Source organism: Malaclemys terrapin, chromosome 4 (genome assembly GCF_027887155.1).
Source record: "Malaclemys terrapin pileata isolate rMalTer1 chromosome 4, rMalTer1.hap1, whole genome shotgun sequence".
In the NCBI taxonomy this organism is placed as follows: Eukaryota; Metazoa; Chordata; order Testudines; family Emydidae; genus Malaclemys; species Malaclemys terrapin.
In genome coordinates this window covers 126,233,375-126,305,463 of record NC_071508.1, presented here as the reverse complement: position 1 = coordinate 126,305,463, position 72,089 = coordinate 126,233,375, and the positions used below count along the sequence as shown (strand labels likewise).

General features: G+C 42.8%; 1 protein-coding gene across 8 annotated transcripts; it reads right to left on the bottom strand.

Annotated features, from left to right (window-relative positions):
- Positions 1-27,328: 27,328 nt before the first annotated feature.
- LOC128836629 (protein TUNAR) lies at positions 27,329-68,890 on the bottom strand. 8 transcript variants are annotated; one of them, XM_054027079.1, is made up of 5 exons: positions 68,322-68,367; positions 67,625-67,668; positions 60,604-60,739; positions 59,517-59,808; positions 27,329-28,132 (listed from the first exon to the last, which is right to left on the bottom strand). In XM_054027079.1, the coding sequence occupies exons 4-5, from the start codon at positions 59,553-59,555 to the stop codon at positions 27,947-27,949; spliced, it is 225 nt and encodes a 74-aa protein (XP_053883054.1). In that variant the 5' UTR covers positions 59,556-59,808; positions 60,604-60,739; positions 67,625-67,668; positions 68,322-68,367; the 3' UTR covers positions 27,329-27,946. The 8 variants fall into 8 exon arrangements, 5 of the variants coding, with proteins under 5 accessions (XP_053883054.1, XP_053883055.1, XP_053883053.1 ...); XR_008444814.1 differs by lacking the exon at positions 27,329-28,132 and adding an exon at positions 48,920-49,418; XM_054027080.1 differs by lacking the exon at positions 59,517-59,808.
- Positions 68,891-72,089: the final 3,199 nt, after the last annotated feature.

Here is a 72,089-nt window from a genome sequence, read left to right as displayed (position 1 = left end):
AGACAGCTGTAAAGAACGTGGAGGGGGTTATTTGGTTTTGGTTATTCATTGCATAATTTTTAACTCTTGATCCGTTTCTTGTAGGCAACACCAAAGAAGTGAGAGTCTGTAGGAAGGATGTAAATAGTAGGGCCTGCTGAACAGAGATGCAGGGGAGCAGGGAATTTCACACATAGGGGGGCAAAATGGAAGATGACAGACAGGAGTGGGAGAAAGATGACAGGGCCACTTGCTGACCAAAGGCATCAGTGGAGGAAATGTAGGAGGATGGGACCTAGATCAGGGTAGTTGGATTGGACTTTAGTCTAGAATATCAGGGTTGGAAGGGACCTCAGGAGATCTAGTCCAACCCCCTGCTCAAAGCAGGACAAATCCTCAACTAAATGACTTTGAAGGCAAATCCAAGACATTTAACTGCAACTGTCAAAGTGGATCCAATGGCGTAGTGCCAATGGTGAGGAAGATTATTTTAGCAGCCATGTTTTAGATGAACTCGACAGGGGTGATGGGAGGATCAGGGAAACCGAAGGGGAGGAGGTTGCAGTAATGACAAGAGGTGACTGGGACATGGATGAATGTTTTAGGTCATCTGTTCCCTTTCTCTGTATGAGAAAAGCACTCATCAAAAAGGTACCAAAGTGCTTGGAAAGCACAGTAAGATGTATCAAGTGCATTAGTGAAAATGCAGGACCACCAGCCCTGATCAAGCAGAGCAATTAAGCATTGGCTTAATGAAATCAGTGGGACCATTCACATGCTTCATGTTACGTTTAAATATTAATGCCTTCCTGGATCAGGTCCTATACTGTAAATTCTACCTTCAGTTACCACCATAGAACCTTGTTGACTTCAGGGGAGCTGAGGGATTTGACCCTGTATCTATCCCATCACTGTAATTAAATTTTTTTCCCCCCCAAAGGAAAGTTGTCATAACTATAAAGGGAAGGGTAACAACCCTCCTGTGTACAATACTATAAAACCCCTCCTGGCCAGAGACACCAAAAATCCTTTCACCTGTAAAGGGTTAAGAAGCTCAGGTAACCTGGCTGACACCTGACCCACAGGACCAATAAGGGGACAAGATACTTTCAAATCTTGGTGGGAGGGGGGGGGGGAGAAGGCTTTTGTTTGTGTTTGCTCTTGGGACTAAGAGGGACCGGACCTCAATCCATGCTCTCCAACTCTTTCTGCACCAGTCTCTCATATTTCAAACTTTTAAGTAACAGGCAGGCAAGGCATGTTAGTTTTAATCTTTGTTTTCTCAACTTGTAAATGTTCCTTTTGTTAGAGGGAGGTTTAGCCCAGTTTTGCTGTAACTTTGAAACTAAGGCTCCTCTGGGATCTTTGAATCTGATTACCCTATAAAGTTATTTTCCATCCTGATTTTACAGAGATGATTTTTACCTTTTCTTTAATTAAAATTCTTCTTTTAAGAACCTGATTGATTTTTCATTGTTTTAAGATCCAAGGGTTTTGGATCTGTGTTCACCAGGACTAATTGGTGAGGGTATCAGAGTAGCAGCTGTGTTAGTCTGTATCCGCAAAAAGAAGAACAGGAGTACTTGTGGCACCTTAGAGACTAACAAATTTATTAGAGCATAAGCTTTCGTGGACTACAGCCCACTTCTTCGGCTGCATATAGAGTGAAATAAATATTGCGCGCGTGCACACACACACACACACCCCAAGTCTGAGAGGCCAATTAAGGAAGAGGAAAAAAAAAAAAACTTTTGAAGTGATAGCCCAGTACAATGTTGATTGTACTGGGCTATCACTTCAAAAGTTTTTTTTTTTCCCCCTCTTACTTAATTGGCCTCTCACAGTTGGTAAGACAACTCCCACCTGTTTATGCTCTCTCTCTGTGTGTGTGTATATATACATACACACACATATATATACACACACAATATTTATTCCACTCTATATGCATCCGAAGAAGTGGGCTGTAGTCCACGAAAGCTTATGCTCTAATAAATTTGTTAGTCTCTAAGGTGCCACAAGTACTCCTGTTCTTTTTGGTGAGGGTATACTCTCAAGCCTTTCCTTTCACCCAGGAAAAGGGGTGTAAGGAGTTGGGGGGGGGGAAAAAAAAAAAAAAAAAAAGAGGAATTAGTCTCAAATCTGCCCAGGAAAGCAGGGGTTAGAGACTTGGGAAATATTTGGGGAAGGCAGAGTTCCAAGTGGCTCTTCCCTAAGATTTGGATCACGCTTGGTGGTGGCAGTTTATTGTTAACCTAAGCTGGTAAATAAGCTTAGGGGGCTTTCATGTGGGTCCCCACTTCTGTACCCTAGAGTTCAGAGTAGGGAGGGAACCTTGAGGGCTGGTCCACACTAACCCCCCCACTTTGAACTAAAATACCCAACTTCAGCTAAGTTATTCACGTAGTTCGACTTCAGCCATCTTAGTTTGAACTTACCGTGGGTCCACACGCGGCAGGCAGGCTCCTCCGTCGACTCCGCGTACTCCTCTCGCCGAGCAGGAGTACCGGCGTCGATGGTGAGCACTTCCGGGATTGATCCCAGAACATCAATTGCTTACCGCCGGACCCGGAGGTAAGTATAGACATACCCTTGACAAAAGTAATTTCAATGAATGAACAACATTTATCTTTTGCACAATGTATATACATTCTCCAAAGAAGCTTTTAAACAGCCTTTGGACATATGCTCTGTATTCTTCTGTTTCTGCCACTCCTTGGGACATAATGGGTTCTAAAAAGCTTGTGTTGTTGACAGGAGTCTATACAGTTTGTTCTATGCAGCTTGAGTTGATTGACATGGACTGTCACATATTGTAGTTTTACATCTGGACTATTTCATTTCTTTGTGAAACATTTCTTGTTTGCAGTGACACATTGACAATAATATTATTATGCTGGACTTGATGGGCAAAGAGAAGCACAGAAGGAAGAAACCATCTGGTCGGAAAAAAATTGCATCTTCTGTCCAGGGGACAAGGACTATAAATAAACACTTACTGATCTGAAAGGCTATTTGAAAGTGCTGGTTGGACTCTGTCTTGCTGTTAGTCACACTTCAGTAAATCTTGCACTAATCCCAGCACAGACTGATGGAGGAACAGTCCACATGTTTATGGATTTTTATTTTCTTTATTTAATTTCCCAGGCAGTGGACTCCCAGTACCGTGAGTCATTGTTTTCAAGTGCCTTGTAATATTCTGGGAAGGAAGCTAAACCCATGTGAGATTCTGTATGGGCTTTTAAAATTCTTTGGTTTTGCAGAGATGGTCAAAGCTAGCGCCACATAGCTGAATCCCATCCCTATTAAAAATGAGAATTAAAGTCCGTGTTCAGGTAACCTGCATCTAAACCCCCATGATGCTGGTTTTGCAAATCCAAACCACCCCCAGTTGTGTTCACCCTGGACACTAAGGCTTTAAAACTAATAAGAACGGCCGTACTGGGTCAGACCAAAGGTCCATCCAGCCCAATATCCTGTCTACCGACAGTGGCCAATGCCAGATGCCCCAGAGGGAATGAACCTAACAGGTAATGATCAAGTGCTCTCTCCCCTGCCGTCCATCACCACCCTCTGACAAACAGAGGCTAGGGACACCATTCCTTACCCATCCTGGCTAATAGCTGTTAATGGACTTATCCTCCATGAATTTATCCAGTTCTCTTTTAAACCCGGTTATAGTCCTAGCCTTCACAACCTCCTCAGGCAAGGAGTTCCACATGGGCACAAGAGTTCAAATAAATAGTCATTCTTATTTTATCTCCATCCTTTGTTACAGGCATCGGAGGATATGAACATTTCAGGCTGTATATCATGCATACAGGACATAATTCACCCCTGAGCAGAGGGCCAGCACTATGCCTATTTACCATTGAAGGGGTACTGAAGACCTATTACACCCACAGAAAGCCATATTTTATAGATACTTGGAGAACATAAGAACAGCCATACTGGATCAGACCAAAGGTCCATCAAACCCAATATCCTGTCCTCTGACAGTGGCCAATGGCAGGTGCCCCAAAGGGAATGAACAAGCAGGTTATCATCAAGTGATCCATGCCCTGTCACCCAATCCCAGCTTCTGGCAAACAGAAGCTAGGGACACCATTCCTGCCCATCCTGGCTAATAGCCATTGATGGACCGATCCTCCACGAATCTAGCTCCCCTTTGAACCCTGTTATAGTCTTGGCCTTCACTATATCCTCTGGCAAGGAGTTCCAGAGGTTGACAGTGCGTTGTGTGAAAAAACTACTGTGTGTTTGTTTTAAACCTGCTACCTATTTTCATTTGGTGGCCCCTGGTTCTTGTATTATAAGAAGGAGTAAATAACACTTCCTTATTTACTTTCTCTATACCACTCATGATTTTATAAACCTCTATCATATCCCCACTTATTCGCCTCTTTTCCAAGCTGAAAAGTCCCAGTCTTATTAATCTCTCCTCATATGGAAGCCATTCTATACCCCTAATCATTTTTGTTGTCCTTTTCCGAACCTTTTCCAATATATCTTTTTTGAGATAGGGCGACCACATCTGCACGCAGTATTCAAGGTGTGGGTGTACCATGGATTTATATAGAGGCAATATGATATTTTCTGTCTTCTTATCTATCTCTTTCTCGATGATTCCCAACATCCTGTTCACTTTGACTGCCACTGCACATTGAATGGAGATTTCAAAGAACTATCCACAACGACTCCAAGATCTCTTTGACTGGTAACAGCTACTTTAGACCCTATCACTGGAAAACATAATCCTAGCTATACATATACAATGTGAACTACTTTGCATTTATCAACCTTAAATTTCATCTGCCATTTTGTTGCCCAGTCACCCAGTTTTGAGAGATCCTTTTGTAGCTCTTCGCAGTCTGCCTGGGACTTAACTATCTTGAGTAGTTTTGTATCATCTGCAAATTTTGCCACCTCACTATTTACCCCTTTTTCCAGATTGTTTATGAATATGTTAAATAGGACTGGGCCCAGTACAGATCCCTGGGGGACACCACTATTTACCTCTCCCACTGTCCAGAGAAATCAGGACAGTGAGATCCATTGGCCATTGCCCTCTGTGGAATGGAGATGCTAGAGCCCAGAGGCTGGGGCAGCAGCTGCAGAGTAGTCCTAAAGCTTTGGTATCACAGGGTGCTTTACTCACCGCAGATGGCACCACTTCCTGGTGGTTCAGAGGATTAGCTCTCTTCCAAGCCCAATACCTCTTGTAGTCTCTCCCCTGTTATCCTGTCTCACTCTGCAGCAGCTCCTGGAGTGAGAGAGGGGCAATTTACTCTTTGTGACTCAGCCCTCCGGCCAGGTCACACTGGGGTTTCCCCTTCTGGATATAGAGTCTCACTGGACCTGCTGTCCAGACATTACCACTGTCAGTGACTGGTAAGAAAACCCAGGCGCACCCACTACTCTGGATTCCAGACCAGGGGCCCTACAACATGCAGCCAAGGTCTGCTCAGTCCCCAGTCTTGCTGACTTTTTCTCTGGGCTGCCTCCTACTGGCTTTCTTTCCCCTTCTCTCTTCAGGGTACACACTTCTGCCAGGGTCCTAATCTGTCCCTGGGTTCCTTCCTTCCCTCTCTAATGCTGAGGGTGGCAACAGACGCTCACTGCAGCCATTTCTTCTGGCAGCTTCCTAGCCCAGGCACCACCTATTCAGCTGAGCTCCATCTTCCAATCAGGGGTTGCTTCTCCAACCTAAACCCCTCATGTGTGGCCTATTATTAACTGGCCCCTTTTCAGCTTCTTTCACCCCTTCCAGGCTGGTGTAGGGAGAATACACCATCACACTTGGGTAAGTCATTAATCTCTCTGGGCCTGAGTTTCCTCATCTGGAAAATTAGGCTAATAAAAGTTACCCACCTCACAGGGGCACTGTGGGGCTTAATTCACTAGTGTTTATAAATCCCTGGATGCTGTGGATGAATGGAGCTAAAGAAATTCAGAGCAGCATTATTACTGTACTACGTGTCATTAACAGTCACTCAAACTGAAATAGATTTTTACTTTCTCCCTAATCTCTGAGAACTCAACACCAGTCAGAATTGGATTTTACATAGATCTTGTAATGTACTTTCCCTTTGTTCACAGACACAGAGAATAACTCCTGAGTGGCAGAGACAGAGTCTTTAACCGATCCATTTGAGGGAAGTCCCATTGTAAACCTTACATATTTTATTGTAACTTTTAACACAAACCTCACACATTCAGCAGCTTTCAGTCAATTGCTTAGTGGCATACTGGTTTGTTTAAGATTTTAAAATTCTTTATAAATAATGGATAGTATTTTGTTTATAGCGAGAGAGTTCCAAATGGCTTTGTGATTAGAATATCTCAAATCAGAGATAGAAGGGCTCTAGGCCAAAGTTTTCCAACATGGGTGACACCTAAATAATAGTAGCCTGTTTTTCAGAAGTACTGAGCAACCACAGGCCCCATTGAAGTTTATGGGCAATACAAGAGTTGAGCACCTACGAAAAGTCAGACTAAACTTTTATTTCAGTTCCTAGCTATGGATTTAGGAGCCAACCTTTGGGCACCCACATTTGAAAACTTTGGCCCTAATGTAGATCACTTAGTGCATCATCCTGCCGTTTCAGGAGCATTCCCTGCAATACATGTGCCAGTGCTGTGTGCAGTGCTCGGAGTTGTTACACGGAAGGTTTTGATTTGATTTCCAGTTTTTGCTTGATCCTGCATTTTTTACACTCCCAAAATTCCAAATGAAGGTGATGAGACTTTTGGATACACAAGAAATGCAGGAACTTGACTCTTCCTCCCCCCCTTGAGCTCAAGAAAGGTAGGGAGGCAGCATGCTCAGGTGCTGGAGAATTTGGAGGTGGAGGACTGCAACATATCACTCACCTATGTCCCTACTGGAGAGACAAGTAGCATGGTCATAAAATCATAGAAATGTAGGGCTGAAAGGGACAAGAGATCATCTAATCCACCCTTCTAGACCCCATGTTGATGCAGGGTTAAATATACATGGTCCATCCCTGACAGGTGTTTGTCTAACCGGTTCTCAAAAATCTCCAAGGGCAGGGATTCCACAACCTTCCTAGGCAACCTGTTCCAGTACTTAGAAAATTTCCCCTAACTATAAGGATGGCTAATATCCAACCAAAATCTCCCTTGCCATAAACTAAATTAATTACTTCTTGTTCTGTCCTATCCTCGGTGGACATGGAGAACAATTGCTCACCATCTTCTTTATAATCACCTTTTACACATTTGAAGATTTATATCCCCCCCCATCACCATTTTATTCTCTTGACTAAATACACCCGAATTTTTCCTCATAGGTCATGTTTTCTATACCTCATCAATTTGTTGCTCTCCTTTGGCATCTGTTATTTGTTTACATCTTTCTTAAAGTGTGGTGCCCAAAACTGGACACAGTACTCCAGCTGAGGCCTCACCAGTGCTGAGTAGAGCAGAACAATTACCTCCATCTCTTACATACGTCACTTCTATTAATGCAACCCATTGGCATTTGCCTTTTTTCACAACAGCATCACTCATATTCAATGTGTGATCTACAATAACCCTTCAATCTTTTTCTGCAGTACTGCTGCCTAGCCAGTTATACCCCATTTTGTAGTTGTCTATTTGATTTTTCCTTTCTAAGTGCAGAACTTTGATAATTTCTTTCTTGAATTTCATCTTGTAGATTTCAGATCAATTCTCCAATTTATCAAGATAATTTTGAATTTTAATCCAGTCATCCAAAGTGTTTACAACCTCTCCCAAGTTGGTGTCATCTGCAAATTTTAAAAGCATACTCTCCGCTCTGCCAGCACACCACTGATAACCGTTTGAAAGATCATTTTCAAAGAATAGTTATGTTCCCACCTTAAAGGAATTTTAGAATTCCCTAGTTTGTGAGAATGTCAGGGGACTGTGTCAAAAGCCCATACAACACTTGTACTGATTCCCTCCCCCCCCCCCCCACCTCCATCCACCAGGCCAGCTACCCTATCAAAGAAGGATATTAGATGGATTTGTCAAGAACAAATCATGCCAAACCAATGTTGGTTATTAGTAACCACCTTATTATCCTCTAAGTTTGAACAAATCAATTATTTAATAATTTGTTCCTGGATCTTTCCAGGTATCAAAGTTAGGCTGCATGATCTTTAATTCCCCTGGACCTCCTTTTCCAAGATAGGCATTATGTTTGCCTTTCTCCAGTCCTCAGGGACTTCACCCATCCTCTATGAGTTCTCAAAGATACTTACTAATGGTTCTGAGATTACTTCAAGTAGTTGCTTAAGTACCCTAGAATTAATTTCATCCGGACCTGCTACCATTTTGTGTAGAAAAGTTTACTAGTTTGCAGAAAGCTGGGATGTCACTCTACCCCACAGTACCTTGCCGCAGATGAATTGTCCATGTGGACCCTGTTGATGCACATTAACCATTCTGAAGGAACTCAAATATGAAATTGCAGGACTACTAACCTTGGTATGTGATCTTTCACTTAAAATCAGCCTCTGTACCAGATGACTGGAGGATAAGTAATGTAATGCCAATTTTTAAAAAAGGCTCCAGAGGCAATCCTGGCAGTTACGGGCCGTTAAGCTTAACTTTAGTACCAGACAATTTGATTGAAACTATAGTAAAGAACAGAATTATCAGACACAGATTAACACAATATGTTGGGGGAAGAGTCAACATGGCTTTTGTAAAAGGAAATCATACCTCCTCACCAATCAATTAGAATTCTTTGAAGATGTCAACAGAGTGATTCAGTGAGTATAGTGTACTTGGACTTTCAGAAATATTTTGACAAGGTCCCTCACCAAAGGCTCTTAAGCAAACTAAACAGTCATGGAATAAGAGTGGAGGCAATGCGTGGGGGGGGGGGGGGGGAGAGAGGTGTCATGTGCCTTCCCCTCTCCCCCCAGATTTCTGCCAGGGTTTGTTTATTAATTGCAGTGGGTTCAAAATATGTGGCCTTCCAATATCAACAGTTACATGTCACCTTTGCATAAGAGGGAAGGTCCTCTCATGGATAAGTAACTGGTTAAAAGATAGGAAACAAAAGCTAACAGAATGTTAGGAACCATTATGAAGGGGACAGATAATAAGACAGAAAATACCATAATACCACTACATAAATCCATAGTGCATCCACATCTTGAATACTGTGCACAGTTCTGGTTGCTCCATCTCAAAAGATATTAGAATTGGAAAAAGTACAGAGAAGGGCTACAAAAATGATTAGGGGTATGAAACAGCTTCCATATGAGGAGAGATTAAAAAGAATGGGACTGTTCAGTTTAGAAAAGAGAGGAGTGAGGGGGGTCTGATAGAGGTCTGTAAAATGAAGAAAGTGTGGAGAAAATGAATAAGGAAGTGTTATTTACCCCTTCACATAACACAAGAACCATGGGTCCCCCAATGAAATTAATAGGCAGCAGATTTAAAACATACATAAGGATGTACTTCTCCACACAGCACACAGTCAACCTGTGGAACTCATTGGCAGGGAATGCTGTGAAGGCCAAGATTAGAACATGGTTCAAAACAGAATTAGGAGTAGAGCCATCAATGGCTATTGGCCAAGATGGTCAGGGATGCAACAGCATACTCTGGGTGTCCCTACACCTCTGACGGCCAGAATCTGGGACTGGATGACAGTGGATGGATCACTTGATAACTATCCTGTTCTGTTCACTCCCTCTGAAGCATCTGACACTGGTCCCTGATAGAAGACAGGATACCGGACTAGATGGATCACTGGTCTGACCCAGTATGGCCGTTCTTATGGTCTAACAGTTCATCAATGTGCTTTGATATAGTTCTTTTTGAAATGGGACTAATCAAAGTGTATTAAACTACTAAATGCACATCAGAAGGATGCACAGGGATAGTTAGTCCATGGCAGGTTAGTGTGGGGTAGATTCATCCCCAGTTTGCCATGAACTAAATATTCATGTAGACAAGCTCTTAAATATATCTAACTTATCTAAATAGTCTTTAACTTGTTCTTTCCCCATTTTGTTAATATTAATTGTGTTAAGTGTTTGGTCACAGATAATCTTTTTAGCAAAGACTGAAGCAAAAAAAGGCATTAAATATTTCAGTCTTATCCTCTGGACCAGATGACATGGAGATTTTTTCTGAACTGAAGGAATGATAGTTGTCATGCCTCATCAGATCAACAATTTAAAATTTATATATTATATTTATTTGAGGGAACTTGAATTTGTATTGGCTGCATTTTAACAGATCTCAGTGTTGAATAAGGCTATTTTAAATAAATTACAAACACAATGTTTTTAGATTCCTTTATATAGTATTTTAAATCCTGACAATCAAAGACGCGATAAGCTCTGTCTTTGAAATGGCATATCCCAGACAGCCTTGAAAACAGAGTTCTGCTACAAATGGATGATAGATAAGCTCCATGGAAACCTATGATAGTCACGGACAGATGCCTTTCCTCAAAGGATCACAATGCTGATATCAAGCCTTTTAAAACAGTGGATATAATGGCCTTGATCCTCCTAGGACTGGACCCTTCTCCTGGTCATTTACAGTAGAGCAAAGCAAGTATAGAATGCAACTCAGTCAGTGTGGTACAACTGTACACTGTTTAACTATAGATGGCACAAAGTGCTATGCAGTGGAAAATCAGGGCCAGGGAATGGCTCCTGGTTTGGTGATGGCTGCTCGTACATGGATCAAATTAAAATGTACCTCTGTCGATTGGTTAAGTACTGCTCTCAGTAACTGTGAGAGTCAAATAGTCATTTCACAAAGAAATATCCATCTTCTCTATTTCAATTCTCATTGACAATGGCTTTTACCCCCACCACATCTGAGCAACCTCATAGTGTTTAAAAATAGAAATAACCAGAGTGGGCTGGCTGTAGGCCACTAATAGATGGGGGCAGCACAGCACCCACAGAAAAGACAGCCAGGGCCACAGGGAAATGTAGGGTGAGAGAAGTATTAAGTTAGATAAATTTATGGAGGGAATGGTTTAATGGTAAAACATAGTAGTCAAGGAAAACCAAACAATGGTAGGTAAATCGTATAATGGCTGACAGGGGTCAGGCTGGTGACTCTTGCCTATATGCTCGGGGTCTGACTGATCGCCATTTTTGGGGTCGGGAAGGAATTTTCCTCCAGGGCAGATTGGCCGAGCCTCTGGAGGTTTTTCGCCTTCCTCCGCAGCATGGGGCAGGGATCTCTAGCAGGAGGGTCTCTGCCGATTGAAGTCACCTAAAACAGGATTGGGGACTTCAACAGCAGAGTCCAGGGAAGGGGTAGGGACGGTTTTATGGCCTGCAGCATGCAGGGGGTCAGACTAGATGATCATAATGGTCCCTTCTGACCTTAAAGTCTATGAGTCTATGAGTCTATGAGTATTGAGTGTAAGTGAGAGATAGAAATAAACAGATGGTTTTGGCTCCTAGAGCATGGACTACCTAAGAGGCTGACCTGGCTTAGGCATCTAACTCCAGGAGGGGTTTGGCAGTTGAGGACCCTGAGTGGAAGGAGGTGCTGATCTTTGGCACCAGGTCAGCCAACTTAGCCCCTTTCCTCAGCATTTCACTGCTGCATAACTTAAGTGGCTCCCTGCTCAGCTTGCTGATTTCTGAGGTTTCTCTTTCCCCAGGCATTGTGAGGGAGCCTGGGCACCTAGCTCAAGTCTGAAGATTCCACTGGGCAGCCGGCTCCATGGAGCTCAGTGCTGCACCACTGAAAGGAGCAATGCTTACATACCTTTAAGGATCTGGGCCTGGGAGCCTTCCCCTGGTGCACGCTCTGCACAAGGGCATGTATGTTTTGCAGGATCAGGCCCATATATTGGATTGATCCCAGTAAATTTAAAAATGCCAAGTTGTAAAGTGAACGAGGCCAGAGAATCTGTCTCCATGCCTTCCACCTGGAATGATTATTTCAGTACACAATGATCTGGAGCAGGGGAGCAGTGAGCTAGAAGTTAATTACTGGATTCCCTGTCCATGTTTAATTCTCTCTCATTCTCAAGTAAAAATTGAAAAGCAAAAATACCGATCAACCTTTATAAAAGGTTGAAAGAGATATTATTGTACAATAATGTTCCCAAAGACCATGACCAGAGTTCTACACTCACCATCATCTGGCTGGAGTCACTCCATTGACTTTGGTGGAGTTACACCAGATTTACACCTTTCCATCAGTTGAATATCAATGGTGACACCGCAGGTTCAGGGTGATGGATCTCACTTACCTACACATTTCCTTTCTGCAAGTATCAAGGTACCTGCCACAAGGAGTCTTTACCTTGCTCTGCTGTAGGAAAGTAGAATGGAGCCATCCATCACTGCCAGAGCAGGGGAAGCCACACCCCTCTGAAAAGCCTGCCAGTTGAATTCCACTTCCTACAAACAACCTAGAGGGTAAACCTGTAAGCCTTTCATACCCAGACCTCCTATTGAAGGCAATTGGAGATGTCCATAGGGAAAACCACTATTTTGTATTTAGAAGCAATGGGGCTTTTATCTAAATAGGTAATCATTTTTGCATAATCTAATATACTGTGGGAGTTGGGTGTGTGAGTTGCTCCTCTGGAGCTTTCTTGCAGATATTCATAATAGGAGATTACATATGCACTAGACAAAAGCTTTGTGACAGGGGCACTCTACTCACCTCTGGATGGCACCTCCTCCTGGCAGTGCTGGGGATTAGCTCTGCGAGGCTGACACCCCTTCCACTCTGTGGCCTGTTTCTCACTCCAGGAGCTCCAGACTCCAGCTTCCTCTTTATGACTCAGCCCTCTGGCCAGCTCACTCAGTGGTTTCCCCTGCCAGGGTTGTCTTGCAAAGTCTCTCTCCACAAGCAGCATCAAGCAGTCCTCACACCTGCTGCCCTAACTATATCACTCTAGCAGAGACTCCAGCTGTCTTCGTATCCACTGCCCTTACCAATACCATGCTGCAATGGTTCATAGGGGAAGCCAGGTCCATCTTCTACTCTGGGTCCAGTCCAGGGCCCTGTAGTGAACAGTTAAGGTCTGTATCTAGACCCCCTTACTGCTCTCACCTTGGATTCTATCCTACTAGGCAGCTGCTCCCTTAACTCAGAAGGGGGACTGCAGGCTTCCTCCCTGCTGCTCCCCCTTTGCTAGTTCCAGCTTCTTGGCTTTATAAAAGCCTAGGCCTGTTCCCTCACAGCTGAGCTTCTTTCTAAATCAAGGCTCTTTACCCAGCCTAAATCTCCCTCATTTGCCGCTTATCTGGCTGATTGGGCCCACCAGCCTAATTCAGCTCTCTCAGGGCTGGTGTGTGAAGTACACCGCATCACAGGCCTATCCTTGTTCAGATGCAACAAACATTGTAAATGGCATTAATTAGTTAATGCTGCTACAGCATCCTGCAAAGCAGTAGAAGTGTAACATGTAACAATACAATCAACTAGAAAGATGGCAAAACCACAGGAGTGAGCCAGAATGTGGCCCCATATAAGGAATTCAAATCTATTAAGAGATAGTTATTTAATATGTCCTGGTTCTTAAATTAATGCAAATATTTTAGTCTCTTATGCATTTGTTGATGGGAATTTGAAAATAAATAAAACTAATATTGAATCAAAGAACATTTTGTACCACAGAATTTCTTTTGCCCCACATGATTTCTTTAGGCACTAGGAATTATGGCATCAAAATATTTTAAAATATTGCTCAAAGTATGAACTGATGTGAAAAATGTGTTGAATATATATTTTGCTGCTTTCTCCAAGAGAAAATAGGCTATTGATAATATTACCTTCATTCTTTTCACAGAGAACCCAACACCAGCATTTTAGTACTAATGAAAACTGAAAGTGCATATAGGGAATTATAATACACATATTAAAAGTGACAAAACCACCAATATTAAAAAAATGTGTTCCATTAAGATTGCAAGAACTATAGATGCCAAGTCACACCTAGGCTTCACTGCAGCAGGGCTGGCCAGGGATGGCTCTGAGGCGCTCAGTTTCCATTTCCCATCTCAGGTAACCCTGGGACTCCGGGCAAGCTTATCCTTTAGGCCATCAACATGGTTTATTACCAGAACATAGTTCAAAACTAGAGACACCTGGTACTTCCTGAGAGTGGGGGGCACAGAGTGAAGGCAGCTGACTTCAGCAGTATTACTGAGCATGCTCAGTCTGTGTGAGTCTGTTCAGTACAAGCCAAGCCAAGCAGCAAATGTAGGAGCTCATGTGACTCGGCATGCCCCCCCACGCGTTGAATCTGTTCAAAAGAGTCCATCATAAAATCCCAAACAGTCCATCCATCACCCCAATGTAAGTAGTCATTGATATCCTAAGATATCTCACCACTAGGCGCCCCACATATTGCACACTGGTGCCTTTCGCCAAGCCCAGACTCTTTGTCAGTCCTCTTCTATCCCCCCCTGCCAGAACAGCCACCCTAGACTCTCCAACTAGAGACCAACCCTGCTCTCCCCAGCAGAAACTCCCACAGCCTCTTTGTTGGGGTCATCCTTGCCAGTGGAGCATCCCCCACTACCTCTGGCCCTCTCACTGTTCCTCTGGGTCCAGCTGTCCAGCATGGAGAAGTCAGCAGGTAAGCTCCTCTGCTGCTCCCCCTGCCCTCAGCTCTCTCTGAATCATGGGAGCCACAAGAAGGGGAGACAGTTCTGTGAAAGCAGCTGAGATACCATCCATGTGCAAGATGGGACCTCCATGCACTGAGGGGATGCGTTGTATATGCTCTGGCTCCAATCTTTTACAGAAGTTATCATTAAGGACGGGCAATTGGGGCCTGAGCCACAGCCCACTGAACTCAGTGGGCTTCTTTCATTGATTTCAATGCGCTTTGGATCAGGCCCTGAATTACCCTTTCTGTCCAGACATTCACTCTCCTCGTAAAATAGATTTCTCCTCTGATCAGTATGCGTACGTAACTCCCATTAGTGTAAATGGGAGCACACATGCATCTATCGAGAAGAATACACCTGATTTTGCAAACCTGCAGAATTTCTAGTGAAAATAGTTGTTTCTTCCTTCTTTGAAAGTTTTCCTCCCTCCTATTCCCTAGGTGGACGGGGCACAAACGAAAGGTAATAGCTGTTACTTACCTTTTCAAAGGGTATTATTGTAACTTATTTGATTGAGCCACTGTTTCCCTACGTTTCCCTGCTTATTTCCAAACTTCTGCACTTCCCACCAGCAACATGCCCCAGACTGTAGTAAGGGGAATACCAATTTCATGGAACATCCACCTCACATGAAAACCTGCAGAAAGCCATTTCAAACTCAAAGAACATGAAAATCAAAGAGATGCAGGGGACCTATAAGGACATAATAGATCCCTTCATGTGCAAAGGCATACAGTGATGGTTTTCAGTTAATATTAAGACATTGTAGGCTTCAAAAATCACGGTACATGGGTTAATTTTCTTCCATCCTGTTAAATGCAAAACTGAAGGCTCTTGTCATTGATGTGATGCTGCTTTACCAACAGTAAGACGTAAGACTGTTATCCATCAAGTACCAGGTTCCACTTGTCAGGTAAACCATACAACATATAATCACCATTTTTCTGGCCAAAGGCGGGTTTGCTGCACATTTCTTCTAGTTAGAAGTTTTAGTCATGATTTTTTGTGTATTCATCATCATTCCTTGCTATAAATGTTATCTAGTGAAATGCTGCATAAGGCTGCAGAAAAAAAAAGCATATTATAGCTATATTTTTAAGACGAGATTTTCTAACGCAATCGATGTTTGCCCATCTCTTTTTCCATTAACATCAATGGTAAAACGTTCATTGACTTCATTGGGGCCAAAGTTAGGCCCACTTTGAGCACTTTTGAACAGGCCACCCTTCCTGTTTACAATCCCGGTTAGGGCTTTTACAAAGAAATAAGTTAAGCACAATACTGAAGGGCACCCACATTTTGCTCCACTGAGATCCATCTTGGGAACTTGCTAATTTATGTAAAATGGAGCACAGAGCATCAACTCTCTTCTTTAATAAGGAGGTGTGGTATGCAGAAATGACAGCTCCCAGTATGCAATGCTCCATCTTTATCTGTATGAATAAAGGGGGATGAGCTGCATTTGAACACCCTGCTAGATATTAACATACTGTTATACACCACTACCTCGATATAACGTGACCTGATATAACACGAATTCAGATATAATGCGGTAAAGCAGCGCTCCGGAGGGGCGGGGCTGTGCACTTCGGTGGATCAAAGCAAGGTCAATATAATGCGGTTTCAGCTATAACGCGGTAAGATTTTTTGGCTCCCGAGGATAGCGTTATATCAAGGTAGAGGTGTATAACCAAAGTATTGTATGTTAGACATTAATCCAGACTCTTACAGTTATATCACCATACTGTGTGCTGATAGAGGCTGGAACACATTCTGTTGCTTAAATAAATCATTAAACCCTGATTCTGACTGGCTTACTTATGTAAACAAACATTCTTGCAAACTTTTGCTCATGTCGATGTTTGTGAAAATAAATAACTTCAAAACAAATTCATATTTTTTATTTGAAAGATGTAATGAATCTATTTCAGCGGCATTTCCCCAGTTCTAAAAATATTCTATCTGCTAACAAAACCCAATAAAGTGAAAATATTAAGGAATATATGGGAAATAAGAGTTCATTACAATTTTATGTCCTGGGATGAAGCGTTCTTCCTAGCTGATGTGGGACTAGGTAATTAAAACACTATGGCAAGATGTACAACATGCAGCCATGGGATTTGTATATGGACATTGCAGATAGATGGCTGGCCATACTGTATATGTTATACCTATAAGGCTTATACTAGAATGTTATACTGTATATGTTATACCTATAAGACTTGGCACTAGAAAAGGTTCAGAGAAGGGCAACTAAAATGATTAGGGGTTTGGAACGGGTCCCATATGAGGAGAGATTAAAGAGGCTAGGACTCTTCAGCTTGGAAAAGAGGAGACTAAGGGATAAACAACTGGGATAAACAACACTCTTGCAAATTACTGTTCATAGCATCTTAGCCTGTGTATATAACAGGGATGAGATTTTGTGCCCTTAGAATGACGTGAGATAGCTGGTGGAGAATTCCCTTTACATGCAGGAACCTCTGCTGGCAAAGGGGATATGATAGAGGTATATAAAATCATGAGTGATGTGGAGAAAGTGGATAAGGAAAAGTTATTTACTTATTCCCATAATACAAGAACTAGGGGTCACCAAATGAAATTAATAGGCAGCAGGTTTAAAACAAATACAAGGAAGTTCTTCACGCAGTGCATAGTCAACTTGTGGAACTCCTTACCTGAGGAGGTTGTGAAGGCTAGGACTATAACAGCATTTAAAAGAGAACTGGATCAAGTCATGGTGGTTAAGTCCATTAATGGCTATTAGCCAGGATGGATAAGGAATGGTGTCCCTAGCCTCTGTTTGTCAGAGGATGGAGATGGATGGCAGGAGAGAGATCACTTGATCATTGCCTGTTGGTCCACTCCTCTGGGGCACCTGGCATTGGCCACTGTCAGTAGACAGGATACTGGGCTAGATGGACCTTTGGTCTGACCCGGTATGGCCGTTCTTATGTTCTTATACTTCATTAACAAATCAAAGCTAACATTCAACAAGTTGAAAATGATTACTATTTGTTTTAATGGATCTAATACTAGTGACAAATGTGACATTGACAACACTAGATACTGAAATCTTCTGTTAACTCAAAGAACAGGTTCCGCACACTAGGGGGACCAGATAGCAAGTGTGAAAAATCGGGATGGGGGTGGGGGGTAATAGGAGCCCATATAAAAAAAAGCCCCAAATATCGGCACTGTCCCTATAAAATCGGGCCATTTGGTCACCCTAGCACCGACATTATCAGCATAAGCTTCCCCACACTGTCCACTTCCAGCGAGGAAGAGTGCAGAGTAGTTGAAGTTTCCATGGCTTTTTCATCCTTGGGTTCTGCTGAGGCTGGCAAAGCTAGTTTCATTTGGGCAGTTGTTGATGTCTCCTTATGATGTGCACGCTTGTCTAGTGTCCCCAAGGAGCATTAGTGCAACTAACAGCAGAGCTAGCTAGTTTGATACTTGGATAGTTTTGTATGCTGTATTAGAGTACAGATATTGCATTTGCAGCATAAATAACAATGGTGTAAGCAGAACACCTTGCACTTCTATAGCACCCCCATCCAAGGTTTCCATAGCACTTTACAAACATTCGTTACGCCTTGGAACACTCTGTGAGAAGGATAAACATCATTATCTGAAGTAGAGAGAGGTTAAATGCCTTGCTAGGGATACAGCGGAAGTATGTGTCAGAGCCAGAGTTACACCCCACTCTCTTGATTCTCAGTCCTACACTTATACCACAAGAGCATCCTTCCTCTCTTAGACCCTGCTTCTGCTGCTGTCGAAATGGATGGTAAACTCCCATTGACTTGAATGGGGGCTGCCGCAGGCCCTTAACATGGAGTATTTGTGAAACAAACGCATCTTCCCCATTCACAAAAGTTGGAAAATCACCTTTGTTGCTTTCATATCATCTCCATTGCTATTCTAACGTCTAAAATGATTTTCCTGGAATTGATCTATGGGGCAGGCAATATTAAATGTTGTAACGCTGAGCCAGCGAAGGTTGAACAATCAGTAAGACCTGGAAGCAACCCTTAAGGAGATAATGAAAGGGTATTGCCATGGTAAACAGGGCCATTGCTTGTAAATAGTCATCAAAGCCATGTTAAGTAGACTCGAATCTTTAACATGTTTGCCTGTATTGTTAGAGAATCAAGAGTAGGTGCTAAGTGTATTTGTCTCTGTTTAGCTATATCTTGTTAGAAGTTTTACAATGTAACAAGATTAGCTTGTAGATGCGATTTCCCTTTCATGTCTTAATGGCCTTGTATTATGCGTGCCGATGGTTCAGTTAACCTTAAGATCAAAGATGTAAAATACTGCTGGAAACTAATATTATTATTTGCATTGTCTTCAGCTTAATTATCTATGTTAGAATGAACTGCCTGCTAATTGCCTTCTGTGAATGAATGCAACTAGTTTACTTGTGTGTGCATAGGTAATAAAGCAATAATCTGCACAGCCTATTCTTCATCGGGGAAGGTCCTGCTGTCACAAATGCTGTGAGAAGGTTTATCAGCTTGCTAGAGGATTATAAAAGAAAGCCCCGGGCCTGATCCTGCCATCTCAGGTCTGCTTAAACTTTAACAGGGAAGGTCTAAAACAATCTGGATTACCCTGAGATTCTAATGGAAGACCTTGAACAGACTCTACACCTGAACTGCCTATTGGAATATGACCTTTTAAAATGATTCCAGAAAGACTTTTACAGATCAGCAGCCTCACCATCTCTGCTATGAAACTGACGTAAGGACTTTACACATGTTTGTATGTATATTGATCTTTCAACCTTTTGCAACACTTTTCTTTCTTTTCCCGTTATGACTAAAAGCTTTCCTTTTAATTACTAAAGTATTGGCAGCAGCGTGATTAATGGATAAGTTTGGAGACTCATATTGACCTAGGGATCAGTGCCTGGTCTTTTGGGACTGGTGAACCTCACATATGGTGAATCAGATTTTCAGCAACCACTCACTATATTACTTGGCTATCTGGATGGAAGTCAAAGCTTAAAGGGGACTGTATTTGGATTCTTGGAAACTAGTGTGGTATTACAGATGCTGTTTTGTCATTGTCTTGGTGAATCTTATTATAGAACAAACCACCAGTTTGGGGAATTGTCTGCCCTATTCCTTGCAGTTTGCCCTGAATATAACATCCTCAGTGTGGCCCATCCAGGCACCTGGTCACAAATGTATTCTACAGTGTCAAAAATTCTCATTATTTTATTGTGGGTCTTGTGATATTTGGTGGTTTTCTTAAAGCCCCAGCCCCTGGAGTCTTGTGATTACAAAATCATCTTGCATTTCCTTTAAAAAAAAGAGTAAGTGTCTAGCCCTCTTGATTGTAAACGTGAACCCTAACAGCTCAAAGCCCAGATGGCAAATAAAAAGAACCCCAAATGTATTAATTTTTACAAAATTTTCATGGGTTTTAAACCAATCTCAAGATTTGCTAGGCCCTGACTCGTGTTGTTTGCACATTTAGGGTTGGTACGACTGATTCCATCTTACTATGGGTATGTCTACACTACAAAATTAGGTCGAATTTATAGAAGCCGATTTTATAGAAATCAGTTTTATACAGTCGATTGTGTGTGTCCCCACATAAAATGCTCTAAGTGCATTAAGTTGGTGGACCGCGTCCACAGTACCGAGGCTAGCGTCAACTTCTGGAGCATTGCACTGTGGGTAGCTATCCCACAGTTCCTGCAGTCTCTGCCGCCCATTGGAATTCTTGGTTGAGATCCCAATGCCTGATGATGCAAAAACAGTGTCGCGGGAGGTTCTGGGTACATGTCGTCAGGCCCCTCCCCCTCCGTCAGAGCAACGGCAGACAATCGATTCGCGCCTTTTTACCTGGGTTACCTGTGCAGACAACATACCACGGCAAGCATGGAGCCCGCTCAGCTCAGCTCACCGTCACCGTATGTCATCTGGGTGCCGGCAGACGTGGTACTGCATTGCTACACAGCAGCAGCTAATTGCCTTTTGGCAGTAGACAGTGCAGTATGACTGGTAGCCGTCATCAGCTATCTGGGTGCTGGCAGACATGGGGCTGCATTGCTATACAGCAGCAGCTCCTTGCCTTTGGTAGTAGATGGTGTATCCATCGTCATCGTATTCCTCAGTGAGTTCGGTCAGAGGCACTTGAGCAGACATGTTTTGTCTCCTGGAGACTCAGTCCTGCCAGCAGTCCTATTGAACCATCTTGACGATGATGGCTAGCAGTCATAATACAGCATCTTCTGCCAAGCACCCAGAAGATGCCGATGGCTATCAGTCATGCTGCACCGTCTGCTGCCAGCCGAAGATGTAAAAGAAAGATGGACCAGATTTGTTCTGTATTCATTTGCTTCCCCCTCCCTCCATGAAATCAACAGCCTGCTAAACCCAAGGTTTGAGTTCAATCTTTGGGGGGACCATTATGTGTGACAGTTGTTTGTGTTTCTCCCTGATGCACAGCCACCTTTGTTGATTTTAATTCCCTGTAAGCCATGTCATCACTCGTCCCTCCCTCCCTCCGTCAGACAATAGTTTCGCGCCTTTTTTCAGCCCAGATGCCATAGCACTGGGATCATGGAGCCCACTCAGATCACCGCGGCAATTATGAGCACTATGAACACCACGTGTATTGTCCTGAAGTATATGCAGAGCCAGAACATGCCAAAGCAAAACCAGGCGAGGAGGCGATTGCAGCGATTGCAGCGCGGCGACGAGAGTGATGAGGAAATTGACATGGACATAGACCTCTCACAAAGTACAGGCCCCTGAAATGTGCAAATCATGGTGTTACTGGGGCAGGTTCATGCCGTGGAACGCTGATTCTGGGCCTGGGAAACAAACACAGACTGGTGGGACCGCATCGTGTTGCAGATGTGGGATGATTCCCAGTGGCTGCAAAACTTTCGCATGCGTAAGGGCACTTTCATGGAACTTTGTGACTTGCTTTCCCCTGCCCTGAAGTGCCAGAATACCAGGATGAGAGCAGCCCTCACATTTGAGAAGCGAGTGGCGATAGCCCTGTGGAAGCTTGCAACGCCAGACAGCTACCGGTCAGTCAGGAATCAATTTGGAGTGGGCAAATCTACTGTGGGGGCTGCTGTGATCCAAGTAGCCAACACAATCAAAGACCTGCTGATATCAAGGTTAGTGACTATGGGAAACGTGCAGGTCATAGTGGATGGCTTTGCTGCAATGGGATTCCCAAACTGTGGTGGGGCGATAGACGGAACCCATATCCCTATCTTGTCACCGGAGCACCAAGTCACCGAGTACATAAGCTGCAAGGGGTACTTTTCAATGCTGCTGCAAGCCCTGGTGGATTACAAGGGACGTTTCACTAACATCAACGTGGGATGGCCAGGAAAGGTACATGATGCTTGCGTCTTCAGGAACTCTGGTCTGTTTCAAAAGCTGGAGGAAGGGACTTTCTTCCCGGACCAGAAAATAACTGTTGGGGATGTTGAAATGCCTATCGTTATCCTTGGGGACCCAGCCTACCCCTTAATGCCATGGCTCATGAAGCCGTACACAGGCAGCCTGGACAGTAGTCAGGACCTGTTCAACTATAGGCTGAGCAAGTGCCGAATGGTGGTGGAATGTGCATTTGGATGTTTAGAAGCGCGCTGGTGCAGTTTACTGACTCGGATAGACCGCAGCGAAGCCAATATTCCAGTTGTTATTGTTGCTTGCTGTGCACTACACAATATCTCTGAGAGTAAGGGGGAGACATTTATGGCGGGGTGGGAGGTTGAGGCAAATCGCCTGGCCGCTGATTATGCGCAGCCAGACATCAGGGCGGTTAGAAGAGTACAGCAGGGTGCGGTGTGCATCAGAGAAGCTTTCAAAACCAGTTTTGTGACTGGCCAGGCTACGGTGTGAAACTTCTGTTTGTTTCTCCTTGATGAACCCTTCCCCCCGGTTCACTCTACTTCCCTGTAAACTAACCATCCTCCCCTCCCCCCTTCGAGCACCGCTTGCAGAGGCAATAAAGTCATTGTTACTTCACATTCATGCATTCTTTATTAATTCATCACACAACTAGGGGGATAACTGCCAAGGTAGCCCGGGAGGGGTGGGGGATGAGGGAAGGAAAAGGACACACTGCAGTTTAAAACTTTAACGCTTATTGAGGCCAGCCTTCTGATGCTTGGGCAATCATCTGGGGTGGAGTGGCTGGAGGCCCCCCCACCGTGTTCTTGGGCATCTGGGTGAGGAGGCAATGTAACTTGGGGAGGAGGGCTGTTAGTTACACAGGGGCTGTAGCGGCAGTCTCTGCTCCTGCTGCCTTTCCTGCAGTTCAACCATACGCTGGAGCATTTCAATTTGATGCTCCAGCAGCCGGAGCATCGACTCTTGCCTTCTGTCAGCCCAGATGCCATAGCACTGCTATCAGCCCGCCACTTGCTCTCTTCAGCCCGCGATTCAGCCCACCACCTCTCCTCTTGTTCATATTGTGCTTTTTTGCACTCTGACATTGACTGCCTCCATGCATTCTGCTGTGCTCTGTCAGCGTGGAGGACATCTGGAGCTCCGAGAACATATCATCCCGAGTTCGCCGTTTTCTCCTTCTAATCTTCACTAGCCTCTGTGAAGGAGAAACATTTGCAGCTGGTGGAGGAGAAGGGAGAGGTGGTTAAAAAAGACACATTTTAGAGAACAATGAGTACACTCTTTCACATTAAATTTTGCTATTCACATTACACAGCACATGTGCTTTCGTTACAAGGTCGCATTTTTCCTCTTATATTGAGGGCCTGCTGGTTTGGTGTGAGAGATCACTCACGCAGTGCCAGGCAACAGAATTCGGCTTGCAGGCAGCCATGGTAAGCCACAGTCTTTTGGCTTTTTTAACCTTCATAACATGTGGGAATGGTTTCAAACAGCAGCGCCCTCATTTCCCATACCAAGCACCTGTTAGGTTGGCCATTTAAAATGGGTTTGCAATGTAAAAGGAGGGGCTGCGGTTTCCGGGTTAACATGCAGCACAAACCCAACTACCCCCCCCCCACACACCCAATTCTCAGGGATGATCACTTCACCCCTCCCCACACCGCGTGGCTAACAGCGGGGAACATTTCTGTTCAGCCGAGCAGGAACGGACACCTCTGAATGTCCCCTTAATAAAATCACCCCATTTCAACCAGGTGACCGTGAATGATATCACTCTCCTGAGGATAACAGAGAGATAAGGAATGGATGTTGTCTGCATGCCAGCAAACACTGGGACCATACGCTGCCAGGCTTTGTTATGCAATGATTCCAGACTACGTGCTACTGGCCTGGCGTGGTAAAGTGTCCTACCATGGCAGACGGGATAAGGCAGCCCTCCCCAGAAACCTTTTGCAAAGGCTTTGGGAGTACATGAAGGAGAGCTTTCTGGAGATGTCCCTGGAGGATTTCCGCTCCATCCCCATACACATTAACAGACTTTTCCAGTAGCTGTACTGGCCATGATTGCCAGGGCAAATTAATCATTAATCATTAAACATGCTTGCTTTTAAACGATGTGTAATATTTACAAAGGTACACTCACCAGAGGTCCCTTATGTGCCCCCAGGGTCTGGGAGCACACCTTGGGTGAGTTCAGAGGTTACTGGTTCCAGGTCCAGGGTGATAAACATATCCTGGCTGTTGGGGAAACCGATTTCTCCGCTTCATTGCTGTGAGCTATCTTCATTGTCTTCATCATCATCTTCCTCGTATCCCGAACCCACTTCCCTGTTGCGTGATTCTCCATTGATGGAGTCAAAGCACATGGTTGGGGTAGTGGTGGCTGCACCCCCTAGCATGGCATGCAGCTCCGCGTAGAAGCAGCATGTTTGCGGCTCTGCCCCGGACCTTCTGTTTGCCTCTCTGGCTTTGTGGTAGGCTTGCCTTAGCTCCTTAATTTTCACACGGCATTGCTGTGCATCCCTGTTATGGCCCCTGTCCTTCATGGCCTTTGACTTTTTCTAATATTTTGCCATTTCGTTTACTGCTACGGAGTTCAGCTAGCACTGATTCGTCTCCCCATATGGCGAGTAGATCCCGTACCTCCCGTTCGGTCCATGCTGGAGCACTTTTGCGATCCTGGGACTTCATCATGGTTACCTGTGCTGATGAGCTCTGCGTGGTCACCAGTGCTCTCCATGCTGGGCAAACAGGAAATGAAATTCAAAAGTTCGCAGGGCTTTTCCTGTCTATCTGGTCAGTGCATCTGAGTTGAGAGTGCTGTCCAGAGCGGTCACAATGAAGCACTGTGGGATAGCTCCCGGAGGCCAGTAACATCGAATTCCGTCCACACTACCCCAAATCCGACCCGCAAAGGCCGATTTCAGTGCTAATCCCCTCGTCGGAGGTGGAGTAAAGAAACCAGTTTAAAGGGCCCTTTAAGTCAAAAAAAAAGGGCTTCGTCGTGTGGACGTGTCCAGACTTAATTCGATTTAGCGCTGCTAAATTCGACCTAAACTCATAGTGTAGACCAGACCTAAATCTCCAAGAAGTAGGTTCTACAAGTTCTTAGCTTTTGATTTTAAGACAAGCAATCAGTATTTAAACACTGCTGGTTCAAATTAGAGGCTCCTTCCTTTTGGGGCTGGCCCTGGGTTTGAGATGCCCTGTGTCAAATAAGATATGTAAGTGCCTCAGACTTTCAGAACTATCCCTGTACATTTTTGGGGAGGCACTGTGGAAAGGGTTCAATGCTGCCAGATAGAAGATAGGTGTGTTTGTCACTGATGGGAGCATCCCAACGTGGGAAAGGGGGCAAACAGATTTCATGGTGAGTAACACAGCTGTGGGAGTTTATGCATGCATTTTGGGAGGGCAGTGCCAATGGAGCAGGGATATGCTGACATATAGCGAAATCAATGGCAGCTTTTGCCTGAATAAGGACTGCAGGCCTGGGGCCAATATTATTTATTCACTGGCTTTTGATTCAGAACAAATGAAGAATGCCCATGCACACTCTGAGTACCTTACCCATGACAAAACCAAGATGCAGAACCAGCCAGGACCGCCCTGGGGTGGGGGGGCAAGTTGGAAAATTTGCCCCAGGCCCCGCAGGGACCCCGCAAGCCCTGGCTGAGAATCCCTTTCCTCACCCGGTGTCGGTCTGGGTCTTTGGCGGCATTTCGCTGGCAGGGGGGCCCTTCAGTCGCTCCGGATCTTCGGCGGCATTTTAGCAGCGGGGGTCCCTTCAGTGCTGCCAAACACGCGGAGCGATTGAAGGGCCCCCCCCGCCACCGAAATGACGCTGCCACAGACTTGGAGCACCGCCCGGTGAGTGCAAGCTCCCCTGCTTTGCCCCAGGTCCCCTGAATCCTCTGGGCGGCCCTGGCACCAGCCCGATCCAGGTGATATCAAGCTGATAATAAATACATTAATACTGCTTGTTTGCATTCCCAAAGATCAGCAGTTATCAACGCACTTTACAAGCATGGATGAATTATCCCTTCTACTCCCCTAATTGTGCAAGCCCCCTTCCTATTCTGTCCTATTTCTACTCAGACCTCTGCTCATGTGCTCACTCCTTCAAGGCCTCATTGGCCTGTCACTTTATCATTATCATGCAATTCTCTCTGCCCTTTCACATTGTGTTGGCTTTCATTTAATTTTATTCACTGACCTTTTCCTTATTCCTAATATGTTTGTCTGTTAGTGCCTGATCTCTCAAGATAGTGAGTACATCCCTTCTGGGAGGTATTGCTGAGTGCCTTCTCGGGCCAGGCCCTTCTGGTGCAGGGTGAAGTTCTGCCTTCTTAAGGCCAGATCCTGCACCATGAAATCAATGGCAGTTTTGTCATTTATTTCAGTGGAGCAGGATCTAGAATTAGGGTCCTAATCCAAAGCCCACTGATGTCAGTGGGAGCCTTTCCATTGACTATGGATGGCTTTAGTCTACACCCTAGATGAGCTCACATAACTCCCATTGATTTAAATGTGGGTTCTACATGTGTCTCTGATGACACAACTTGATCTCTAATTTAGTAAGAAATGTTCTGTCCAACTAATTAAGGGGCCAATTACCTCCTCAGACAGACATGTACGCTGAAGTCAATGGCTGTGGTCCCTGGCCATCTGAGGACAGAACTGGGATGTAATTTTTAATGACTCAGAGATTCATAGATATTATAGTCAGAAGAGAATGTTATGGTCATCTAGTCAGATCTCCTGCAAAACAGAGGCCATAGACTTCCACCCAGTGATTCCAGCATCAAGCCCACAACTTCTTGTTAAGTTAAAGCATGTTTTAAAGAAAGATATAAAGATGTACACCTTCTTTCTAGTCTGAATTTGTCTAGCTTCAGCTCCAGCCACTAGATCTTGTTATGCCCGTCCGCTCAATTAAAGAGCCCCCTACTATCAGAAATCTTCGATAGGTACTTATCGAATGGGATGGGGGTTTAAAGAGCCATATATCTGATGAGTTTTTGAATGTCATGTGAGATGCCTTAATATTCTTTTCATTTGCTGTTGTTCTATAAATAGAGCCATGTCCCTGCAACCAGTCTATAAAGGTCACCTTATAATGTTTTTCTATCTCCTGTATTAAAAAGCAATGCTTTTCAGCTGACATTCCAACCTCAAGTCAAGCATGATGTAAGTTTGTTCCAGACTACAATGAAATGGCTGCGAACAAGATTGGTATATAACTGCTGAAGAGCATCCCATCCATAGTCAACAAAGGGCACTTCATCAGACAAAACAGGCTGCACAGATTGTCTCCAAATATTTGGTTCATGCTAAAAATATAGCACATTTATTAAAAATATATATTTATAAACATTGGTTTGAACAGACATAAATGTCAAGCAAATGAGAAAGAAAAAATAATCATGTCACTTATTTCCCCCAACATTTCATTGTTTTTAGGCAGATCTTGCTCAACGGAATTGTTTTTCCATGATTGCACCATATGTTCATTCTAAATAAAAAGCCTGTCAGTTTCAATGTAAATAAAATTGAAAAGTCAAGGAGAAAAAAAATTATTTGACCTAATGGACACAAAATCGGTGCTGTCTAGCTATCTTTCAGAGTATATGGTATACATTAGTAATTCTAAATAGTGTACAGTCTCTTTCTATTGTGTTTGTATCCCAGATTGAGTTCTTCAAAGCTGCTACTTACATAATTGCAGTCATTTCCCCCCAAACCAAACCCAAATAAAAAGGGAAAGGAGCTTGTTACTGCGTGAAAAAGTCTTGTTAAATTAATTGTGCTTCAGCTTTCGCTGCCTGCAGGCAGTGCTTTTATGATGTGGTAATATAGTACAGAATCAATGTTGATTAAGCAACATGTCAATACCCTACAATGTTTGTTGTCACCTTTAGCAGCCGTTTCGTCGGTTCTCGTCGTGTGCCTTCTGGCTCACAATGTTGTGTAAATGTACACAAAAATGATCACAATGAGGTTCAGAATTGTTCCAATAATCCCAAGCATTGCCAGGATGGTTTCTTCTTTGCTCTCCTTTTCTTGATTGCCTTTATCTTCTTCATTTCCACTAGTGATTACCATCTTGGTAGCCAGTTTCTTTATCCTTCTCCTCAGGCTAACCTAGAATTAGAAAAATGAGCATCAAGTGAATTGTTAGTTATAATGACTTGTTTCTGATACTGGAGCCAATCCTGCAGTCCTTATCCCCTTCATATTTTATAATAATGGTACATTTTAAAATAGTTTATGAAGGGTTCACAAATGATTAGCAGATATTTAAATAAATGGTTAATCAAATGCTATAGTCCAACACTCAGAAGGTTAGTTATAACGGCCTATAACAGTTTCAACTGATGTGCTTATGACCATTCATAACACATACTATTCATGTCTGTAACATGATTATAATGTCTATTAACCTTATAAACTGTTTATAAATGTACCTTTCATATAAAGTGTGTCTCCTGACTCAGACAAACTCCCACTGAAGTCAGTGGGAGCTTTGTCTGCATCAGAACAGCAAGGTACAGCCCATAAAGTGGTGGGGAAAGTTGGTTTATACTATAGGACTAGGCAGCAAATGGATAAGAGAAGTAAAACTGAGCAGACCTTGTTTCTTTTAATAGGAAAATAATAAGACAAAAACATTTTGTTTCCTGACTAGAAGGAAGACAACAGTGACTTTGCAATAAATAATTCAGAACAAAAGCAGAGACAAAATAACGCCCCATCTTCACTTTTTTCCTTAGTCTTAATACAAAATAAAAAGTTACTTGCAGCACAGTCAGTTGAGAAGTATCAGACCCGCCAATGTGAAGGATTCAGCTATTTTCTAAGGAGCAACCTCAGATCCTGTGAGGCTCCTACAGAGGGGAGTCTTCAGTTTGTGCCAGTTCCAGCTTTCCAGCTGACGGCTCTGGGTCTGTTCTGTAAGCCCCGACGTCCCACAAACCTGGAAAGGGCCATTTTGTTTCCCGACACAAAATGACCTGCTCTGCCAAGATCTGGGTTCAGGTTACATGTTACCTGATCTCTGAGGCTGCACACTGCAATTCCTTGGGGGGGGGGGGTCACAAAATGTGGTGAAAATGCCCAACCGGCATATTTTGTAGGTGGCCTTTACACAGAACAGAAGGGAGAACATGCACTTTGGATCAACTGTTCCTGTCTCCTCCCCACAACCACCCACTTAGGGTACACGTCTACACTGCTATTAAACACCTGTGGCTGGCCCATGTCAGCTGACTTGGGCTCATGGGGGTCAAGCTGTGGGGCTATTTAATTGGAGTGTAGGGCTCTGCGACCCTCAGGTGCTCCAGCCTGAGCCCAAACATCTACACTGCAATTAAACAGCTTTGTAGGCCGAGCCTGAAGCAGCTGACACGGGTCAGTCGTAGGTATTTGATTGCCATGTAGCCGTATCCTTACTGACCTGATCTCAGTGAGGCTGGTGAATCACACTGAGATAACCCGGAAGGAATGCTGGAGTGTATACAGAGGAGGGTGAAGGACGAACACCCAGTTAACCGGTTTACACAACTCTCTCCTCCATGCAGCACAGCAGGGAGAGTGTAAGGGTCATGGCTTGCAAGCTGAGTGCAGCCTTGAATGACAGGAAGATCTGAGCCCAGGTGGGAGAAAAAGATAGAAAAGATATAGTAGATAGGGGGCCTTTAAGAAACTAAGGAAGCTGGGCTGCCGAGAGAGAGGGAGAGAGGGGGCTAGGGAGGATGAGTCTCTACTATTTGTGATTTCTGTGTATTTTCCATACTGTGACTACAGAGTGCATTCCTAATGAATACCTATAACAATATTTCAGGTTCAATGCTGGTAGGGCCAGAGCTGGTGTGAAAGGGGGTAAGCGGCGCCAGTTCCACACACAATTACCTGGCTCTGCACACAAGCTAGCATTAGCAGATACACATGATAACACAATGCGGCTTAGCATCCCCGCATGGTTTGCTGGAAGATGAGAACAATTGGGTCAAAATCTGGTGGGCATCTGCGGGAAGCACAAGACAGCAGCACTTTGCACCTTGACAGAGCAGCGATAGACATTGTTCTACAGTGCTGTGACCCACCGCTGCTTCTGGTAACCTGCCCTAGGACAGCAGAGATCTCACTTAGCACCTTATGTATGTAACTGCTGCTACCCAGTCTGTGCTGCCTTAACCAGGACTTGACCCTGAAAGGTCTCAGTAGAATCTTTACAAAAAGCTTTTAAGATAAGTTAACCTCAGAACGAATTTGTATCCTCCCATTGTTGTATCATCCCAAACACATATCAGTCTGACACCACATCACAAACCTATACACCAGCCAATCACATAAATATATCATCACACCTCCAAACCATGAATCCGTTGGGTTGCCCATCTTCTCAAATGCTTTGGTAGCCATGATGCTTTCCCTATAATAAAGTGATGAAATTGGTCCCAGTCATAAAATCCATTTCAGGATTTGAGTCTCTGCTCAAGAAAAAAGCTCCAAACCAAATCAAATAAAATCCCAGGCCTGGAACAAAGGGAAGTTGCAAACCAATATTGGGGGATGTCAAGTTATGGGCAAAAGCCTTGTAGAGTAGCTACCTATAGTGGGTTCAATTCTGTGAGATACTGAGCACCTCTCCCATGGTGCGGAGCACTCTCCATTCCATTGAGTGCACTCAGTACCTTGCAGGTTCAAGCCCATTCTGTCTAGGGCTAGCCAGTGCTGTCCACCCCTCATTTTTAGCAGCACTAAATGCACTAACTGTGAAACAAAAATAATCATAGAGGGTAGTGGTCTTGATCCTGCAGGCTGCTAAGCACTGCTGGCAAAATGACTGAGACCTAGTGCCGCTACTCAGCACTCCATGTTTGCTCAAATCCCTTCAATGTCAATGAGGTTGTCCCAGTGGTATTCAGCACTTTGATCAGGCCTCACCTGAGTGGAGAAGTTCAGCACAACGTGGAGAAATAAATATGCCACATTCGGCAACAGAAGCTGGGCACTGGGGGAAAATGTGTGCGCAGAGAGAGGATGTGGTCAGGGCACAGGTATTTAAATGTAATCCAGTCCATAGGTCTGTCAGTTACTCTTGCTGCCAGCTAGGAGCTGTTGCTCACTGGAGAGCGCTTATGAGCTGCACTTAGAAGAAAGCGAGAGCAATGGAAGTTTCAATGCAACCGTATCTCTAACAGCCAATAGCAAAACGCCCGCATTATCTGTTGCCCTCATCTTCCTTTGTTTGATTGAATCATGAGTAACAAAGCGTCCTGTGGCTCAGCACTGCACAACCCTCATGCACTCTGCAGGCTCAAACCCAGAGAGTCTGAACTACCCACAGTACTCAATGGGCTTAGTGTGGGGAGTGCTGAACATTGCCAGCTCTCACTGCTCTTGACGGAAACAGAGTCTGAGCACCTAACAGGATTGGGTCCTAAATATGACCTTATTAGTACCTGATTTGGCCCAATCTAGCACTATTGCAGTCAATGGAAGTTTGGACATTGATGTCAATGAGAGCAGAATCAAAACTACTTTTACAAATGTAGGGACTGACCGAGCGAGAGACTGAGCATTCTCATCTCCCATGTTGTCAATGGCAGCTAAGGTCATTCAATATGTGGCAGGATCAGGCCCTTCGTCTTCACCCCTCTAGTAGGCAGAGGGTATATTTTGCTACTGCAAAACTATCTGCCCACAGTTTTAGTACAATTTGCCTCCTTCCATACAAGTCTCTCCCTCTGGCTTGCTGTGCTCTTCTTTCTTCTATCCAACTATCAGCAGCTTCTCTAGTTCCTTTGGTGCTGTGATCTCATTTGTACCATGCTGTATTGTATCTTTGAGAGCCTTACACCACTTCATTCCCTTCAAACCTTTTTTTAATGCTGATAAGTGTTCACTCTCATTGACCTCATAGCATTGACCAAAGAGGATTTAGAGAATAACTGACAAGGTAGACCAGGAAAGCAGAAAATTCAGACTGAAGATCAGCACGGAGAAGACAGAAATGATGGCAATTGGAAGACAAGAGGAAGAGGTAAAGGTCAAACTCAGGGGCAAAGAATTAGAACAAGTGGAAAAATGTGTGTACCTTGAAGGACTGGTATTGAAGAGTGGCAATTGTGAAGATTAGCCTCCTTTGTGCAGTTACGCATTAGCCGCTAGTGCATTAGGAAAAACTCTGTAGAAGCTGGAAAACTAAAGAAATTTAGATAAAAACAAATATCACCATATATGAGACAACTCTCATGCTGATACTATTGTATGGGTCAGCAAGTTGGAATATGAGGAATGCCAAAGAATGATAGATATTGACTGCAGAAATGAACGGGCTGAGGGGAATGCTGAGTTTCAAGATGACAAAAAGAAAAACTAAAGTGATAAGAAAATGGCTAAGGCAAGAAATAATGCTGTTACAGAAGATCCAAAAAAGATGACTGTGGTGGTTTGAATGTGTGTCAAGAATGGACCCGGAAAGGATACCACACATGGCAATACATACTAGAGTGCAAGGAACTAGAAATGAGGATGTATTGGCTAGACATGGTGAAGAATTAAAGAGGTCAAAAAGATTTAAAGATTAACAAATCTGTGAAGCTGGTACAGGACAGAAAAGTCTTCATCCGGCTCTATCATTGCTGCTGAGCTGACGGGCGGCAACCAAAGAAAAAACCTTTATTCAAATAACAATACTGTTTCCCTATCCAATAATTGATCTGTTGACATAGTATTTCATTGCATGTACAATAACAACTTGATTATTACATAACGGCCTGATCATCCCAGTATTACCTCACTCAGAATTAATCTGCTCCCTGCTTCATTTTGTGGGATCCATTATCATTTAATGTAATCTTTGGGAAAGTGTAATATTCTCTTTACTGTGAGCAGTGGAGGAAGGCTGAGCCAGTGGTTAGGGCCTTAGTCTGGCACTCGGGAGCCCAGGTCACAGTTCTCTGCCCTGCCACAGCTGTCCTGTGTGTACTTAAACAGGTCACTTTGACTCTGTGTCTCCGTTCCCGATCCATAGACTAGAGTAGCAGCACTTCCCTATCCCACGAGGACGTTGTGAAGATAAATATGGTGAATGCTCAGATACTACAGTAATGGGGACCCCCAGAGAACCCAAAATGGATAGCTTAGCATAGCAGATTCCAAATCCAATAGTATTGTAACATGGCTGCTAGTACAGCTATAGGACTTCCTGGCCACTGGGAACTACATGGTGGCAATGTGGAGGGAAACTTAGATCCTCCTCCTTTGATAGCGCAGACCAGTAACAACTGAACTAAAACTGCTCTGTTAACAGTCGTGATTCTATGACACAGAGTAATTATGATTCTGAATGAGAACAGCAGCAAGTACACATATCCCAACTTATTGCAGTAGGTTTGCCACATCTAAGATCTGGCACACACCCCTAAAGAACTGCCTGTACCAATATGTTTGATGGACTTTGTTCATGCTGGCACTTTGATTTGCTCTTGAAAAAGTTTTGGAAGTGACCTGACTCATGATTATAAGTCATTATTTATAAGGTCCTCAATTGGATTAAAGTCTTATCCTGAGTGCCCAAACTCTGATGGGCTTCGGCGGAGCTAAGCGTGATCAATGACTTGTGGGAAATGCTTTGCATGCTGCTGGATCATTCCCATGCTATCATGTATTATCTGAACAACATTTTGAAAAGCCCCTGGGCCAGATCCTCAGGTGGTATAAATCAGCATAGCTCCGCTGACTTCTGTGGAGCTACATCAGTTAACACCCTCTGAGGATCTGGCCCACTATGTTCAATCTTGCTTGAAGATCAGATGCTATAAATTCTGCATGCTTAATACATAATCACAGACAATCACCAGCAAAATTGTTCTGATATTTAAACTTGTTTACAGTCCCCAGGCTTTTAGTTGTAGTGACACATTAACAGATATGAGCGCTTTAATTTTCTGAAGACAGTTTCACCCTCCAGGGATGAGAAATACACAGCAGAACTGGTTTTGATTAGCAAACTGAAGAGGACACTGAAATCATGCAAAGAGTGCATAAGCTGTTGAAGTGTGACACCTTCCTTATCTCACAAAGAAGGGAAGCTCTAGCAGTGCTCAAATTACAAAGCCGGGGAAGAGAGGATTCTAGAGAATATAACCACTTGAACATCAGGAGTTTGAAAAGTCGGAAGCGATTGTTCTAATTCAAAGTTCTTCTAATCACATTGCTCCTTTAAGGATGAAGTTGGGCGGGAAAGTTGAGTGCCTTGCTCACCACCAGCCAGTCATTCCCAGTAGCATTAGGAGATACTGTGCTGCTGGAGGTGCTATTTTTGGAATGAGGTGTCAAACAACATCCTTAGTTCCTGTGCTTTGCTAAAGATCCACTGGCACTTTTTGTACAAGTTACTATGGCAAAGTTCCCACATTCTACCTGACTAGAATCCCTATACCATTCCCATGGACTCTTCACTTTCTGGCCTAAACTGCTGAGTTGTGCACTGTGCGCTCTTAAACAACAGTCATGTTCCTCCCCAGAAGCATTTCAGTGGTGGGTGCAGAGAATCCTGCCTTTGTTTGTAAAGATCCTACGGATGCTTTGGGATGAAGAGCATCATATAAACGTGAGGCATCATTAAGACAAAGAGAAAGAAAAGAGGGGAAACACAGTGTCAGTTTATGATGGGCTTGAACCAAAATCCCATGCATTTGGGAATGTTTGGATTTGAATTTCATGGCTCAGTCCAAATGCCAGTGAAATTGTGGGACACCTCACAATGTTTCTGTGCCGATATATTAGCCTCCTTTGGGCAGCTCCGGATCTTTTATGCAGTGCTAGAATGGAATGGAATTCACATCTTCTGAGATTCATAGTCCAGTGTCTTAATCACAAACTCATCCTTCCTGAGAAATAAAAATAAAGAATTTCTGAAGCAACTACAATTGGATGCTGGAAGATATAGATGTGTACCCTCCTTGTAATATGTGGATGTGATCTTATAAATCAATAAACAGGAACCACAATTTATTTATCTTTGAATAATATTCCTCATTGGTATCCATTCCTGCTATTAAATCAAAACCATTTGGAAAAAGACAAAAATAAAAAACCTTCAAAATTTGTATTTGTATACTCCACTGCGATATAGTGTTAACCAAAATACTTGTAGGAATTTGATTAGGAAAGGAGGATATGCTAAAGCAACTGCTTCCAGGTCCTCAGATCTCAGCTCGTCATCCTCATTCTGTAGGGTCTTTCTGGAGTTATCTTTTACAAATAACAGACCACAAGGACTTATAAAAAAAATGTAATAGCTGTGTCTCAATGAGAGACAGCCCTTCAATTACCAGCAAAGAGTCACGTAACCTTTGTCACAGGCAGTTTGAAGAATTGTCCTAATGTCACTATAAATTGTATTTCATACTAACCTGCCTTAGAAGACATTTTAAAAAAATATTCATAGAAGAACATTTTTGTTTCTATAGAAAGAGCTAAGAAATAAATATAAATCTGGAATCCAATTCTTGACTGGTGTAACTCCCCTGACTTCAAGTTACACCAGGAAATAATTTGGCCCTTAGGGTGACAAACTATTTTTAAATGAAGAAGCACTTTGCAATGGAATTACGAGGTGAGTCTTCCTTTAGCAAGCATATTATAATCTGCTTTGTACAAATAGGTAGAGTTGTCATCAAAACACCTAGCAACATAACACAACACTTTACAATGCAACTTCTATATTAGGTATATAGCAATCATCTATATAGCCTGAAGACTCAGCTTTCAGTTCCACCAGTGTCTTTGCTCTGAAAACTAACTATAGCCATGGCTGGTAACACCTCATGTTATTCAGGTTGACCAACACTTCCCATTATAAGACCCTGTTTTCAGTTGCTTAAAACTCTGCCAGATTTTAACAGTTCGGGCTAAACTTTTTCATGCAAAGTGTCTGTCTCAGGCTGATTTAAAAAAAAAAAATAATTTTTCAGCCAAAACAATCCAGCTATTTCTAAGAACGAGGCTAGGCGAACATATGTTTTGCCCAGGTTAAAAAAGTCTTGAGACCTCTTCTTTGAAAAAATCTAATGCCCTCATGCTTTGGAGCAGTGACAAACTCCCCTGAAATTTGGCTGAGGAGATTGTCTTTTGCTGTCCCTGTCAAAATTTGCCCACATTTGTCCAAGTTGAAAAAAATCAGTTTGCACATGCTCAGTGGAGACTGATTTTAGCAGCTAAAATCTCCAAAGATTCTGTCCTGACTGAGCATGCTCAAGCCCCTCACAGCTTCTAGTGTTGACAACACTGTACATGTGGCATCCTCAGAAAGCAACTGAGCATGCTTTACCTCCTCACAGCTCCTACCCACGCAGCATCACCACAGAGTGACTGAGCATGCTGGAACAAATACTTAGGGAGGTTGTGAAATCTGCATCATTGGAGGATTTTAAGAACAGGTTAGACAAACGCCTGTCAGGGATAATACTTAGTCCTGCCACAGTGCAGGGAACTGGACTAAATGACCTATCGAGGGCCCCATCCATTCCTATATTTCTATGATTCTATGCTCCATTCCATGGCTGTGGGGTGAAGCCAGACTTTCCCTCTAATTGCTGCTCCCAGCTGCTATGGGCCAGGCATTGAAAATGATAGCGTTTCTGCTGTGCTTTCAGTTAGTCCCCGGGCTGGCACCCAGGCAGTGTGGGGGAGGAAGCTATGTGATTCGTATGCAAAAGAGCCAAAAGCAGGACCAGGGAGATGGACAAAGAGTCTTGCGAGACTGGAACTGGAGGATGGGAGACAAACTGTGACCAGGAGATAGGGAGGACTGGGAGCTGGGAAGACACCAAAACAAGACATGCCACTTCACAGTTTTCTCCACCTGGGAGAGGGACAGTGAACAAGCAATATCTGACAGACATATAGTTACGTCATTTTAATGCACTACTGGAAGGCACTCAGATACTACAGCCATGAGCATAAGGTATACATCCTTACCTATATAGAAAAGAATAGCCGATTAAGAAAATGGGCAGGAGTGGGAGCCAGTTGGTTGGGGATGGGGAAACACTGAGACTGGATGAGGAACTGAGAGACTGGGACTAGGAACCAGGGGGGAATAGCAGTGAAGGGAGACATAGCTGACAAGGTCTTGGATCGTACGGGTACTAAGTAGGCAAACAGTCTGGAAGAAGTAGCTAGGAACAGGGGAGACTGGGACAAAGGGGAGAAGTCTACATTGTATAGGGAGCTTAGGCACCTAATTCAGGGCTATGGACTCCTCTAGGTGGCAGGCACCTAAATGTTATGCATTGCAATGCTGCGTCTAAGTCTCCTTTGTAGATCAAGCTGGCAGAGCAAAGCCCTTTCATATTTGTCTATGGTCCACTATTAGTCCCTTTGCAAATATACAGTTTGTCTAGAGATTTACTAGATTATTTGCAGATGGTTTCCAATACTATACAGTATACATAATGACCTGTACATTTTTCTGTCTGCAGTGGCTAGTGTACTATATAAAGAACATATTTTGATGTTTAATGTAATGCAACATATATATCATATTGCCTCAAGGACATAGTAGGTTGTATCAGTTTATCTGATGCATCCTGACATACTCTAATGTAGTGTCAGTAATTTAAAACAATGCTCATGTAAAATGGGAATAAAAGCAAGAATTTACCCATAAAACTAAAAGTATTTTCTACTCTTTTAAGGATTTAGAGAGAAGAATGAAAGTTAAGTTACATTTTCAGTTATAGACATTGAGCCAAATTCTGCTGTCAGTTACACTTGGATAAATCTGGAGTAACGCCATAGCTTACAGCAAAATCACTCTGGATTTACACCTGTGTAACCAAGAGCCCCAAATTTGACCCCTGATCTATTACACAGATCTTTGAATAACATAATAGATTGTTTTAAAAATATCATAGGTAAGAAAAAGGGACTTATCAATTAGGATGTAAAATAGTCAAATTACTTGGGTGACAAAAATTCAGAGAGGCACAGATGCTTCTCTACCCCCATCTTTGGTTAGAGTTTATTGGATGTTAATAGCCACCAGAAGTCCCTTGTGTGTAGGAAGAGCACAGGATCATGGAAAATTGGTGTGGTGAATAGTCTGTAGATAGGAACATTTGCGAAGCATAGCTTTTTAATTATTTGCAACACTCTTAGCACTTATTTTTCAAAACTAAAAGTGTAATACAGCTAAAAGTAAATGTAAACACCTTGGAACAAAGAATGTAGGCCATACTTATAGGATAGGGGACATAATCCTGGGGAACAGTGACTCTGAAAAAGATTTGGGGATTGTGGTGGATCAGGGTTTCACAAAACAGGGGTCGCCGCTTCTGTAGGGAAAACCCCTGGCGGGCCGGGCCGGTTTGTTTACCTGCCCCGTCCGCAGGTCCAGCCGATCACGGCTCCCCCTGGCCGCGGATCGCTGCTCCGGGCAAATGGGAGCTGCTGAAAGCGGCGGCTAGTAAGTCCGTCGACCTGCCCCGCTTCCAGCGGTTCCCATTGGCCCGGAGCAGCGATCTGCGGCCAGTGGGAGCCGCGATCGGCCGGACCTGCGGACGGGGTAGGTAAAGAAACCGGCCTGGCCCACCAGGGGCTTTCCCTACACAAGCGGCGACCCCTGTTTGAGAAACCCTGTGGTGGATAATCAACTGAACATGAGCTCCCACAGTGCGATGTAGTCACCAAAAGGGCAAATGCCATCCTTGGATGCATAAACAGGGGAATCTTGAGTAGGAGTAGAGAGGTTATTTTGCTTCCATATTTGGCACTGATGTGACAACCACTGGAATGTTGTGTCCAGTTCCTAGTGTCCACATTCAAGAAGGATGTTGATAAATTGGAGAGGGTTCAGAGAAGAGCCACGAGAATGATTAAAGGATTAGAAAACCTGCCTAACAGCAATAGACTCGAGGAGCTCAATCTATTTAGCTTAACAAAGAGAAGGTTAAGGGTTGATGTGATTACAGACTATAAGTACCTATATGAGCAAAAAAAATGTAATAATCAGCTCTACAGTCTAGCAGAGAAATGTATACGATCGCATGGCTGCAAGTTGAAGCTAGAGTTAGTCAGAATGAAAGTAAGGCATACATTTTTAATGGTGAGAGTAATTAATTATTGGAACAATTTACCAAGGGTTATGGTGGATTCTCCATCACTGACAATTTTTAAATCAAGATGGGATGTTTTTTCTAAAAGATTTGTTCTAGGAATTATTTTGGGGAAGTTCTATGGCCTGTGTTAATACAGGAGGTCAGACTATATGATCACAATGGTCCCTTCTGGCCTTGGAATCATCAGTCAGCAGAGGCTGATGGATAAAATCTTCTCCTTCCAAGATACTCCTGAAGAATTGCCTTCTCTCAAAATAGTTGCTATATCATATTGTTATCAATGAGACTGCTGCAAGCTGCCTTGATTCAATATGCACTCCATCAAAATGGCCATCTCCCATTATTTGTAATAGGAATAAATTAAATCTGCCCTCAAGGAAGATGGGAAATCCCTATGCTCTAAGGAGGTGAACAGAAAAAGTGTGAGCAGCAGGTGAATGGGTGCAAAGGCCATCTTGGCAAAAGGCAGCTTGTGGCCTCAGTCAGTCCAATGGAGAACCATCGGAAATAGTAGCCATTTCAAAAGAGGGCAGTTCCTCATGGAATTCTCTGTTGTAGAACATTATTCTGCAATCTCTGTTGAAGGAGAAACTGAGTTATGAAGAAGAATGGGGGGAAATGACCTGTAATCATAGAATATCTTCATATATTGCCTATTCACAAGATTTTATGAGTTTTAATTATACAGAAGTTTGAAATGTCTGCTTTAGTCCATTATTAACATCATTTGGGACAAAAAGGGTTTGCAAATGAGGATGAAACTTCTTGCAAATTCTCAAAAAAATCATTCATCCTCTCAGATTAAGTGCTGTTATTTTCATGAGGATTTGCTGATTTTTCCTGCATGAAAGAGAGGTTGAATCCCTGCTTTAAGCTCAAAGCTCACCTCATACTTAACCATATAACTACAACTGGTTCCTCCTTAATATGCAGAGAGTCCTAGAACCTGAGAAGGGAGAAGGCAGAATACTGCAGTGATGATAGATACTATGGTGCTTGGAGCTATGGCACAATGTAAGCTAAAGAGACAGTTGTACTGATTAATGTAAGAAAGCTTTTTTCAGTCATAGATCTTACAGTATTTTGCAAAACAGGGTAACTATCATTATCGCCACATGTGCATGCAGAAACTGAGACCTAGGGCAGGAAAGTGACTTACCCAAGATCACACAGCTTGTCAGTAGCTGGGAATGCAGCGCAGTTTTTCTGGCTTCCAGTTCAAGGTCCTATCCACTGAACCAGACCTTCAGTTGCTGTAAACGGACCTAACTTTATTTAAAACAATGGAGCTTCACCAACTTACACCAGCTGAGGATCTGGCACACATGTTTTTAACAAGTCAATCTGCTGCATACGTACTTTAATCCAGTGTCCAATGGCAATGCGGGAACATAGGTGGAGAATGTGATTTATTTTTTTGTTGGCCTCAGTGAAATCTGTACAACAATGGTAGCATAGATGGAAAACTCATAACATACACCGACGTGGAGGAAAACCATGGTTGTGTGTCTAATATAGCACACTGAAGAAATTACACAATCACAGTTCATCCTACTGAAAATATTTCTCCCATAAGACTGCCAAGGTCAGTGTCATCTTGGATTATCTGCTACATAAGTGCCAACCACACAAGTTAGACCCACCCAGGGGCTGTACACTCTCGGGCAGAAGGTCACTAAACACTCGTAGTTGATCTATGGCTCCTGAGACTTGAAGGAGGAGAACAACTGCAAGTATAATGTGCAGGGTTTTTTTGCTCTGAAGTGCATATTATTTTGGTACACAAATAAGTGAATAAAACATATTGAAGTGGATTAGAAACTGTGGGCTAATGACTGAAGGCACAGTGCAAGCAGATCCCCACTGAAAGTACCTGTCTTATCAGATGCAAAGTCTGTTTGCTGCAAAAATGCCAGCCGTAGACGATAGCCTAGTCATAGGTGGAGCTAACTGATCATGAATAACTAAGCATTTTTAGTTCCTCTGAGTCATTTCACTGTTAATTGCCTCCTTGGCATCTCCCACTCTTTATGGGCCTGATCCAAAGTCCAATGACATCAACAGAAAAACTTCCACTGACTTTGCTCTGGATCAGGCTCTGTATGGACCACTCCGGTGCTTAGCAGTAGATTAGGAACCAGCATCAGCAAGTGTCATTTTCATGCACTGCACATAGGAGAAACAAAGTAGTAAAATGTAGCAGGTGTTACAATGTCTTTCCACCTTACAGACATAGGTACTCAGCAATGGGCCTCTGGCTAGTCAGGAGCACAGCTGTTGTCTCCAAGCCATAGGTAATATCATCTTTCTTCAGGTATCACTGAGAGGTGCCCCCATCAGGCCCATGCCCCTCTGAATGATTCTTTCACTTAAAAGTACTTTGTTTTAATATCTGGCCTCGCCTCACAAAATGCATGCACATCTCAGGGTATTTTAGTCATGGTGGATGGACCACAAGATGTTGTTGCATTGCAAACTTGCGTAAAATCCACAATGTCCTTAAAATGTTGACATTTTGAAAAATTCTGATTTCACCCTCGCATTTCCACTCTTTTTCTTAATTTAAAGTTGCTGAAAAGTGAAGTTCTTTATTTATCCACAGATCATGCACATGCAATGCCATCTTCCCTACACTGTCGGCTAACATTTCTCAGACATCCACTGGAGAGATTATCATTTCTGTACGAGTGAGAGGGTAGTTCAGTCTTCATACTCATTCAACCCTTGCCAGAGACAACAAGGTTGCAAGTAGGGGGATATTTTTGTGATGTGGGCACTCCTCCACTTGCTTATTTCACAGAGAACACCAAACACCCCTTAAATGGTAATAATATTCCATCTCCTGAGCTGTGCCTAACCAGAAACTCAGATTTCATATACCATTACCCAGTCCCCCAACTCCACTTTTTTTTTTAACCACCTCACTAATTATCAATGCCAATAACAGATGTAAAGAAATTACCACATTTATCAGAATGGACCAAAACCTCCAGTCCAGCTCTCTCCCCTTCCTCCTGATGCAGAAGCAAAACCTTTAAAGGCCTCTTTTTGGTTCCAGTTTCAGGAGCACAGTTACTCCCTCCCTACCCAGCCCCAGATCTTCCCAGGCCCTGCCATTCACACATGGCAGGCTACCCTCTGCACTAGCCAGCTACCCTTTGCCTTGTATCTCCACAGACTTAGCCGTCCCCAGCCTCTCCCAAATCTCACCGACTCATCCTTAGCCCCAGCCCCTGACCTCTCTGTTTGTTTTCCTAAGGGAGGTTAGTTTTTACACCCTCCTCTCCTCCCCAGCTTTTTGGTGGTGGTGGGAGATAGGACACCGTGGCCTTTACCAGCCAGTCCTTCAGGGGCAGGATATCTCTAGTAAGAGCCATCCTCTCCTCAGAGTCTTTTGATGTAGAAGCTGCCCCACCTCTCCACTGGCCCCAATCAGGCAGCAGAATGCTACAATCTGCTCCCTGCTACATCCATCCATCTGTGGGGCTCAGAAGTCCTTGTAAACATGAACAATCTTATATTTGAACTGCAACTTTCAGCTCCACTGGTCCCAAAATGTTCTACAGCCTTTGATATCTGATATGCAAACAGTGCAAAGTGAAATGCAGCCAATTCTGGGGTGAAGCACAGCCAGTGATTATCACTTCATAGGATAGGAAGGGACAAAGAATTTTTTAAAGACAATGTAGGGTTGCCAACCCTCCAGGATTTGCCTGGAGTCTCCAGGAATTAAAGATTAATCTTTAATTAAAGATTATGTCATGTGATGAAATCTCCAGGAATACATACAACCAAAACTGGCAACCCTAAAGACAAGTGGCACGGGGAATTTACAGTGAGATATTTTTAACCCCTGACATCAAGAGACATAACTTCTCTGTGCCAGAACCACAGACTGCAGGAGCTAAGGGTTAAAAGTCTTTATTTGTATAACAACTATATTCACTTTCTTGTGTTTTAAAAACCTAAGCCAGAGGGGCTTAACACTCCTGACTTTACTTTTTAAATAAAATCTGAGTGCTTCACTCGGCAAACTCCAATTTAAAATCACAGCAGGAATGACATTGGGTTGAGTCAGAAAGCACTTTTTCCTGATACAAGCCTGTCGATTGATTTTAACAATGGACGTTTTCTTTCCATGGATCCAGTATTTCTATTCATTTGGTCATTTGGAAACCAGTCTAGGGAGACATAATATACCCCTGCACTGTAATTACCACTGCTTATATTTCATGTGCATGTGGGAAATCATACTGAGAGCTATGGAGGTAGCTAGCAGCACTTTCCGGAAGGGGATAGTCTATTCTGTGGAGGGGTTCCTGGAGTTCCAATAATGCTAGAGAGGTCTGTGCAAAAAGCAGCCCTGGCACAGGCTCCCATGATGGATTCAGATCATTCCTTTTTCCCAATCTTCAGCCATGCTAGTAGAAAAACAGCTCTGATTTACAGAAAGGTAAGGTTGTGCCCCGATATGCTTGACTATAGTTCTATGAAAGAGATGCCTGCTAATGAGGACACCAAAAAACATATCTTCCAAAGCTCAAGGCTTCTTTTTCTTCCCATCCCCCTAATTCCTTTCTCACTTCTTTGCTCAGTTCTTCTTTTACTTACTTACTTTTTTTCCAAGAGCAACTCCAGACTAGGAAGAGACATTTGCCCACAGTGTTGCTCAGCTTGGGGTTGGGGGCAATGTCTGCTCTCATGGCTCATTATGCTATGGGAAGCCGGGGATGGTGGGCTTCAGCCTGAATCTACAGTGACTTGCTTCCACTTCCAAACTTTCAACAAGCAACTTTCCTTGGCTGATCCTGTAGGCACTTACACATCCCCTTACACATCCCTCATATCAAAAATACTCCACAAAATCCAAGAAAAAGCTTTGGGATGTTCAATTCTCAGGGGTCTTCAGTACAATTCAAACCCACACAGGAATGATCCAAGAACCATCCCTTTGAGTACAGCACACTGGCAACATTTGCTTCAAACAACCTAGACTACAAGTGTCAGAAATTTATTTCCAGAGATGTGCTGCTGGTGAGGGCCACTGCACGATCCTTCTTAAATTTCTTCCATTGAAGTTAAGTGACATCCCTCCTGCTGATGAAGTCATCTCCTCTCTGGAAATGGCTTAACTAGCCTTACAGTCCCTGGGACTCAAGAAAATATTGCCGAAAAGCATACGTGTTTGCCTTTAGTATGCACATGGATGGTCTTGTGGCTAATGCACAAGGTTAGGAGTCATCAGAGATGGCATTGAGTGCCATCTCGATCGTGGACTTCTCTGTCAGGTGTTGAGGCTCATTAATGTTTGTGAAACTGATTAAGACTCTTTGATCTACATCAGTATGGAGCAAAATATTATGGTTCTGAGAAAGCACTGAGACCTACTGATGAAAAGTGCTATATACAAGCTAGATATTATATTAATTATTTATTATTATTTCTGTTTAAATGAATTCCCCCAATTACAAACACTCCTCTCCACAGAGTATGCACTGTTGGGGAGATCCTGTGCACAAGTGTCAGACATTTTATTCCAGTACATGATTTTCACCATAGCCAGGTACATGCTCCTTCTTCCTCACTCCTGCTAGGTGGCAATTAGTACCAAGAAAATTTGAGATTTGAAGAATAAGTGCTCTACAAACACCTCTTTGTAAAAGGCACATTGTCATCTATCAAAAGCCATGCCCCCCTCACCCCCTTCAACTATATCTCTGTGCTACCTTCATTCTGTTTTCTGTCCTAACTTGTAATTGTTAATTTTTTGCTTTTCTATTTCTTTTAGCTGTCAAAAACATCAAACTAGAATCCCACTGGCTGCATCAGCCTCCAGCTAAGGAAGATTTACAGCTGTTTCAGCTTCATTTTTTTTTTAATTTTAATTTCTTTTATTTTATTTTTCAGTTTTACTGAACTTTTTTGTAGCATTCACAATACAATAAACAATGCAAGTGAAACCTACAAAATATGTTGGCTGACCCAATCTGCCGTTGTTTATAATTGACACAGATGTAGAAATATAGTCATTTTATGGCAGAGAATGCGAAATGCCTTTTTATCAATTCCACTCCCCTCCCCCCCATTGTGGAATGGTGCCCAACGAAGGTGCGTAACTGCGAGCAGGCCTTGAGAGTGGGGGGGAGGGGGAAGAGAAGCATATTGAACATCACACATATACACTTATGGACTGGCCTAGCATTCCTTGATTACTCGCTAACATCAATGGGAATTCTTATATATACACAAGAAATGCCTAATCAAGTCCTTGATATACTGAAGTATGTCTGACACCTGAATCTTTACTAAGGTCCTCAGTGTATAACACATAAAGCTCCGAAAAATTCAGGAACAGGGAGGGAGTTTCAGGCAAAGAAATATGTTGTTCTACATTCTACAGATATTCTTTTTAGCAACTGGTATGCAGCCCCACCAGTCTAGTGCTGTTCGCTTGTGTATGAAACCTACCAGAAGCCTGATCCAGCCGTTGTTGAAATCAGAGGCAAAGTTCCCATTGACTCCAATGGGAATTGGATCTGGCCCTACAAGCAGAAGTCACTGAGATCAGAGATTACACCAAAAACAAGAAATGACTTATTTTTAAATTTCAAAAATAGCCACCAAAATTTTCAGCTTAAACTTGTTAGTCCTGTGGAAATGGCCCTAACATTGAATCACTTTGTATGATAGCACAGAGGAGACTTTCTGTTACTCTTACTATTGTCACATGACAGAGTCCCCTTCTTCTAAAACTAAACAAATAACTTCATAAGTATAAAGAAAACAGTAATATCCTGAAAGTTACAATCTGTCCCTCTCTGATTCAGCATTCAGTTTCTGCGTAGAGCCTTTCCCCAGCTCCATCCCTCCACCTACATTCCTGATTACTGATTAAAGAACCACTACACCTATTCTTGCAGAGACAACAGTGAACATTGTCACAAAAAAGCAGGAAACACATGCCAAGAGAAGCATCATAGAGAATGAATGAGACAAACATTTTCACCAAAAAAAAAAAAAAATCAATGTGTAATTCATGCTAAGGATAATGACTGGACATGATATTTATTAAATGTTAATAAACACAGCCAGTGAATCCTGCTGTTGCTTGTCTTGTTGCCTGTCTTTTTAAAATTCTGGTTATTAATTTGCTTAGTCAGATTTAGTATTTTTTATGGAGGTGGCATTTATTTATAGACCGTAATTGCAGGGGGGGGTTTCTTCCTGTGTGTTTGTACAGTGCCTACCATGGTGGGGCTCCAATCTCAGTTGGTGCTAGTGTTATACAAGTAATTAATAATAATAATAATTGTGGTTCACTGTGCTGAGGACGAGACTAGAAGCTAGAAGCTCCCTGAGTTTTTAATCACAGATATACCACTGAGTCAGCGGTTATACTTGGGCCAGTCACTCAGGCCTTGTCTACACTACGAGAGTAGTTCGATTTTACTTAAATCGAATTTTTGGAATCGATATTGCAAAGTCGAACGTGTGTGTCCACACTAAGGACAGTAATTCGACTTTGTGAGTCCACACTAATGGGGAAAGCGTCGACATTGGAAGCTGTGCACTGTGGGCAGCTATCCCACAGTTCCCGGAGTCCCCGCTGCCCATTGGAATTCTGGGTGGAGCCGCAAATGCCTTCTGGGTAAAAAAAAATGTGTCCAGGGTGCTTTTGGGTAACTGTCGTCATCCGTCCATCACTCCCGCCCTCCCTCCCTGAAAGCGCCGGCGGGAAATCAGTTCGCGCACTTTTCTAGTCAGTGACAGCGCGGACGCCACAGCACTGCGAGCATGGAGCACACTGCGACCATCGCTGCAGTTGTGGCCGCTCTCAACGCCTCGCAGCTTATCATACACCTTTCCCTGAGGCAGATGCAGATAAGTCAGGCAAGGAGGCTACGTCACCGCGGTGATGGCCTGAAGTCTGAGAGTAGCACAGACCTCTCAGAAAGCAGGGGACCCAGCGCCGAGGACATCACGGTCGCAATGGGTCATGTTGATGCCGTGGAACGGCGATTCTGGGCACGGGAAACAAGCACTGAGTGGTGGGACCGCATAGTGCTGCAGGTCTGGGATGAATCCCAGTGGCTGCGAAACTTTCGCATGCGGAAGGGAACTTTCCTGGAACTTTGTGAGTTGCTGTCCCCTGCCCTGAAGCGCAATGACACCCGGATGCGAGTAGCCCTGACTGTCCAGAAGCGAGTGGCCATAGCCCTCTGGAAGCTTGCAACGCCAGACAGCTACCGGTCAGTCGCGAACCAGTTTGGGGTGGGCAAATCTACTGTGGGGGTTGTTGTGATGCAAGTAGCCAAGGCAATCGTTGATGTACTGCTGCCAAAGGTAGTGACCCTGGGAAACGTGGAGGCGATCATAGATGGCTTCGCAGCGATGGGATTCCCAAACTGCGGTGGGGCCATAGATGGAACTCACATCCCTATCCTGGCACCGGACCACCAGGCCAGCCAGTACATTAACAGAAAGGGCTACTTTTCCATGGTGCTGCAAGCACTGGTGGACCACAGGGGACGTTTTACCAACATCTACGTCGGATGGCCGGGCAAGATTCATGACGCTCGTGTTTTCAGGAACTCTGGTCTGTTTAGACGGCTGCAGAAAGGTATTTACTTCCCGGACCACAAAATAACTGTTGGGGATGTGGAGATGCCTATAGTCATCCTCGGGGACCCAGCCTACCCGCTAATGCCCTGGCTCATGAAGCCCTATACTGGCGCCCTGGACAGTGAAAAAGAACTCTTCAACTACCGGCTGAGCAAGTGCAGAATGGTGGTGGAGTGTGCTTTTGGCCGTCTCAAGGGGAGATGGAGAAGCTTGCTGACTTGCTGTGATCTCAGCGAAACCAATATCCCCATTGTTATAGCAGCTTGCTGTGTGCTCCACAATCTCTGTGAGAGCAAGGGGGAGACCTTTATGGCGGGGTGGGAGGTTGAGGAAAATAGCCTGGCTTCTGATTACGCACAGCCAGACAGCCGGGCGATTAGAAGAGACCAGCGGGATGCGCTGTGCATCCAGGAGGCTTTGAAAGCTAGGTTCCTGAGTGAGCAGGGTAACCTGTGACTGTAAAGTTTATGTACAGAGAAGCCGAACCTGCCCCCGTTTCTTTACCCAGTTAATGTTGACTATCCTCTCCAGTTACATACCCCCTTCTCCCCCCCTTCCAACACACGTTTCGAAATAAAATCAGTTCTACTTTGTTAATGAACACCGTTTTCTTTACTACTGTTTTCGCGGGAATTTTTTAAAACTGGGACGCGGATTGTGGTGCGGAGCGGGTGTAGTGTAGTGACGCAAAGAAAGCTTCTAAACTCAAGGATTGACAGGATCCGCTGTGGTGGGCTGGTTCTTTCAACGGAGCCTGTCACCCCTCCTGATCGGGACTGTGTGTATGGGGGGCTATGTGACTTTGTGGCAGGGGGAGGACGGTTACAGATCTCCTGCTGTGTGGCTCTGTGATCCTGCATAAGGACCGCCGCTTAAGATCTGTAACTGCCCTCCCCCGCCACAAAGTCACAGAGCAACCCACCCCCCACTACAGAACATGAAAACCACCTCCCAGACTGACCAGGGCAACTAGTCACTGCACTGTGTATGTGCCCTGCTGCTGTACCTGCCCCCGCCTATGTACCCTGCCAAAGGTGACTGTCCTGTCCAATTACCATCCCCCTTTCCCCCCCTCCTCCAAAAGAACATGATGGAAACATTAGTTAACAGAAACATATTTTTTATTATCAACTACACATGGAACTGGGAGGTGAAACTTGGACGGGGGCTTGTGTCAGGCGGGAAGGAAAGAACTTGTCAAATTTTGGGGAATGAGAGCCTTCTGCTACTAGAGCTCTCTGCAGGGGTGGAGTGAGAGTTTGCGTGGACTCTGCTGCCTCTCCTTCTGTGCACTTTGGGTGAGGGGGGTATGGGACTTGGTGGCGGGGGAGGGCGGTTAGAGATGGACTGCAGTGGGGCTCTGTCCTCCTGCCTCCGTTCCTGCAGAACATCCACAAGGCGCCGGAGCGTGTCCGTTTGCTCCCTCAGTAGTCCAAGCAGGGTTTGAGTCGCCTGCTGGTCTTCCTGCCGCCACCTCTCCTCCCGATCCATGTTTGCTTGCTGCATTTGGGACAAGTTCTCCCGCCACTGGGTCTGCTGTGCTGCCTGGGCTCGGGAGCAGGCCATAAGCTCTGAGAACATGTCCTCCCGTGTCCTCTTCTTCCTATGCCTAATCCTCGCTAGCCTCTGGGAGTGTGATGCCAGGCTAGGTTGTGAGACAGTCGCAGATGGGGCTGTGGGAATGGGAAAAAGGGAGTGAATTCCTCAGAAAGATAAATGTAGTTGTGAACAAAGAACATAGTCTTTCTCTGTGAACAAGACCATGCACAGCACCTATCACATGCGCACTCAGCACAAGGTCGAATTCTCGGCCTTCGCATTCAGTGCCTGGGGTCTTGCACAGCACATTTGAGAAGCGTGTCAGGACAACGGAATTTCTGTTGCAGGCAGACATGGTAAGCCGTAGACTCGTGGCAGCTTAAAACTTTAATATTAGCAATGGCCTCATTTCACATTGAAATCAATGTCGGTCCCTGCTGCCAGCAATCCGGCAAGCAGGAACTCTGCTCCTGTCCCACACCCTCGCGGCTGTCCCCGGGAACGATCCCTTTCGGCTGCCCCTCTCCCGCCTCCACCGCGTGGCTGCAAACCAGCGGTTACAGTTCTGTAAAGGAACGGTAAAGCAGTCCCAACACTAACATTCCCCTACCTCATTCAAAGCAGGTCACCATGAGCGACATCACCCTCATGAGGATCTCTGACAGCGAGAAAGAGAGAATGCTCCGGGAAAGCCTCCAAAGACCAGGGCCGTATGCCGCCCTGCTGTGCAGAGCAATGATTCCCGAGAACTTGCTTGTCTCGTGGCGCGGCAACGTGTCGTACTACGGAGGACCCAATAAGGCCGCTCTCCCCAGGAACCTAATGCAACGGATTTCCAATTACCTCCAGGAGAGCATCCTCGAGATGTCACAGGAGGATTTCTGCTCCATCCCCGGACATATAGACCGCATTTTACTCTAGCTGCTGTAGCAGTGACTAAACAGTAGAGCGGCTTGGGCAGGACAATCATGCAAAACTGGACATTGCTAGATTTTGTTTTCAATAGTTGCACTGCCCATGACTGAACCGTTAAGCGCCTAGGGCAAACTAATTATGAGAAACCCATTTTTTTAATTGTTAATATTCCTGTTCTGTTAAAAATAAATGTTTAGATGTTTACAACACTTACTGGCTGATCCTTCCCCAGATTCTGTGTCCGGGGTAACGGCTGGGGACGGTTGGTAGGGGATCTCTGTAAGGGTGATGAAGAGATCCTGGCTGTCGGGGAAATCAGCGTTGTGAGTGCTGTCGACTGCCTCGTCCACCTCTTCTCCTTCCTCATCTTCCCCGTCCGCTAACATGTCCGAGGATCCGGCCGTGGACAATATCCCATCCTCAGAGTCCACGGTCACTGGTGGGGTAGTGGTGGCGGCCGCACCTAGGATGGAATGCAGTGCCTCGTAGAAACGGGATGTCTGGGGATGGGATCCGGAGCGTCCGTTTGCCTCTTTGGTCTTCTGGTAGCCTTGTCTCAGCTCCTTGATTTTCACGCGGCACTGCGTTGCATCCCGGCTGTATCCTCTCTCTGACATGTCTTTAGAGATCTTCTCGTAGATCTTTGCATTCCGTTTCTTGGAGCGCAGCTCGGAAAGCACGGACTCATCACCCCACACAGCGATGAGATCCAAGACTTCCCGATCAGTCCATGCTGGGGCCCTCTTTCTATTCTGAGATTGCACGGCCATCACTGCTGGAGAGCTCTGCATCATTGCCAGTGCTGCTGAGCTCGCCACAATGTCCAGACAGGAAATGAGATTCAAACTGGCCAGACAGGAAAAGGAATTCAAATTCAAATTTTCCCGGGGCTTTTCCTGTGTGGCTGTTCAGAGCATCCGAGCTCGTACTGCTGTCCAGAGTGTCAACAGAGTGGTGCACTGTGGGATAGCTCCCGGAGCTATTAGCGTCGATTTCCATCCACACCTAGCCTAATTCGACATGGCCATGTCGAATTTAGCGCTACTCCCCTCGTCGGGGAGGAGTACAGAAGTCGAATTAAAGAGACCTCTATATCGAACTAAATACCTTCGCGGTGTGGACGGGTGCAGGGTTAATTCGATGTAACAGCGCTAACTTCGACATAAACGCCTAGTGTAGACCAGGCCTCAGTAAAACTCCCACTGAAGTCCAACCCAGCAGTTTTAAATCCATGCATATAAAGCCTGAAGAGGGAATAGCTGGTTTCCTAGTCCACAGGCTCCCTGTCCACAGACAGAGAGAAGGTGGGAGATTGAATTTCTTCCCTCAACCTACTTTGTTCTCCATGTGAAGCTCAACAGCACGAGTCAGCTAGAGATACATGCCAACTACTGAAAATCAAAGGCATTATGATTAAAACCTACTTAGAAAGTTCCTTCACACTGGGAACATCATGGCTTGATATGTTACTTTAAACCGGAAGCATTGCAATGAGCATCAAGTTGTATAGAGTGATTAACTTTTGAGGTAAACCTTTTTGTATAGGCAAAAACAGTCATTTGTAGGGACAAGCTGTTTTGACAACATTCTTCTCTAGCAGAAAATAGCAGGCTTCCTCTTATAGCACAGACTAACTCTAACATAAATCTACATCCAGTTTTTATTATGTACTATGGGAAAGAAATAGCATTGCTGCTTATTTGCACTGCATCTGCTATAGATAAACTAAGGAGTTAGAGCCAGATCCTCAGCTGGTATAAGCTGGCATAACTCCACTGAAGCCAACAGAGCTATGTCAGTGAACAACTCGCAACATCTTGTCCCCTACTGGAGAAAGAGCCATCAAGTGATGCAGGGTCTGACCCTTTATCAGGATACTTAGCATTTTTACAAGCATTAACTGACTAAGCCTCAGTTTGGGACAGGTCATTAAGATTTATTAGCCCCATTTTATAGATGAGGAAACTGACTCACATAGAGGTTGGTAGCCTGACTTTCAGAAATGCCGAGTACCTCAGCTCTTATAAAGGTAACTTATAAGCAGAGGAGGGACATGGAATTCATCCTGCTACCTCCAGGCCATGGGAAAGAAAACTGTGCTAGAATTGCAGTTGCTGAACCACCAAGATCTCTATTCAGGGAATTTGGGCCACTGGGACTACATAAGTGCAGATCCAGTCTATCCTAACTGTGCCAATTCAGAGTAGTGTGGAAACCACCACCATGGCACACAGGGTACGGAAGCCTTCACATGCAGGATGGTCTGCCTACCACACACGCAGGCCCCCCCCCCCCACACACACACAATTCCACAATAGGGCTTAAGTGAAAGGAGCTTTGCATGGTTCCTCTGTACCCGGGTGAATTTCACTCCAACTGAATCAGTCAAATACAGGTGTTCAAGACATCTCTGCTCATTACACTGCTCCACTTCTATATTTTCATTGTTAAAATTAATAGCAATCATCTTACACGAAATATACTGGCCTAAATGCTGTTCTCTGTGCACAGGTGCAACACCACTGAAGTCAATGAGGACTTTAATTAGTCCACTGTATGCTAAAATGCACTACAGAATTAATCACAGGGGGGAAAATTCCTTTTGGGAAAGGAAACCAGCTAATAATACAATGCATAGCCATATACAGGATTTTTGGTACCTCATAAGTAGGATCAGACGGGACTGACCAAGTCTACTTCCATAAGCTCAACTGCACTAAGTCACTAACACTATTCATCCTATGGGGTGTTTCCAATGACAAGATATCCTGTAGTGCTCTAAGCATGTGTTATAACACATGTCAAAGAAGCTGTTAAAAATTTCATATTAAGAAGTAACAATACTTTATAATGGTTCCAAAGGAGCAGTTACAATGTACACTGTCAAATGTTGCTGAGTTTAAAGAATGCATCCATCTGTACGAAGCCATAGTGCACTTTGATGCAATGCCCACCCTTTAATATGGCGTGTCCTAGCCTTGGAAACATCGGTGCATGGAAACAAAATAGAAAGGACAGCAGTGGAATGGATGACCTTTTGGCTACTGTTTTGATCTTCAGTATATGGGGATAGGGAACAGGATGTGTTTCTTTTTAGCATCATGGAAGCAACAGTATAATAAAGTTCAAGCTAAGTATTCCATTAAAAGCCATTATTTCTAGTATTTTTTAACAAATGCTCTCAAAATCTCCTACTGCACAGAGCTACTCTGAAATCTTGAACAAAATCTATTAATTGTTTTTTGATTTAGGTACACATGAAAAAATACATTGTCTTGACATTTGCATTCCACAAACTTAAATGTGGTTTTGTTTTCAAGCATCAAACTTGGTCCTGATACAATTTTTCATCAGGGATAGTTTCTGATACTTTTACTCTGGGTTAGTAGCACTTTACTCCACGAACAGTCCAACTGATTTTTATGGGATGACTTATGAAATAAGGTTCTACTGAATCTGATTTAAAGTGTCAGGAGTCTTAAGAATGCACAATACATCATTTTCTTTACTGACTTAGGCATGCATCAAGTTATAGAGGCACAGGGCAAGTGGGGCACTTTATCCCAGGCCCGGGCCCCACGAGCCCTGGCCAAGAATCCCTTTCCTGGCTAAAGGCACCTTTTTACTTACCCGGCGGCGGTCTGTGTCTTTGGAGGCATTTCAGCGGGGGGGGCCCTTCAGTTACTCTGGGTCTTCAGTGGCATTTTGGCAGCTGGTCCTTCAGTGCTGCCGAAGACGCGGAGCAACTGAAGGACCCGCCGCCGCCACCACCGCAGACTCAGAGCTCCGCCTGGTGAGTATGTCCGCTCCCCCGCTTTGCCCCAGGCCCCCCTGCATCCTCCGGGTAGCCCTGTAGAGGCATGATTTACTTTTACAAAGTTCATGCTGGTGTGGCCCCCTCTCATATCAGACTCATCTATGTGCTTTGTCTTTAAGGAGTAATCCTGTGACAGGTATTTCTCCATCCTGCTCTGTGGTAAAGATTAATACATCATTTAACGTCTCTACAACCTTTTATTATCTAAAAGTCCACTAACTTTTCTACAGGCCTCTTAACTACTGATCTTCTTAATTAAGATCTTATTATTTGTCTTGATTGTCTGGTTGTTCTTCAGATTTCTTCTTCTTATCCCACAGTCACTTAACATCCACCTTGTACCTCAACTGCTCAACTTTGGTCCTATTTCCATCAACTGGGCTGAATGTTAATACTTAGCACTTTTATAGAACTTTACATCCAAGGACTTCTGAAAATTTTACTAAATTTAACTGGATAGGTCTTTCGTAACTCCTTTTAGGGTAATTATAGTAAGTCTTATTATCTCCATTTTACAGATGGGGAAACTGAGGCAATATTAAGTGACTGGCCCAAGGTGACGTGGCATGGCACTATTCAAGGTGAGAATAGAATACCAGTATCCTTATTTTCAGCCCTGAGCTCCATGCATTAAACACAGAGAATAATATTTTGGATCAAATATCTCTGCTCTGCTAAATAATCAGACTTTTAAAAGGAGCATTCTGGATTCAGACATTCTTTTATATTCTCTTCCACAGTAAACTAATTAGGAATGGCAAAAGAGTGTGATTGTCCTGTCAGTGCATGTTTCCATAGCTCTACTTAATACTTCTCAGGAACAAAATACTCACATACATTCAGTGTGTGTGATTTCCAGCTAGAAAGTTACTTTTAATTAACTTTCCCCCTCCTAATTCATTCATGTCTAGGTAATGTGGATAAGAATAACATTCTCCTTCTTCTGTAGCTAAGTCACACATGGAGCTGTATCCCCATTCACTCAGGTTGGCACATGCCTTTATGCTTTCAGGGATATATGGCTGTGGAATTATTTCCAAAACTCTGACATATTTACAGAGAACTTTTCCCACCATAGATAAAATATTTTTATTGTATGGTATTAAGATGACAAAGTGTTTTTTCTTCAGTCTCTGATGTATTTTTGCTATCAAGTTGTTTTTAGTCACACCATTTATTTTTTTCCTTTTGATAAAGGAAAAAAAAATCTGAAAGATTACTTTGGATAGAGGAGTCTCAATGAGGTTATTAAAAACATCTCTTATTTGTCATATTCTCCGTGCCACCATTTTGTGCACAAGTACTGTATTAATAATGTCCTGTACAAATTCCTGATAATAAATGGGCAGGCTTTTCATTTCACAACTGGATGTTTCTCCTCTCTCTCTCCCCCACATAGCCTCCCCCCCCCCATACTGATAAAGCCCACATAGGATTTTTCTATTTGCAAATTCTCCACTGAATCTAGGACCTAACTCCCATATATAGTAAATCAATTACAGAATTAGCATTTATATTTAAAAGGAATGCTTTAGGAGAGATCTAAAATACCTGGGACATATTTATTCCAACACTACAAGTATATATCAGCAATTCCCTTTCATATCTGCTACCTAAAAAAACCCACTAAAATTATTAATCTAAAAGTCTGAATGCAAATCATTGAGAGGAAAATTAATGAAAGGAGGGGTGGTCTTGTGGTGATACTTCCTTTCTCTCACCCTTTGTTTGTCTTGTCTATTTAAGACTGTAAATTCTTTGCTGCAGGGACTGTTTCTTACTGTGTGTTTGTAGCGCTCCTAGCACAAGGGGGTCCTACACGTGATTGGAGACTCTAGGCACTACTATAATAAAAATAATTAATGGTAACAATAATGTATGTCTCCCTCAGACCTAAAATAGATATTGGCTGCTATTCAGTATCATTAATATTTCTTTAATGCAGATGATGTACTCAGTGGTGTACAATACAAAAAGCTAAAGACAATCCTTCCCTGCAAAGAACTCTTTGTCCTGATTTGGGACAAACACGTTCAAATACTGTAATTTACGGTGGGATGAAAATTACAGTTTTCTAATCCAGAGGTTGGGATAACTTTGCGTGGATATTTTTTCCTGTTCATACAAAAGTAAGTCATAGCCTCATTATTTTTTGTTGGCTTTGTGGAAGAAATAGCTTTTTAGAGGGACTTAAATGACGACTGTGGGGGTGACCTGGTCTGGGAAAGACATTCCATACATAGAAATCGGATATGTGTTCTATTATTAAGTATATACCTCTTGAATATAACAGATGCAGTAAGTATACAAAATAGTTCCAACATATGGATCACAGCTCCATTAATGCAGGGTCCAATGAGTAATCCCATGAAAGTCCATGGAATCAATTACATGCATAGGTACTAATTGAAGTTGTCTTTGCAGAATCAAACCCATATTGTTTAAGATTGTAGATTTCATCAACTTTAGAATACATAGTAAGATGGTGAGCTAAATACAGCCCCTGTGCAACGGCCTTAAAGTAAATGGATGAAATGGCACTGTAGACATGGCACTGTAGACAGTGTGTTCTAAATCTCAGTAACAAACACCAACTGATAGCAGAACTTCAGAAAAAATGACTGAAGATTTCAGTATTATGTATAAAAGCTTCTGTGTCAAAGTAGTGTATGTCCTTACAACTACAAATACAATATGATCAAACCTAGTCTTGTTAATTATATGTCTTATCGTTATTTTAGGAATAAAAAAAAAATAGTCCCGCTAAAGTGTTGACATTTGGTATATAATACATTTTAAAGGTTGATTTCCGCATATAGTCTAACATTTGATTTTCTCCCCAAATTTTTACAGCATAACTGAATACCAACTTTTTATTGTACTCTTTGTATTCTGGAAATGTCCCACTCCTTGCCAGTTAGAACCAAGTAATAATTGTTTTATAATAATTATACTAACAATACATATTCCTATAAGCATGTAAAATAAAATGTGAAAAAGTATATGCTCTGTTTAATATATGTGTTTCAATGCACATACTTATTCTGTATGCAACTATAATTATAATTATTGTTATATTTCCATACCCTACAGATAAAATATATGCAAGGGTCTAGTGAACAACTAATTATTAAATATAAATAAGATATTAATACATTTAACTTACTGGAAAACATATAGAACCGACTTATGTTTAATAATGCCATGTTCTTATACAGATCTCAGGTACAACTTTTAATAGGTGCACTTTTTCTTGATGGACTGCAGTGGAAATCCATAATAATCCTCACTAATATCTTCAGTAGTATCACGACAATAAATAAGGCAGTTAATTATTCAAATAAGAAAACTTTTTTTGCTCATAATTCTAGACCAAGAATAAGAGGAAATTTTATTGAATACAATCAGTGCTTCATTGAAAAAAGAAAGCTGAAAATCTTTGAAAAATCTGTTTATGTGGGCAAAAGAATGACTTTGTTAAGAACTGAAACTCAAATTATGCCCAAAGCTTAATAATTCTGTTGCCATGACAAACAAAAGAGCCTGATATTACAAAACCTTTACTGATTTACTCACAAGTTGTCCCATTGATTACAACTGAATTACTGACATGAGTAAGAATTTGTAAGATTAGACCCATATTTAGAGTCCAATACTGCAACCTTTCTTCACATGAGTAGTTAGAGGGGCTACTTATGTAAATAAGAACTTCTTGCCAGAGTGAGGATTGCAAGACAGAGCATAGCAGTTGCATTTTTCCCATTTTAAATGATTTCTTAGTTATGACCCCTGTTCTCAGTACATTTTAAATAGAAAAATATAGGAAAATCTACTTCATTGTATGTGCATATTTGGAGCCCAACCCTTGCTTCTGTAATCAATGTAAGTTCTCTTGAGTACTGTCAGACTTCAGGAATGTGCTCTGATGATCTGGGCTACCTCCAGTTGTGAAAATTTAAATGAGTGATAGTTGCAGGGTCTCTCTGAAACAAACCTTGTAAAATTCTTCATCATAAAAGAGTGAGGTGTGTTAAGATCTGCCTTAAAATTTGATCCAAAATGAGAAGGGTGCCGTCCTCTGTACTGGTGAGACTTAGCAAATCTGTCAGATTTTTAAGTCTTCAGCCTTGTTCATAACTATCCTGGCATCACTTGGCCTAGGCTGGATCTTTGGAGCCTTTCTGACTTTTAGAGCTGTTGCTAGGAAACCATCACCCTCCATTCCAGTTATATTGTTGAGTCACATGAAATCTGCCAAGCACATCCACATCCACCTACTCCCATTGAAATCAAGGTTGTTGTTTTTTCTTTTGCCATTGATTTAAACGAGAGCAGCCTGAGATCCTTTTTACAGTTCCCTTCTCCAGATGTGGCCACTCCGTCTTTCCCAAACCTCAGTGGCCAACCAGTGTGGAGAAGGACAGAGCATGTTCCCTACTCACACAACATCCTTCAGGGAAATAACATGCCCATGAGTACTTTCACCTCTTAATCTTGTCCTGATTTTCAGAACGAAGATCCAAGGGAATTGTGTTTTATGAAGAACTGAACTGCACTTCCCTTCCCAGGGATTGTGATTTCTGCTCTGCTTGGTGATTTCCTGACTTTAGCATTATTAGCAGGTCAAATAGCTGATCAGTAACACCACATGCAGTCCTCTAAAGATCCACCTAATGATCTCAAAGCACTTTACAATTGAAGATGAACTAAGCCTCATAACAGCCTCGTAAGAAGTAATGTACCCATTTGCAATCAGTGTCAACAATTTCATTAACACATGACAAAAATAATTTCCTATGAAACAATTTGCACATAGAGCTTTTCTATGAATTAATTTTACAACAGTAATTTTATAGCACTAGTCAAGCTACTTATTTCTAACCTTATGAAATGTTTAAAAGCACAGCATTTCCATACACTCCATATGTTAATCCCAGCATCTGTGTATGCACAATTGTGCACTTTACATTTCTTTGCCCACAGGGAATAAAATGAGGAGAATCTATCATCCCTACAATCTTGCATTTAAAAAATGGCATTTGTTTCAAAACCCTGCTATAGCTTTTACTTACTTAACTAATACTTGTTAGAAACTGGTCATATAGTTGTGTTTTGGGTTTTTTTTCCCTTTTAACCTCCTGTTTTTGTCTTCTGTCAGTACTGTATGGTCAAACACAGCTGAAGTACTGGAAAGATATGGCATATTTCACCCTGCACAAACACCCCCACACCCTTGGAAAAATGTCAAGAAAGACTCTTAAATGGCAACTTTAGTCTGGAAATTTTTACAAACAAACAAATCTCTTGAAACCCATTTCAATGCACAATTGACAACACACACACACTTGGACATAAGAAAGAAAACGTCAGTGAGAACTGCAGTAGTGAGCAGGATTCCTACTCCTGAAAATAACCAGGTTATAAAACATTCTTTTTTTCCTTTTGTTTTTAACTCTCAGCATACCAAGAGTGTTACTGATAAGGAAGGAAAAGGCCTTACCATGCAGTGCATCAGGAGGAGAAGAGAAGCACAGAGCATGCTGCAGAGATTAAGCTCAGCATGGCGTTCAGATATCCTTTGGAATTGAAGAAGATTGTCCAACCCATTCTTCTTAATAAAGCGGACAAGTTTTCTCTAGGCTTGAATTTTTCACCAGAAGTCAGATCCTTAAAGTGCATTATATTTTCTTCTTCGGGAGATGTATTTCCTCCAGTTAAGTTTCAGCGCAGCAATGCCATTTCCAATCAGCTCTGAGAAGTTCTTCATTCCCAGATATGTGGTGTCAGAGGGACTCCAAAGAAAAAGGGGGAGGGAAAGAAAGAAAACACCTTACTGAAGCCCTGAAATTACTATGCAAAGAAAAAATAATGTATTCTCGCCCTCTCTATATATATGTTTCACAGTAAGCAATATGATCTATTTGATCTCTTCATGTAGGGAGAGCTGGTTACTGTATAATAAACCAAACCAATCAAAACCAAACTTTCCTGATTCCCACATGGTGCATATTCATTATTGCTGCACTACCAAACAACCCTTGTAATCTTAAGGAATCTTTGAAACCATCTTACCAAGACATCAGCCACCCGTTTTCTTTCCCAACTAGCGTGGGTATTAGAAATTCTATTTGGAGAATTCTTGGCAAAAATAAAGAAGTAAATAAAGGAATGCATTAAGTATAAAAGCAAAGCCCCTAAAGATGAGGAGAGTTTAGGAGATATCATGCCTGAAGTTCCATGGGCATCTATATACTAAATCACTGTAGGGAATAGGGTGACCAGATAGCCAGTGTAAAAAACCAGGACAGGGGGTGAGAGGTAATAGGAGCCTATATAAGAAAAAGCCACCAAAATTGGGACTGTCCCTATAAAATCGGGACATCTGGTCAACCTAGTAGGGAAAAGAGAACGGATAAAGGACAATGGCTAAGGGGTTATGGGGTGGAGGGGGTTGAGTGGGATCCTGAACCACCCTGAGCCTCCCATCTTCTCGTTGGCAGCAGCTTGGGCTTCCCCTGTACCTTCTGCAAAGCATATTAATTGATTGTAGTTGCTGGGCAACTAACTCTGGGGAGTCACACTGATACCTTCACCACAGCCTCAGCAGTAGCAGCACCGAGAAGACGAAGATCCAGAGGTTTTGGTTTCTGTCTCTCTCCTACTTCCACCTCTCCGCACTTGTATGTTCAGTTGCCCTGCAGGAAACCTTGGCAAATTTTTCCACTGGAAAGGAAAAAGCCCACATTAATGCAGGGGGGAGAGGATGTGGGTTGCCACTTGCCCTCCTTCCTTTCATGCTGCACTGACAGGACTCAGATGAATAGCCCTGCTTCATGCTGACAGTGATGTTGCTGCTGCTGCAAAAGGGGATTCCTCTGGCTCTACAGCCCCCAGGGGAGCTGCACTGGACAGGGGCACTCTAGGTCAGGAGGGCTGGCTTGGCAAAGGAAAACCGATCCATGCACAGGGAGAAATGGATGAACTGGGGTGGGAGGGACAAAGGAGCAGCTAAATTACAGCACTCCATTGAAAAGCAAAGCCGAATTAATCCTCTGGCTCTATATGCATGTTGCAAAACATTTAGTTAAAGCAATGAAACTTTCATCATTATAGTTGCATGCAGGTTCAAAATATGCTCTACTATTGACCATCCACCAAGCAGTGACTGCTGAGGCCATGCTCTTGCAATCACATTCATTGGACTTCATTGTAATTTCCAATCACTGGTACCATATGTACATTTACACCACGCTTCACAAACACAGAGTAAGACACATTCTTTGACCAGAAGAGCTTGTAAATTAAGATAGAGTTTGCAGTTCTCTGGATGTATTTCCAACAGTTTGCATTTCAGAGCTATCCAACTTAATTCCATCACTGGTTTATTCGATCTTCTGGTTAATTTGATCAAAATTTCATGAGCTAACTCACTTGTAGTTTTTAAAACAACACAAATGCTTTCCCAATAATTTTTGAGCATTAAGCCAGCAGTACTGGATAATTCAATGACGAGCTATAGGAAGTTGCCATTTAGGGGGCATTCCAGCAGCTGCTCCTTTGGAAGAATTACCATTGTTGTCAATGTGGCGGCAGGATTGGGTCCTTAATAAGGAAGGCCAAAATTCTGCATGAGACTGAAGAGTATGAGATAGAAGGGACAGCAATACTAGGGTGACAAGTACTTCCACTGTCTGAGTAAGGACTGAGAAAACACGAAATGGCCTCATGACTTGGCCCACTCTTACAGGCATTGTAAGCCCCATCAAATCCTATACCAGATGTGTTACGTGTGATGGTTATCAAAGATATAAACTAGATCAGCTATTTATTTCAGTTAAAGTGACACAATTAGGAAGAGCAGGGTCTTAAGTACAAAATGAATATGCAGCCGCATAAATGGACACATAAAACTCCCTTTTGAAAAGCTACCACATATATCCTGTTTTGTGCTGCATAAAGTGCCGACTACTTGGTGGAGAGGGGACAAGGCCACACTATGGAGAACAGTGAGGTTTGTGCTAGTGGACTGGGGGAGGTGGATCCTCTGTTATGCTGGGCCTTGATGTATTACTTTGTGAGTTTTTCCATGCCTCTTAGCATTCTCCCTGCCTGTCTCTGAACCCACCCTGTTTCAGCTTTTGAAATGGGGTAACCAGAACTGAACACAGTGTTCCGCCTAAGGGCCACTGATTTATATAATCAATTCCACATTATTCATTTGTCACGGCACCTCTTCTTTTGACATCTCAATTTCTGATAGTACCTCATCTTTATTACCAGATAAGAGTAAGTCTGACAGCATAGATATTCTGTGGTGGTGATTGAAGCAAATAATTCATTAACTTTTTCTGAAACTTCCGTATGTTCTTAAATTGCTCCCTGGCCTTTACCCCCTGATATATATACCCACACCAATGAAAGTGCTACAGTGCTATAGGGCAGTGGTTTTCCATCTACTGCCCAAGGTTCTCTTTCTGGTCATCCAAAAGATCATAAGAATATACAAAAAGTGTAGTGGGAAAGGAAGTAGGGTTGGTAGCGTGTGCATATAGGGGTGCATGTGTATGAATTGAGAGGGGAAAGGGGGTTTCATGAGATAATATCTCTCCTACAAAATGATCCACAGAATGGAAGAGCATGAGAACCAGGGAAAACCATTAGATCCATTGCCAGTCAGGGATGCGATTGTGCTGATCCTGCTTAGCATGCCACTTGCTTTTCTGAAAGAAACCGAAAGTTTATACAGACGGAAGAGAGGAGGCGATGGAGAAGTAATGGCAGAGCGCGAGAGAAAAAAGGAAACTGATCTTTATTGTGAGCTTGTATAATGATTTATGAAGTTCCAGAGAGGACCTCATGCTAAAGTCTCAAAACTACAGACTGGGCAAATAGTACATTGTCAGGTTGAAAAATATAGAATTGTATAAGGAGGAGGAGAAAACATGTGCCATGGGGTCTGGGAAATCCTAAAGATTTCAACCCAGGGAACAGACACAGCTGGGGAGGTCTCCCAGAGTATTTTGTGCACATAAATCATTGAGCTTGCATGAAAGTAACTCAATATATACAGAGTATATAATAGTTCTTGGCAATAGCTATTAGTTATCAGTCGTGATTGCTCTATTATCGTTTCATCACACATTTGTTACCCAGTTACATTATGAATTTAACTGTTTTTATTGCAGACAGCAAGGCCTTTGGGAAGAATGGCAATATGCTGCAGGTATTTCTATATACTTTACATTGTATTTTATTTCTATACTGTGAAATCCATTCTTTTTATAGGAAGCTGGGTTCAAGTGGAATGTATGCTAGCTCTCTGCACAGAGGCAAATTTCATCAACGGTGCCAAGGAAGGGCAGCAGAAGGACAAAGCAATGCAATGAAATAACTATAAATGGAAACAAGGGCAACAACTGGTGATTCCAACTGGGCATGCAAGAATTGGGAGACTTCAGATTATAAGAAAAAAAAACTCAGTGAGGAAAGACAAGAGGTGTTAATGTTTGTATAACATTTAGAAAATGCAAAGCACTACAGATAAAATGTAACCCCATGCAAAGGGCTAGCACAACCACTTAAGTTCCACTTCAGCCCTCAAAAAAGTGCTGCATAGGTCTTGAATGTCACTGGATATAAATGCTACGTATTATTATGCATTGAGAAGCTCTGGTAAAGTATATGCTTCATTTCCTATTCCACTTTCTTTTAGTTTATCTTTCCCCGCACTTTCTATCCTTTCAATATTATCATTACTATCCCCTTACTTTTGTTCTAACAGTTATCTTTACTGGGTCCCCATCCCCAGAGGGATACAATTTCACTCCAGATTTCCTCCAAGCAGCATGCCAGTGGCACTCATGCATAATATGATTCGAGTGGCAGGAGAAAGCTGAGCATAGTAACCCCTAGCCGCTCCTCCAATTCCATCCACTTCCCTGCCACATTCTTGCTTGACCCTACCAGCAGTTCCTAGAATGCTAAAAGATCAACCTTAATTCGAACTATTATCAAATTTAAATACATTAAAGAGACCATTTCATCACCACTTGTAAATTAGTCTTGCCAAAATAGTTGTCATTTCTCACTCCCTGAATTTCCTGTTTAAAAACAATATAATTTGCAGAATATTTCAAAGGGTGTGTAGAGTGCATGGAAATCATTAGGTATTAAATAATATGTTCAATTTACAATACATGTTGAATTTTAACTAAGAGTATGTGAAATAAGTAATCCATACATCAGAAGAAGTTGTCTGGAAATATTTCTAACTTTGACCTTTCAATATCCCATATCTCTATTACTATTCTGTCTATTGCAGTAAAACCAACCAAATTTATTTGTTGCCTTTTTAGTTTAAATACTGTCTAAGATATTTGAGTTTCAGTGATTTCATTTGAAGACTGCAATCAGCAATTAACAGGAAAATCTCTGACCATGTGAAAAAGTACAGTTACTTTTTTTTAAATCTTCAGAATATATGGAAAAAATATACATGTATAGTCATATTTACCTGTGTAATATATTGTTTTCACAACAATCTAAAGAATAACTGACTTTGTTTTGAATATATGTTCAATAAAATATTACATTATACCTCTAAATTTAACAAAAATAATAAAAGATTTTTACAAAGCAAGTACTAAATAAATTAGCACATTATTATTGTAGTTCTTCTTATCTGTATCTGCATTCCATATGGTAACAGGTTAGATTCTTCTTTCATTTAGCCAGTGCACAAGAAGATTGATGTAGTTACATCAGGGAAAAACTGGCGCAAGTTAGAGGAGAATCAGGCTGGTAAAATGCAAAGCATTATGAATTGGTTGTAGTTTCCCTGTCTACTTTTAGATCCATGCTCTTGTTTCCTTTAAGTAAATGTTATTGCACTGGAACTTGAAAAGTAACTTGTATAATAAAAGATTTAAACAAAAAAAAGTCTCCAGCTCATGCTGTAAATTGATGGGTTTACTTTTACCTTTGCCACTTCAATCTAAAATATAGTTGTAATGGGTCTGATTCTAATCTTACTTACATTGACTTTACACTGGTGTAACTCCATTGACTTGGGTGAACTCATTTGGGACTTACACCGGAGAAACTGGAAGCAGAACCAGGCTTCTTGGGCTACATTCTACTCTCACTTAAACTAGTATAAAACCGCAATTTTCCCATTGCTTTAAAGAAGATACTCCAGATTTGCGCTGGTGTGACTGAGAGCAGAATTTAGCATATTATACAGTAACTGTATCCCAGCACACAGATAGCAGAATATCTAACTAGTGTTACAGGCACATTGCTGCAGTAAATACATATAATGAATGTTTTTTTCTTTGAAAAGAAAATCCTTGTTTCAAAAACACTTCCAAAACACATCAGTGGAATACTGCTAACACCTCAATTGCAATTCCAGCAGATTTAAAAGTGACATCTTGTGCTAAAATGCAATTTATTTAACAAGAGAAAGATTAATTTTATCTTTCTAGGTCAGCAGCGCCGAATCAAACTTCTGCATCAAAAGGAGGGGTCTGACACTGCTTCCATTGAAGTCAGCAGCAAAACTCCATTTGACTTCTAGATTTGGGCCCTCTTTTATTATTAGTTGTATTCTTTTTCATACCAAACTGGTTGGCATATTACACCAAATGAAGAAAGAGTGAGTAATGCATTTCATGTTGCTTACATAAAATGGTCCAATTTGTATGTTAAAACACCATAGGAGTTTAAGATACCATTCTTTGAATGGCCTAAGAGATGTAATGATGTATTTGCACATTCTCTATAGCTGAAGCTCATCAGAAAAAAACCGTAATCTTGCTGTACAGCTGTGTAATAAGACAGGACATGCAATGCATGAATTCACTGAATCTCAAGGGCGCTCCTGTGCCTGAAATCCTTTCCTACAGAAGCATATTCACAGTATGTAAAGAAAAGCGCTCAAGTAAGCTAAGCAGAGCAACAGTTATTGCTGCTGAATAAATATGCACATTATTTCTGAATTGGCAATATACCCATTGGGCAAAAAACATTACAGTATGTTAAAGAAGGATTACACCGGCATCAGCTAAATTAGTCCTATTAAAGTTTAGTTACGCTCTCTTGTGTGTATTAAATGATATTACTGCTTAATAACATAAGCATAAAAGACCGGCAAAAAGTGTTTCTTTTTCATATTCATTTATAAGCAATAGCAGTCTTTTGAAAAAAAAGGGGAAATTTCCTTCACTGGGGTATCCCCCAAGTATTGGGATAAGTAAAAGAAAATTATATATTCATATCATTCACTTAAGTGGAATTTTCATTGATAAACTGGGACCTCAATACTAGTACTTTTGATTGCTGCTTTATAAATTCTTTGGAGGGCTGAATACCTCATGTTAGCCAAGGTACTCCCTAAAGATTATTAAATACTTTGAAGACAGGGGGAAGTGTATTGCAGGAAAATGGTACTAGAAAAAAAAGTGCACTTTGAGAGATTCGATATAAGAATTTTTTTAAAGTATCTGTTCTCATCATTGCTATTAAATGTACTATTCCTTTCCAAAATTCCCTTTTCAAGACCAAAAAACAAAAAACAAAAAAACCAACCCACCACAGCTCTAGTCTATTTCTTTTGCTTCATAAGAGCAAGCCTCATCAAGCAATTAGTTAATGCCTGCAGAATTGTTTTCTGCCAAGAGTGACGGTACCCTTATGAGCATTCCTCTGCTGAAAGTCATCAAAATAAATCCTCCATCACTAAACTTTATAGCAAATACACTTGAGTTGTTGTGAAAATTGACTTGAGTCCTTTGTTTGTCTCTTCTGAGACCATGCTGTTTATCAGTCCACAGATGAATATTTGCAAAGATATACAAATGAATAATGAGCAGGGATTCACAGCGGCCCACTCAGAGTCAACAAACAAACAAAAAACACTCCCATGACACTTAACAGTTTCCTTTCTTTTTTTAAAAGGACAAGAAAGAAGAAAAAAATACACACCTATTTTCTGACTATTCTCTTTTGCCTTCTTTTCAGTCTGAGTCCTTTAGTGTCTCTCTGTCTTTAATTATTTAACCACAGTGTATGCACATCTTAAATCCTTTCTGTTTTAATATCTCAATCCCTTTCATGGATTAATCTACAGTTGAGATTTTAATGAGAGCTATTTCTCATGCTCTTCTGCTAAATTATTATACAGGGGAGAAAGTGATAATAGTCCTGTCTTCTGTCAATTATACATCTAATTATTCATAGATTTTTATGTATAATTGTTCTCTGCCAGCATGCTTGGTTTTAATTATCCTAGCCAAATTGCAAAACACAGTTTAAATTAATTGCTTTCTGCAAACAAGCATAATTACTGCCTTTTAAAAAGTATGAATATTAATAATGCAACCCAATACTGCCTTGTTTAGTATATCTTCCTGCAAAAAGAAATCCATCTTAAGACATTCCCCATTAATAACAATAATTGCTTTAAAAGCTAGCAAATATTCTCAGATGACAGGGAAACCATGTTAATTGCATGTTAACCAAGCAATTGATTTATGGTCAAAGAGATATATATTTTAAACATGATAACCGTATCTTTTCTGTTAAAAGCCAAGAAACTGTATGTCTCACCTTTAGAAGAGCTTCAGTGACAATATTTAAAGAGAACAGCTGACCTTTCAAGGAAGAAAAAAAAATTATCTTTCTTGGTTACATTCCCAATAAAGGGCTAGGAAACTCCTTGCTTACTATAATATTTCTGCAAGCTGAAACATGATACAAGATGCAGAACTTCTATCAAATTTAAAGTGACAAGAAAGTTCAGTTTAGAAAACAGTTTACTCAGAAGAGCTATTCAATCAAAAGCATCTGAAGAGAAGGTTTAACAGAAAGCCACATCTACATAGGTTATTAATTCTATCAAATGATTAACATTGTTTTAATTAGAGTAACAAACTGTGTGGTAAACAGCTAGGAAGGTCCAATCTACAAGCAGAAATGTGATGAAAAAAGATTTAGGCACAGATTTAGATTAACAGCTAACACTACTTCAAGTACAACTACCTGTTATAATATACAAAAGCATGCAGGTCTTTAATACCTTTATCAGTTAGGAGTTTCTTTTAATATTCTTGAATATGGAAGACAATGTAGCAAAATAAATTGTATAACCTATAGGGAGTGGATTTATAACCTGACCAACAGAAGATGACAACATGTAAAGTACTGCTGCATATTTAAGCATTCGAATAATACACAATCTGCGTCCATATCAGACACATTTTTCCACTCAAACTCACACACTAAAACAGAAGCCTCTAAAACTTACCTATTTGTTTTATATGAGATGAAAACATTTAAGACAGCGAAGTTTTCAGGGCTTTCCCTATCATGGCAGTCAGCTACTGGAATTTAGCTTACATGGAAATAATTACATTCTTCCATCTCTTATCTTCTTCTGTAGATGAAAGCTGTTGAGGATGCCTGCAGCCTTGTTAGAATATTATTGTAATCCATTCAAGCTTCTGGAGATTGCTCAGGTAACCAAGACAAAATACCTACATCGTCATCAGGCTCAGGAGCAGCTTAGCATTTTCCTTGCAGTTTGTCTCTTCTTTTTTCAATACTGTATTTTAAAAATACTTCAAAACTGGATGTCGTACAGGCTTTGCTATTTACACAGCACTCTGTGCTGCTTGACTTGAATAGAAAGAAGAGAGTAAATGAAAGTGAATGCTACAGAAATGAAAATGCTTTTACATGTTTAGCCTTTCCCAGATGACAGAGTGATCATTTTAGGAGCAGAAGGCAGTTTAAAAAGATGATTCAAATGGCTAGAGAAGCAGTAAGGAATGAAGATACAAGTAGCAGCCCAGGAAGCAGCAGGCAAGGATGGGTGTCTTGTGATTGCTTTGAGTTAATACTCCTCAGGGGGAGATGAAAAAAAAGCACAAATACAGCAAAATGTGTCTTACAAAGTAAAAATCTGTTGGATACGCCAGGCTCTTCTGGCCAAGTACAGTATATGTACTTACTCAGTTAATTCTAGCATTATAGCCAGTGTGCAAAGAATTCTATTAAATTATCAGCTTTGCTCTTGTTGCAAATACCATAGGTAGAAAGAGAGAGACAAGGAAAAGTCAGGCTTTATATAACATACTGGGCTTGATCCTGCTCCCATCAAAGTCAATGAGAGTTTGGTCACCCCCTTGCAATATAAAGGGGATTATGGCATTTTGTAAGACTATTGAATAGAAAGGTTTGAATGGATCTAAATTACACGTGCCTGATTTCCTATAACATTGACCGTCTCTGGACCAGGTAGAGTGAGGTGCTGAGCACTCTCAACTGCCACCAAAGGCAATGAGAGTTCAGGGAACACTGCATCTCGGAGGTCTGAATCCTTAATTTTCCCTCCAGTTAACGTGCATTCCTACATTTAGTTATAGTGTCAAAATAATGGCACTAGAGCTATGGCTGAGGAAAACCTTTCCTATGAGCACCTGTTATCAGGTGCTTATAACTATCAGAACAAAATTATCTTTGGAGCTGAAATGTCCCAGGGTTGTTCTCACCCTAAAGGTGAGGGTGGTTTTTTTTTGTTTTTAAAGTTTGGTAAAATTCCACTTGTCTAATTGTAAGTCATCCAAACATGACAAAAAGATGACTTTTTCATGCTTTAAAAAATTGTCCAGGTGCCTCTTTCAACCATGGATAACCCCACAAATTTGACTTCCATATCACCCTTTTAGTGTTGTTTTCCAAAATCTGCCAAATGGAGAGTTGTGGAGCTAATCATCCCTCGCCTGTCACAAAACATTCTGTGGGTTCCACAAATTTAGTGGGGACGAGACGAGGTGAGGCAATGCTAAGGAACAGATGCTGTATCCAGCAGCATCTCTGGGAAGTAGCTGAAAATTGGTTACCAATTAAAACATATATGAATGCTCACCAAGTCGGCTTTAACTATGCACACTGGGTGTTGCGGAGTTCTTTTGAAAATGTGGCCATAAGGGTCTGTAGCAAGGGGGTGTGGCCTCCCTCTGAGATTGACAGGAAGGAACCACCGCCTGCCCCCCAGTGGATGGGGCCAGGAAGGCCACACCCACCCTGCCCGAAGTGTTGGGATGGGACAGGAAGTACAAGAGGTGGGCCCTACAGCACAGTTGGGGCTGGAGCTGCTGAGGGAGACAGATGCTTCTCCCCTGCTGCTGGAGCAGGAGGCCAAGGAGGACTGCTGCTGCCCGAAGTACTCATCCAATATTCCAGAGCTGCTGGGATTACCATTGGTGGTGTACCCTGGTGTAACAGAGGACATCGCAGAGATCCAGGTACACCCCGAGGGGAGGATAGAAAGTTGCCCAAGGACAGATGATTCTAGTCCATCTGCATTGCTGCCTGAATCCAGGTCAGTGTGTTGCGGCTGGATTCCCCGCTGACCCAGTGGTGGAACACTCTGCCACTGTTAGAGCCATGGGCTGGGACCTGGTGGAGTAGGTTGGGCTTGGGTCCCCCTACCCTCCTGCTGTCAACCCCACCTCTCGGGCAGCAGCCTCCACACTTAAGGCCAGGATGCCTGTGTTGGTCTAGTGTCTGCCAGGGCTAGGACATTACACCCTAGACTAGTTTCTGCTCTGCTCTGCCCTGCTTGCGAGCCAGAGCCCTTAGACTGTTTGGTGCTCTGCCCTGTGTCAGGGCCTGGGCCCCGAGACAACTACCACTTGGCCCTGCCTGAGGGCCAGAGCCCCCTAGACTGTTTGGTGCCCTGCCCTGCTTGAGGGCCTGAGCTCCTACACAGTTTGGGGCTCCACCCTGCCTGAGGCTTTGAGCCCAGAGACTGATTATTGCCCAGCCCAGCTCAGAGGGCCTGGGTGACAGAGACAGTTAATTTCCCCCTTTCAGATTGCCTTTCTAGGGATGGGAGAATGAGGGAGCATGACCTCCCTCTGAGATTGACAGGGAGGGGTGGCCACATCCTCTTACAGGGTCACAATGGTAGCTGTAGGTGCTGAGCACTTTGGATAATCTGGCCGTGATGGTTGGTTTTAAGCAATTGAAACTCTGGCCTTAAAAGTCTGATCCAAATCCCATCAAAGTCAGCTTCCTGCTTTTGGACCAGGACCTCTGTTAGCTAGCTCCTGTGTCATCGTGCAGCACTAGGACACACCAAACTGCCCATTACTGCCCCAAAATACATGCACCAGCACTCCTCCTTTCTCCCTCTTCCTGCTTTGCCTTGCCTTTCCAGGACCACAGGAAAATGCCTCACTTCCATACAACTCCCTGCAAACTCTTCAGGGACAGAGTCTCTCCAATGGCACTAAACCTTGCAAAACCTGAGAAGTATGAACTCAGTTTGATTCTTTAGTTCTTTCATGCATTTTTCCATGGCAGGGCTTGATAGAGCCCTGAACATTCAATGCAAACACCATATACAGAAAAAAAAAAAAGCGTGACCATTTCAATACGTGTAGTTGTGGTAGAGTATAGAGCTACTCTGTGTGGCTATGTGGAAGGCTGCAAATTTGAATCTCACCTGGAAAACAATACACACATTTTACAGCTGCGCTCTGTAAAAATTTAACATCAGATATAGCTAATCCCACAGTCCTTGCTAAGGCAAACCTCATTGACAGCAAAGGGGTTTGGCCTGAGGAAGAATTACAGTGTTGGGTTTAGACTGCAAGTTTCTTGATCTGCACCTATTCAACTTATGTCCCTTGCATGGTGCCTGCTTGTATGTGCACAGTGAGCAACCTGCACATATACATTCAGTAATAGTTTGGCTATGCATTAAAAACAGAGTGAGGGGGTTCAGCACCCAAGGGGATGCTCAAATATACTCTTTCTGGGTCTTGCAGTGCTGCTATCCCACTTCCTCTGGAAAGTGAACTGGCAGGAAAGTGGTGGAGCAGGTTTGTGGACCCTATGGATGAAGTCTTGGCCCGAGTGAAGTCAATGGCAAAACTCCCAATGACTTCAGTGGGGCCAGGATCTCACCATGCATGTGCAACAAGGAGCTAAGTCCACACGGAAAGTAACTGCCACTGCCACTGACCCAGGAAACAGTGACCATAGGTTACTCTGCATAAGTTAA

What these genes read in the sequence shown, in the direction of transcription:
- LOC128836629 (XM_054027078.1), bottom strand. Translation starts at nt 68,349, where the DNA reads ATGTTTTCATCTCATATAAAACAAATAG. An exon ending in ATCTCATATAAAACAAATAG is followed by an intron (nt 67,669 to 68,321) that starts GTAAGTTTTAGA and finishes CTTCCTTGAAAG; the next exon opens with GTCAGCTGTTCTCTTTAAAT. An exon ending in TCACTGAAGCTCTTCTAAAG is followed by an intron (nt 28,133 to 67,624) that starts GTGAGACATACA and finishes TTCTAATTCTAG; the next exon opens with GTTAGCCTGAGGAGAAGGAT.